Source organism: Homo sapiens, chromosome 5, assembly GCF_000001405.40.
Source record: "Homo sapiens chromosome 5, GRCh38.p14 Primary Assembly".
In the NCBI taxonomy this organism is placed as follows: Eukaryota; Metazoa; Chordata; class Mammalia; order Primates; family Hominidae; genus Homo; species Homo sapiens.
In genome coordinates this window covers 29,775,325-29,847,413 of record NC_000005.10, presented here as the reverse complement: position 1 = coordinate 29,847,413, position 72,089 = coordinate 29,775,325, and the positions used below count along the sequence as shown (strand labels likewise).

The 72,089-nt window shown below is 34.1% G+C and overlaps 1 long non-coding RNA gene across 2 annotated transcripts, besides 2 other annotated features; it reads right to left on the bottom strand.

Annotated features, from left to right (window-relative positions):
- Nucleotides 1–33,025: 33,025 nt before the first annotated feature.
- On the bottom strand, nt 33,026–53,684 carry LOC105374703 (uncharacterized). 2 transcript variants are annotated; one of them, XR_925886.2, is made up of 4 exons: nt 53,631–53,684; nt 36,635–36,737; nt 35,228–35,398; nt 33,026–33,679 (listed from the first exon to the last, which is right to left on the bottom strand). It is a non-coding gene; the product is annotated as an uncharacterized LOC105374703 (long non-coding RNA). The 2 variants fall into 2 exon arrangements; XR_925887.3 differs by lacking the exon at nt 53,631–53,684 and adding an exon at nt 38,861–38,996.
- Nucleotides 51,042–52,241: an enhancer, noted in NCBI's record as "MED14-independent group 3 enhancer chr5:29795280-29796479 (GRCh37/hg19 assembly coordinates)". NCBI's record gives its function as "activates an origin of replication core promoter dependent on BRD2, BRD4, P300/CBP and CDK7 cofactors, and independent of MED14, by STARR-seq in HCT116 cells {active_cell/tissue: HCT116}" and the evidence as "EXISTENCE:reporter gene assay evidence [ECO:0000049][PMID:35650434]".
- Nucleotides 61,485–61,685: a silencer, noted in NCBI's record as "peak5214 fragment used in MPRA reporter construct". NCBI's record gives its function as "represses an SCP1 promoter by STARR-seq MPRAs in K562 erythroleukemia cells {active_cell/tissue: K562}" and the evidence as "EXISTENCE:reporter gene assay evidence [ECO:0000049][PMID:32103011]".

Genomic DNA, 72,089 nt, shown 5'->3' with positions numbered 1-72,089 from the left:
TTCTATATTTTTATGAAAAAAGCAGTAGAAAATTACTTTTGAAGAAAATGAGCTATTTAAATATTAAAATATATGTGTGTTGTGAGTTTAAGGAGCCTGTAATTACTTGCCAGATTTACAAAACCATCTGTGTTCAATGGCTGTAAATACATTCTCAAAACATCATTTCAAAGGCTGCCTACGGAATATTATCACTTGACATATAGAGTTAATAAATTAACAATCAGGCACATTTTATAATGTTTGGCTCTGTAAAGGTAATGTTAGCAGTTGAAGAACATGGATGAGAAAAGAATGTGTTACATAGGTTGCATCATTTGCAGTTAAATAAAACTCACAATTTGTGCTCACAAGCTTAAAATATAATAATAATAATTTAAAATTTTATAAACTGCTACTCCTCAAAATTAAGACATAAACAAAAACCGGAAGTTTTGTTCTGAAAATACCCTATAAAGAGGATGGAAAGACATGTTTGTACACTGACTGGAAGAAAATATTTGTAAACTATATATCTTACGTAGCACCTGTATTTAGACGTTATGAATAACTCTCAAAATTAAGCAGAAAAATATAAACAGTCCAATTAAAAATTGAGCAAAAGACATGAGTCAACATTTGAATGAATAGGATACATAGATCTTAAATAAGTACATAAAACGATGCTCATGACATATGAAAAAGCATGATCAGGTACTATTACACAAATATCAGAATAGCTGAAGTAGAATGTAACAATGTCACCAAATGCTGGAGAGGACATGGAGAACCTGAACATGTAAAATGGCTCAGCCACATAGCAAAATATAACAGCAAGTTTTCTGAAAGCTAAGCAAGCACTTATAATACAGTCTAATTCTTATTATGCTCAAGCCACAAGCTACAAAAAGTTTCCATATTTTGTCACTTCCTTATGATTTCCTTTACATAAAATATATTGTTTGTAAATGTTAAATAGCACAAAAGTCACACATTATGAACTATTGAAATGCTTTAAAATTATGTAATCTATCTATCTAGAAATTAGAACAATTATCATAAAACTTTACACATTCTGATTGTCGCCAATACAATCTTCAAATATAGAAGAGACAATGGAGTTATTTTTATTTATCTGAATTCCATAGTTAAGGATCAAACTGGTACTTTCGCTGATTAAAGTGATCTTTATATCTTACACAGGTCAAAAAATTGTCCTTTTTTTCCCCATTGGTTTTGTGAAATTTTTTATGAAGATCATTTTAAGCGTGTATATGTTTCACTTAATACATGCCTACAAATGCTGTGGAAAAAAAATCAATTTCCTCAATCTTTCAAAGTTCATGATATATTTGAATCAATAATATAATTGCCAATAATATATAAGTAATATTGTGGCATACTTAATGTTGCTTGAGTGACGTTAAATGTATTAACAGTTTTTATTGTATTATAGACAAAAAATAGCTCCCCTAATATTACGATATTGTCTTTTAAAATACTTTATTGCCTAAACTTTGGTGTGTTGGGGCTAGCATAAAATAAGTGTTTGGGCAAGTTGTAAGTTGAAGAATGCACTAGCTTTTTTTTTTTTAACTATTTGGAAAATAAGCAACTTCTTTGACATTAGGAAAAAAGGATAAATTCAGGACTTCATGATTAATTCGGCAAATATATAGAAAGCATTGGGTATAGTGGATTTGAAAATTCTATAGAAACACACAAAATGTGTTGTATTATATAATATGAGGATTTATAACCTAAAACCTATGTTGGAATACAACGCATTAACATTAGAACTTTATTTCAGAGATTAAAAAAATAAAAAAGAAAAACACGTATTTTCTTATTTTTAAGAGAATTATGTATTCACCTCACCCAAATGTTTCATCAGATTTAAGGTAAGAGATCCAGTATATACAACTGTTTCACTCAATTGGAATTTATTTTCTGAATAACGTAAACCTTATTATAACTAATATGGTACCTGGAATAGGATATGTAGTCATTAAGTGTTATCAGATATTGCACAATATTTTACAATTGTCAATTTTGAGTTATTCATAAAATTATAAAAGCAAAATTCAGTGATCTAGCTAGTAAATTAAAGAAACCAAAATTTCTAAATACAAACAGAATAGTTCTGAAGGAATTGAGTTTCACTTAAATTGAATCGCATTGCTGTTAGAATGAAGCCAGTAATAATTGCTTATTAACCTTGAAAACTGGATAAATAGAGGATTGACTAAACAGAGTGTACTGCTATTGAGCTGCAAAATGTTACCCATAACCCTTTGCTTCTTAGTGAAATTTAAGGTACATATTTCTATTTCTTTTTTTTTTTTTTTTTTTTTGAGACGGAGTCTCGCTCTGTCGCCCAGGCCAGACTGCGGACTGCAGTGGCGCAATCTCGGCTCACTGCAAGCTCCGCTTCCCGGGTTCACGCCATTCTCCTGCCTCAGCCTCCCGAGTAGCTGGGACTACAGGCGCCCGCTACCGCGCCCGGCTAATTTTTTGTATTTTTAGTAGAGACGGGGTTTCACCTTGTTAGCCAGGATGGTCTCGATCTCCTGACCTCATGATCCACCCGCCTCGGCCTCCCAAAGTGCTGGGATTACAGGTGTGAGCCACCGCGCCCGGCCCATATTTCTATTTCTAAACTCTGATATTGTTTGGGATTTAGTCACCTTAGAGATTGCTTCTCTAGCCTAGCCAGAAAAGGGATCACTTGAGGATATTTGTTTCCATCTCAGAAAACTTAAGAAAATGAATAACATTGGCCGAGCGTGGTGGCTCATGCCTGTAATCCCAGCACTTTGGGAGGCCGAGGCGGGCGGATCACGAGGTCAGGAGATCGAGACCATCCTGGCTAACACGGTGAAACTCCATCTCTACTAAAAAATAGAAAAAATTAGTCGGGCGTGGTGGCGGGCACCTGTAGTCCCAGCTACCCGGGAGGCTGAGGCAGGAGAATGGCGTGAACCCGGGAGGCGGAGCTTGCAGTGAGCCGAGATTGTGCCACTGCACTCCAGCCTGGGCGACAGAGCGAGACTCAGTCTCAAAAAAAAAAAAAAAAAAAAAGAAAGAAAATGAATAACAGAATTTCTTTTGAAATATACTCATAGTTCAAAATCTGTACTATAAAAGGCATCAATAATATAAAGGCCACATCATCAACATCTGTGTATCACTGTTAATATAATAGCCTACATTTCTTGAATGCATATTATGTGACCTGTAGTCTCTGGAGGCCTTAAGAAGATTAGCTCACTTAATTTTCATGAATGAGTGAATGAATTAATTAATTAACGAACCAATAAGGCAAGACTACGGGCCTCTCTTTTAGATAAGAGAAAATTGAACTTGTTGAACATATATTCAGGGGTGGAACTTCTGTTCTATTCCAAAGCATGTGTTCTCAGCAAACATCTTTTCTTGCCTCATGTCTGTATGCCTTGTATGCCTTATGTCTTATATCTCTGATGTCTGTACCAGAGAGAGGTTACTTTGGTTGTCACAAAATACACAGTGATTGAATGCATGTGTAACAAGAACACTGTTCTTACAATCACCTGAACTCATCGGGAAATTTACAAATGACTCTTGTCAGTCTCAACTTAGTAAGAAGTGGTGTTTTGCATTCCATTATCCTCAATTCACAAACCTACAAGGTTTCCAAGTATTTTTACTCACAATTCAGAGTCTCAGGACTTTCCAGGACTTTATATAAGTACTGAAATATACAATTGTGAAGTCGGAGGTTTAAATGATTGGGATATATTGGATATTTCACACATCTATTTTTGATGTTCCCAGCCGCTGGATGTTAAGAGTATTCGTAGAAACAAAATTTCTACACCCTTAATATGTCCATTGTAGTAAAATGTAAGTTTTATACGACATTTAGCTTCCATATTTTTCAGCATATTTTGGAATTCACCGTGATACAACATATAAGGAGTAGATATTCCTTTTAATAAAAATGAGATGAAGTATTATAGACTGTAGATATCCATAATTAACTACTCATCAAGAGGTGATTAATAATGTATTTCATTTTTTCATACTTCCTCCCTTCTTTCCTTCTTCCTGCCCTCCCTTTCTTCATTTCTTTCTCCTTTCCTTTCTCTCTCTCTTCCTCTCTCTCTTCCTCTCTCTCTGTTCTTCCTTCTCTCTTTCCTTTTTTTCTATTATCTATCTATCTATCTATCTATCTATCTATCTATCTATCTATCTATCATCTACTTACCTACCTACTGATCTATTATCTACTTATCATCACCACCTAACTACACAACTTCAAGCCAGAAATTTGATTAGAAATATAATCTTTAGAAGTGAGATTAACCATAGCAAAAAAATTTCCTAAATTCTTGTCTAACTGTAATATTTTACCTTATATGTAGACCTTCAACAATTATGAAAAAGAGGTAACTCCAAATTTATATCAATTATTTAAGAATAATCAGAATATTTTCCTGGTTCAATAAAAAATGCATCAGAATTCTGAGAAAATACCTAGATATTATTTTACATAATTTCAGGATAAATAATATACCTGCTTTCTCTCACATATTATGAAATCCTTCCACTGTATAAGTATACAAAATTTTCAATAAGTTTCATGATACACATTTTTATTTTAATAAAAACATAGCAAGCTATCTTGAAATAAGAGCTCTTTCTTTAATAGCAAGATTTCTTTTACATATGGCTTAATTATAGATTGGCAACTTTTTAATATTTTAATATACTAAGGTTTACTATAAAATATGTAATACAGAAATTAATATGGATATGTATGTAAATTCGTAGCCTAATTCAATAAATATGCAAGAGTTTCACTCAGTTTTAAATATGTAATTAGATGGATGTGTCACGGCCAATGCACACTAAAAAATTTCAAGTTATTTTTGTATTATGAGGCAAGTTACACTCTCAGAAATATTGTATGGAATCTCTAAGTGCTTGTTAATATTTGCTATTTTCATATTTTTAATTTGACAATAATTTGGTTATAAAATTTGTCTCATTTTGGTCCTAATTTGAATCTTTCTCATTGTAAATGAAGCATATATTTTTAAAGTTTATGTTGCTCACAGAACTATTTTAGTTATGAGTTTATGTTAATTTTTACTATATTGTTTTTCTGTATCTATTAAAATTATCTACTTCTTTAATCATTTAATTTCTTAATGAATTCAGTGACATTTTAAAAATCTGTGTGCTTACCCAATCTATCATTTTGGCATAAACCAAATTTGAGAACAACATATTGCTTTATTCAAGTGCCTTATTTTCTAACACTTTTCTTGTTTTAATTTGCTAATATTTTGTTTGCAATTTTGCATTTTTGCTCATAAGTGAGCTATGGACATAAATGTCCTTCCTACTTCTGCCTTTTTGTTATTTTAATATTAAAGATGAGGTTTGTGGAATAAGTGGAATAATATATATTTTTTGTAAAACCATTTGTTAACAATATTTTATTTGTAGGAGATTTTACAGCTTCTTCAATTTCTTCAGTAGTTGAATATAATTCAGTATTTCTAATTATCTTTGAGTCAGTTATGTTCTTTGTTATTTCCCAGTAAATTGCCCGTGTTATCAAAGTTTCTCCATTTTTTGGTATAAACTTCATAGCTTTATGTGTAATAAGGCCACTGTTAAATTAATTTTTTAAATAATTTTAAATATCGTCGTGGGGTGGGGAGAGGGGGGAGGGATAGCATTAGGAGATATACCTAATGTAAATGACCAGTTAATGGGTGCAGCACACCAACAGGGCACATGTATACGTATGTAACAAACCTGCACGTTGTGCACATGTACCCTAGAACTTAAAGTATAATAAAAAAAAATATGGTCATAACTTCAGAATGTTGTGGTGGTTAATTTTATATGTCAACTAGGCTGGGCCACAGTGCTCAGATATGTGCCCAGACATTATTCTGGATGCTTCTGTGAGGGTGTTTTTCAGTGAGATCGATATTTTAATTGGTAGAATGGGTAAAGCAGATTGCCTTCCATAATGTAGGTGGGCCCCATCAGTTGAAAGCCTGAATAGAACAAAAGAATGTCCTTCCCTGAGCAAGAGGGAATTGTATGGCAGATGTTCTTCATTGCCTCTCCCCACAACTCCAGCCTACCTACCCACCATAGAGATTTTGGACTTGCCAAACTCCACAATTGCATGAGCCAATTTCTTAAAAAAAATGTATATATTTATATATATAATACATATATTATGTATGTATGTGTATATATGTGTGTGTATAAGTATATGTGTGTGTATGTATGTGTATGTGTGTATATATATATATATATACCCATATACTGTGGGTTTTCTTTCTGTGGAAAACTCTGACTAAAAAGGTGTCTTCCTTTTTGTGTTATCAGTTTTCATATGTGCTGTAAAATTCTTGATTGATTACATGAGATGTATTTCTATTTTATTAGACTTCTTGAAAGAAAAGAATATGGTTTGCTTTTCAAGCCTAAGACAAAGATTACAAAGCTGACCCTGAATTTCAAGGGGACACATAGAGGGTGGTAAAGATGTGTGGAAAAAATAATAAATGAGGCAAGGAAATGTTTATAGCAATAATCCATTTTAAAAATCTAGCAAATTACTTAGTAGACGTCTGCTCGGTTGGGCATGAGAGACTAGTTCATCTCAGAATTGTCCACAGAATAGAGAACTGAGGATAAAACTATATGCTCAACTTCCTCCTTTTTCTTATTTCTGATTAATCACCATTGAGTGTTCAAGGATGCAGCAACACCAGACTTAATGGTTGCACTGTCTCTCTGATCAAGAAGTCCTATTGGTTGCCCAATAGGGTAGTATGTCATTCAAGGCCAAGACTGGAGAGAAGACTGTATCAGAGTGGGGCCCCAACAAAAAATTAAAGAGGAAGGCATTCAGAAGAATGGAAGCTACACAGACACACACAACTTTGCCCAATTCAATCTACTTCTTGTGCCATTTGGATGCCTTTATGACCTCTCATTTTATCTTAGTTGTATACTACCTATATTTTCCTTGTGTTAATAAAGTCACTCCCACTTCATCACTGAGAAGGGAAATACAAGTATAATAAATCAGAGTCTTCCCCAAGTTGCTGGTCCAGTGTCATTGCCTAGGAAACTTAGTAATTAAGAGTCTCATCATTAGCTATCGCTTTGGCTAGTCTGTTTTGTTTGTTTGGTAGAGCAATCAAGATCATTTTTCCCAAGGAGCCTGATCCTTTAGTTCCATCTTGGGTAGTCACTACCATATGTGTGTTTCAATAATCTCCAAATTACAGTCATACTCTTTGTATTGTTTGCCCTAGCCAATATAACTCCTTTTTGGCCTGTAGGACAATTGACATGAGGTAATCAAAGTCCCTAATTTGTAGACACAACTTCCAATTTAATAGAACATCCTATCATGTTCCCTAGCAGAAATGTTTCTCATTTTTGGTTCAAGGGAACCAGAAATCTTAACCCAGACTAATGTAACATTGGGGAAAATGAACAAGATGTCAAAAATGGATATCTGAGGGTGATTCTGATAGAAAACATTCTATACTTCCTCAACTCCTTTGACTCCCAAAGGCATGTATTGTAGCTACAATAAATGGTTCTATATGTTAGGCTTTTTGTTGTTGTTGTTGTTGTTGTTCAAGGTATGTACCAGGTCCAAGAAGAGTGTTCCATAAACTGACAGTACTTTCCAAGAACTTGTAACTTAGGTGAGGGTTAACTCTCTATTCTAAGGTTCCATGAGGGTAACTGTTTTAGAGATAGGGGGTTCATATTAAGACTTGTGCAGATGAGTTCAGTGCTACACATTTGTCTCAGTCAATAGTTGTACAAAGCCACATTGTAACAACAGTCATTTGGAGGCAATAAACTTTGGTGCTGATGAAGACACTGTAAACAGAGAGGGTAAACCCGTATTTGGAGTAGATAACAACTCTGTTAAGGACAAATTACTGCTTTTTCTGTGTTGGGACTAGTCTAATATAATTGCTCTTTTTCAGGTGACTAGTTGGTCCCATAAGAATGGTGCCATTTTGAAATTCAGTATCTGTCTCGGCTATCATGTTAGAAATTAAAAAATAGGAGTAACCAAATTAGCCTTACTGGGGGAAATTTTATATTTTTGACTCTAAATATTCTCCATAACTGCCACCTTCTGTTCATGGGGTTGTAAGAGGCTTGATATAGAGGTTGTTTGACATTCAAGTATAGGTGATCCTCACAGATGATTCTGCAGAAAATGCTTTCTCAGAGGCATTATTGTAAATAAAAATCTTCATAGTTCATACCTCTCTCATGGGTACATAATAAATTTATTCTCTGACATTTTTCAATTGTTCCATCTTGTTTAGTCCAGACCTTGATGAAATGGCCTTGAAATCATTCATAATACAGAAATTAATGTAAATGAAAACCCTAAACTACCTGTAATCCATACAATGTAGATAGAAAGTCTATTCATCATAACCCTTCTCATTGTGAAGTTTTTTTTTTAAGTATTATATTTTTGGATCATTCATAAAAGGGACTACTACGCATCTCCATTAATCATCTAATTAATACACACACATTGTGAAGACTCATTTGTGAACCAGCCCGAAGTTTCTTCTTTTTATGTAAATTGACTTTAGGAGAGCATTCTTAAAGCTCTAGGTATAGACTACAGTTAGGTAACAGTGTGGCAGAGGTAGTTGTCGTGGGAATCTGTTCCTGGGCTTTCTGGAACTACTTAAGTTTGAGTTAAATGATGAATTACCTTTGTACAAATATGACTTAATAACATGGCTGATGAGACAAAACTCAGTTCATGATAAGCAGCTTTAGGTCTCAGCAATAATTTATGATCCTGGTTAGGAAGTCATTAACATCTAGGGCCTGGTAGCATCTCAGATACTATAAGGAAATAGTAGTTTTCTGACACGGAATGCATATACTTTTCCCCAAACTCTAAAAATCTCTGTAATTCCCATTAGGCCTCGACAATTATATACATATCATGGTATCTTACTAAATATGCTATGTTATACAACACAAGAACAAAATAGTTTTACCATATCCTGGAACTGTGGCAGAGGTCTCTTTTCCCCTGGACATTACTTGAACTTGGCCACATTCCAGGTAAATCAGTAAATAAGTTGGAGCAGTATTTTAAGTATAGTCAATGTTGTTTCAAAATCTAGAGTTGTCTGCTAAGACCTAGGTTTCATTCACAGTGATTGGAGGTGCAAGGAGCAGGAAATTGCTCTTTATCTTAAAGGATTTGTACCAGCATGTCCTTGATGGCTAGATAAAAAGTGTCCATGTAGAAGGACATATAAAATGACACAAAAACTTTATTGAGATTATACATGTGTCTTACATGGTGTCTAGAGAACCTGACACTTCCAATTTCACAGATTTATTTAATTTGAAGCCATCGCTGTTACAAATTTCTGGTATCTGCTGTTGATTGTCAAGGTCATAAATGTTCCTCTCTAAACTATTATGCAGGGCATGAGAAAATTGACGTAAACCCGAAATAAAACCATTAAGGTGGATTGTTGTTCTTGCCATATAACCATATGAAAACAAATATGGTGTGTTCACATGCATGTATGTGTGTGTATGTGTGTTTCTTTTTAATGAATAATGAGACCAAAAAATGCATTCCCAAAATCCCAGTGACAATGGCTACAATACACTTTTTAAGTTAAGGTCTCACATGTAGAAATAGCAGTTTCAAAACCAAGCTACCACCTGGTTAAGCACACAAGGGTTTATATTTATCTGTCATTTTCCATCATGGTTCTGCTAAAGCCATCTAAGATAATTGAATGGAGGCCAGGCATGGTGGCTGATGCCTGTAATCCCAGCAATTTGGGAAGCCAAGGTGGGTGGATCACCTGAAGTTAGGAGTTGAAGACCAGCCTGACTAACATAGTGAAACGTCGTCTCTATTAAAAATAGAAAAATTAGCCTGGTGTAGTGGTGCATGCTTGTAATCCCAGCTACTTGGAAGGATGAGTCAGGAGAATCACTTGAACCCAGGAGGTGGAGGTTGCAGTGAGCCAAGATAGCACCGTTGCACTCCAGTCTGGGCAATAAAGTGAGACTGCATGAAAAAAGAAAGAAGGAAAGAAGGAAAGAAGGAAGGAAAGAAGGAAAGAAGGAAGGAAAGAAGGAAAGAAGGAAGGAAAGAAAGAAAGAAGGAAGGAAAGAAAGAAAGAAAGAAAGAAAGAAAGAAAGAAAGAAAGAAAGAAAGAAAGAAGAAAGAAAGAGAGAGAGAGAAAGAAAGAAAGAAAGAAAGAAAGAAAGAAAGAAAGAAAGAAGAAAGAAAGAGAGAGAGAAAGAAAGAAAGAAAGAGAAGGAAAGAAAGAAAAAGAAAGAAAGAAAGAAAGAAGGAAAGAAAGAAAGAAAAGAAGAAGGAAAGAAAAGACAGGAAAGAAGGAAGGGAGGGAGGAAGGAAGGAAGGGAGGGAGGAAGCAAGGAAGGAAGGAAGGAAGGAAGGGAGGGAGGAAAGAAGGAAGGAAGGAAGGAAGAAAAGAGAAAATTGAATGGAGATATGTAGGGATACACCAATACCAAATCTTTCATATCTTTCATGGTGAAACTCATGTCTTCAATAATTCCAGAAATGCAATACTGCTTTTGATTTCAAGCTTATTACAGTGGGGAACGGTTTCAGTTCTGTTTCATTTGGTCCTCCTATAGCAACAGCATCTACCCCATAATTCTGGAAACCAGACAGGGGACCTTCTGTCACTAAACAAGTTTATTCCACTTATATGTTCAGTAAATTTAGAAAAATAAGAAATATCTTCAGGGTTCATTATGGTCCCAAAGAACATACTGTGAGTTTGGCTTGATCCAGAACTCAACTTAACTATTTGACCTCTGTATTTCCCATGTGAACCACCTGACAAGGTATCATTCTTGCTTAGTAGATATTTTTGATACTTTTGTCTAAAAATTCTTGAAGAGTCTGAGTAATAGTTATTTTGCCTCTGTGAAGTTGCCCTGACAATTGGCTGCAGACTCTTTTGAGGAAGAATCAACAAACTATTTTACTAGGCATATTTTTGATGAGGTTTCAAGTTCCCTCCTCAAGGGAAGCCTGCTTCCCATTAAATTAATAAGCATTCAGTGAATTGGTTCAGATCTACACACTAGCTATGTTTTTCCATTAAAATATCTGATGTCTCCTTTCACTTGCTAACTCTCATTGTTTTTACTGTTAATTGAAACTTGGTACACACAAGATGTTTTTCTGTCTCTCTCAACTCCATACATTCCCTGGTTTACCACCAAATATCTCTATTAACAAAGGCACTCTAATTGTAGAATTATATTTATTCTGCTTCTAGGTTTTAAGTGCACTGTCTGACCTCTGTTATTCTATGGTTCTATCATATCCACTGATAATTGAAAGCACAAATCCAAGAGAGTACACTTCATTTTTGACTTTGGCTTAAAAGATGTCAAGCACTGCTAAGTCATCTCACAGTAGATCTTTATTGTCATTTCCACTGCATTTCATTATTGCCTAAATTAGGTGTTTGAGCCTGAACTGTTGATTGTCACATTACAGCAGCCCTAAATTTTCTTGTATATTCTCCAATACAATGTCATGGATATTCTTATACCTCCACTCATTTATTGTAGGTCAGTTTTAGACTCAAAATTCCAGTTTCCAATTTAAAGAGCTAGTAACATACAAATACACGCATATACACAAGCCCACACACACACCTGCATCTCTCTTTGTGAAAGAAGTGTAAGAAAATGTTCCAATTTGTGATTTTTTTATGTTTTCCTAGTGATGATTGTTTGGCTACATTTATGGAAAATTTTTATATTAGAGTGATTAAGTTGTCTTAATAGTTAAAAATTTTATCAATTAGCGACATTTTCAAACCCTGATCATACTTAGTTTGCTAATAGTAATATAACTAAATCAGTTTTCTAAATCAATATGCTTCCCTTGGATATTTTCTGTTGCTTATTCTTCCATGCACTCATAAACTGTGTCAGTTAAGAATAAATAACAAATAATTCATTAATTGTCTCTTTAGCTAAGTTAAATTTTATGTTTAATGTACTTATTGTAATTGTAATTTTAACATTTATATTTCCACTATCCAAAAACTGTATTGGATCTTTGCAAACAGGTAAAGACTTTCATAGATTTTTGCCATTCAATTTAAAATTATTTAAAATAATTTCTCTGTATTTTGGAACAGATAATTCAAAAAATCATTGGATTTATTGATGGACAGGATATGTATATTAGTTCCTACTTTTTTTCTGCTGACTTTTCCTTACATTGACTTCTTTTTATATACAGTAGTTCATTTTTGATACTGAGATCATTTTTCTTTTTTTTTTTCAATTTAATCTGCTGAAATCCTGAGGGCTTGAACACAGAACAATTTCCTTTAAAATGGGTTTCAATTGCACCTGCTAAGTTACAAGCAACATTGCTAACTTGGGAAACTATCTTAAACTTTACTTTTGTTCATCATTATATGATTTCTATCGTTAAATATCTACTACTAATTTGAACTTCAGATCCCAGTGGAATCTATAATTTTAAATACTCAGGATTTGTTATTATTAACCAATGGCCATAGCAGAAAACAATGATTTCTTGTAACCTCCTTTTGCTGATAGGTATATTTTTTTGACTCTTGTTTTATTAAGCGTTTGGCTCCCAGTGAGAGTCTACACTTAATATGTGTCTCGGATTCAGTTCCACAACTTAATAGAAGTGCATAATTTATCTGATTTTTCCTAAACTGATAATGAATTTGCCTAGAAAACAAAATCAACTTTCTTCCTTGAGTAATATCACTTCTTTGATTATGAGTCACCTTTAGCTGTTTTTGTTGTCTTATGTTCTATCTCTCTGGCAGGAGCACTTGGTCCCTTACCTTATTTTCTTGCAATCTTAGAAATATATCAACCGTTACATTGATTGCATTTTATCTTGTCTCTAGTTGTATTATAGACTGCATCCCTTCAGAAACTGACTTAATTATACTTTATAATAAAAACAATATTTTTCAAAAGGTATGTTTTTACCACTTATAACTATTTTAAGTTTAATACAAATATAATGAAATGATGGAGAAAATACAACATAATTTTTCAAAGAAAAATATATCTATATATGCTTGAAATTTCTTACAGTCTTATAATCATGAAGACTATATATGGAGTCTCTGACTCCTGGCCCCACTCACTAGGTAGTACTGGTATGTTATATTTTCAGGAATTCAATCGACCTTCATGCCGTGAGTCTTCCTCAATTATTCTATCAAGAAATCCAATAACTTCCTAGCATTCCTACAGTAAATACAGTTGTTTGGTTAAACTATAGTATGCCTTCCTTTTATTTCAAATAACTCCAATTTTGATTAGGTTGAACTTTACCATAGGAAATATGGGTATCCCACAGGCTTATGTGTGGCAGACTGGAAACTATACATTCTTCTTTGGAAATCCTGGTTGAGCTAAGTTGTTCTACTTGCCAGTGATTTTTTTTTTTTTTTTGCAGGGGTGGGAGAATAAGAATATAATAAAATTCAGAGTATACAGATACAAAAAGAAATTTGCTTTTGGAAAATTTCTTCCTCTGTATTCAGCAATGCTTTGCAGGTACATTTCTTGTTCTACCATTAATGTGAAGAAGAAAGCAAGTAATCCAAATTATTTTTAGCAGTAACTCTACAGCTCCGTATAGAGCTAATTTTAGGATAATGACAGTGCTGTGGCCAGCAGAGCTTGGAGTTAGAGACACCTGACCCTTTGTAATGTTAATGAACTACTGAATTGACAATCGAGAAGACAGCCTTTCTCCTAGACTTTCCCTACACTTTTACAAAGCCACCACCACCATGTTTAAGCTATTTGAGCCAGGGTTTCTTGAGGCACCATCCTAATAAGTCAGATGTTTGTATCAGAAATGGAAAGCTGAAAATAACATTCTAGGATATAAAATTACTTGAGTAAAATTGATGTCAGACAATAAGGTTCCCCTTTTTCTGTCATAGGAATTTAGGAATACTAGTATTCTATAATTTTTTTTGTTGTTTTACATTGAGATATATCAACTTCTGACAATGGCTGAATCATCAGGAATCGTAGCAGAGAAAATAAAACATTAGACCAATTTGAATTCTTTCTATGGCATTATATAACATTTTTAAATGTGAAGAAAACTTTGATCTGCGTATGTCTCATTTGAAATCTGAGAGAGAAAAAATATGTTTCTCTTAAGATAAGCTGTCTTTACCTATGGATTATAGTAAAGCAAATTTAAAGTGTAGTCACCAGGAGCTAGGAGGATTCAGAAAAGCTTTCAAGAGCCATACAAAAGTTTAGGAATTGGAGTAAAATAAGATTGAAACAACAAAAAAAGTACTAATCCACAAACCTCTCTCAAGTACCTCCTGTAAAGTGTTATGTAACTGAAAAAAAAGGGACAACCAGAATACAGCTCTCTAAAAACCAAGTGTGTTTCTGCCAGAGGCAAATGGTAAAATCACCTGGTAGGTGAGACCAAGAGAAAAGCAAGGTATTAAATTAAGGTCTCATGACCCAAACAGAGCATAGCAATTGTCATGATAAACCAGAACCTTCCATATTCATAGCCCTAAACAATCTCTGATTGTGTATTTTTAGTTATAGACTTGATTGAAAACAAGTAGACTAGACAACTAGTTTTAAAAGAATTATATTGCCAAACTGTATGCATGTGAATATATGCGTATATATATAATTATATAAGAATTATGTTTCCAAACTGTGTGTATATATGTATATATTAAAATATATACATGCTATATATTTTGTGATCATGCTATATTGCTAAGATCATTGATGAAGGTGGCTACAAAAAACAAAACAAAAACCCACTGTTCAGACCTACTTTTAAGAAAAAAAGGATTCCTTTCAAAATAATACTAACACTGCACATTAGGAATGAACCTAGCCATCTACATAGCTCAGGTAGCAATTGTGTGTGTATGTGTGTGTGTGTGTATATATATATATACACACACATACACACATATATGTATATATACACACATATATATACATATACACACACACACACACACACACACACACACACATATATATATATATATATAGAGAGAGAGAGAGAGAGAGAGAGAGAGAGAGAGAGAGATACTGAAGTGCTTATTCCACATCCACATATAGGTAGATAGATAAATATGAAATAAGTTCTTGGATAATCAAAAAGCTTATAACATTGGATTTTGATAGTTGCTCGGCCAGCCACCTTTCATATTCCTTCTTCCATTTTCTTAGTAGAAATGAACCAATTTTTTCTAAATATATACCCCTTTCTGTGCAGTTTATATAACTTAGTAGAAACTAAGTTAGCTGTTTAGTCTAAATCGATCATAGTATTTATCTTTTCACTTGTCAGTGATTGATTGGAAAATAGACATGGGATTTATTCACAATCATATGATTTGAGAAGTCTGCTGAGAGCTTATGGGAGAGTTCTTTCTTGCTCTTTAGTAAGGGCCCTTAGGAATATGAATAAACCTATAATACTGATCGCTAGTGGCAGTCCCCTGGTAACCCTGAGGGCAACTAGTCTTAGAATAAGACAATCTTGAGGATAGAAGAGTCAAGAGACAGATAAAACCAATGACTGTGATGACCTCATCACCATCTCTTCAATGAGTTTAGAAACTTGTTCTATTTCTAGTTCTTTGAGAGAATAAATTTTCTCATTGTTTTAGCAAGTTTAAATTAGGCTTCCTATTATTAAGCCAAACAAATTAAATAATATATATTTCCCTCCGTTTATTGCTTCTAGGAAACCCAGAGGGTTGTTGTAAAGAAATTCTACACAAGTTAATTTTCCAGGTGAATCCACAGTTGTTCCACATATCTAGCATCTTAGTGGTCCACTGTTGCAGGATAACTAGTACTTTTTATTTTATCCTGTCCACTTATCTGATGATCTCTCACAAAACAAGCTGGTATGGACATGCCTGGACCCCATTTTGGACTTTCATATACTTAGCCATGTGAATTCAGATTTCCATGAAGAGCAAAAACTAGACTGTGTATTTATTTCAATGTCTGGAGAGACCACGACAGAATTTTTTATTTCATTTTATGTTTGTTAATAGAGTTGTCTATTGAGAGGACATTAATAACCAAAACAATATAACATTTTCTCATATATGAAAATAATAATGCTGTTATCTTTGTTTCTTCATATGGCTTCAAGTCACAGTCTAGTGCTCTTTTATTTCAACATGAAGGACTTCCATGAGCATTTCTTACAGGGCAAGTTTAGTGGTCACAGACTCCTTAAGGTGTTGTTTATCTAGGAATGTCTTTTTTTCTCCCTCCATTTTGTAGAACAGCTTTGCTGGATAGAATTCTGGGTTGACAGTTTTGTTGCTGTTGTTGTTTTTGTATTGTTTTTGTTATTGTTTATTCTAGTAATTTGAATATATCAGCCCACTGCTGCCTGGGTGTTAAAGTTTCTAAGGAGAAATCTTTGATAATATTGTTGAATTCTCCTGTACATAATGTGTTGTTTTTCTCTTGCTACCTTCAAAATTCTCTTTTGTCTTTGTCATTTGAAAGTTTGATTATAATGTGTCTCCATGTGTTTCTCTTTCAGTTCATCTTGTATGTACATCATTGAGCTTTTTGGATGCTTACGTTCATGTTTTTAATAAAATTTGGAAAGTTTTCAGCATTATTTTATTGAACACAGGCATTCCTAATTGAATTGTCCTTTTCTTTATTATGCTTTCTAGATAGTGCATGTTTTACAAATTGAGGGTTTGCAACAATCCTCTGTTGAGATATTTTTATTGGAATCATTTTTCATTTTTCCAGCAGCATGTGCTTGCATCATATCTCTGTGTATTACTTTATTAATTCTCATAATATTTCAAATATTTTCATTATTATTGTATCTGTAATCATGATCCATGATCTTGATACTTGTTACTATTGTAATTGTTTTGGAGTGCCACAAACTGTTTCAACATAACATGGCAAATTTAATTAACAAATATTTTATGTGTTCTAACTGCTCCACCATCTGGCTGTTTCTCCATCTTGTTTCCTCTTCTTTGATGTCCCTATTCCCTGAAACACATAACAAAATTGAAATTAGGTTACTTAATAACCATAAAGTGGCCTCTGAGTGTTCAAGTGAAAGAAAGAGTTGTATGTTTCTCACTTGAAATCAAAAGTTAGAAATGATTAAGATTAGTGAGAATGGTATGTTGAAAGCTGAGAAAAGTTGAAAGCCAGGCCTCTTGTGCCAAACAGTTAGCCAGGTTGTGAATGCAAAGAAAAAGTTCTTGAAAGAAATTAAGGATGCTACTCCAGTGACAGACAAATGATAAGAAGTTGAAACAGCCTTATTTCTAATATAGAGAATGTTTGAATGGTCTGTACAGAAAAATTAAACCAGGCAAAACGGTCCCTTAAGCTAAAGCCTAATCCAGAGGAAGACCCTAACTCTCTTCAATTCTATGAAGATTGAATGAGGTAAAGAAGCTGCAGAAAAAAAAGTTTGAAGTTAGCAGAGGTTAGTTCATGAGATTTAAGGACAGAAACCATCTCCATAGCATAAAAATGAAAGGTGAAGCAGCAAATGCTGTTGGAGAAGCTGCAGCAAGTTATCCAGACTATCTAGCTAAGATCATTGATGAAGGTGGCTACAATAAACAAAACAAAAACTCACTGTTCAGACCTACTTTTAAGAGAAAAAGGATTCCTTTCAAAATAATACTAACACTGCACATTAAGAATGAACCTAGCCATCTACATAGCTCAGGTAGCAAGATACAAAGAGATTAGTGTTGTCTTCATGTCTACTCACACAACATCCATTCTGTAGTTCATGAATCAAGTAATAATTTTGACTTTCAAGGATTTGTATTTCGGAAGTACATCTTATAACAGCATATCTGACATAGGACTAATTATTTTGATGGATTTAGTTAAAATTAAGACTTTTTGGAAGCAATTCATTGTTATAGATGTCATTAAGAACAATCATGATTCATGGGCATAGGTCAAAATATAAATATTGATATGAATTTTGAGTAAGTGGATTTGAACCTCCCTGAATGACCTTGAGGGCTTCAAGACTTCAGTGGAGGACGTAATGGCCAATGTGGTAGAAATAACAAAATAAGTAGAATTAGAACTGCAGCCTGAAGATATGACTTAATTGATGCAATCTCATGATAAAACTTGAACAGATGAGGTGTGGCTTCTTATGGATGACCATATAAATTGTTTTCTTGAGGGAAAATCTACTCCTGGTGAAGATGCCATGAACATTGATAAAATGACGACAAAAATTTTAGAATATTACACAAACTTAGTTGATAAAGCAGTGAGTGGCAGAGTTTGAGTGGTTCTAGATTTGAAAGAAGTTCTACTGAGAGTAAAATGCTATGAAAAAACACAGCATACCACAAAGAAATATTTCATGAAAAGAAAAATTAATCAATGCAGAAAATGTTATGATTGTCCTACTTTATGAAATTGCCACAGCCACCCCAACTTTCAGTGATCACCACTCTGATGAGTCAACAAACATCAACATTGAGGCAAATTCCTCCACCATTAACTGACTGAAGGCTCAGATGACCATTAGTATTTTTTTACCAATAAATTATTTTTTAGCTCAGGTATGTACTTTGTATTGTAGATGTAATGCCATTTCACACTTAGTAGACCATAGTATTATCTAACTATAACTCCTATAAGTACTATGAAACCAAATGATTTCTGTTACTTGCTTTATTACAATAGTTCTTTTAATGCAGTAATCTAAAAATGAACCCAAAAGATCCCCAAGGGCTACTGGCATTCTGTGTATCTGCTTTCCTTTTTCTTCTTTTGGGATTCCCAAAATACATGTATCTTAGTTTGCCTAATAGTGTTCCACAAGTCTTTTAGACTCTGTTCATTTTTCTTTAATCTTTTTTTTTAAATATTTTTCAGTCTCTGTAACCTGTATTGTCCTATTTCGAGTCCACTTATTCTTGATTATGCCCAATTAAATCTACTTTCGAATTTTTCTAGTAAAATTTTCATTTATTTATTGTACTTTTCAGCCTGAGAATTTCTTTCTGATTTATTTTCAGATTTTCTATCTATTTATTGATACATCTCTGCAGGTATTTCATCAGTTCTTTGTGCATCTTTAAGAGAGTTGCTTTAACGTTATCGTCTACTAGTAGATCTGCCATCATGTATTTTTAGGGATAATTTCTATTGATATTTTTTCCTTTGACTAGGCAATACTTTTCTGTTTTTTGTATGCCTTATACTTTTTTAAAATCTGCATATTTCAATCTACTAATATGATAACTCTGAAAATGAGGCTTTCCTTTTTCCCCCAGGGTTTGTTATTTTTTTTATTGTTTTTGTTTGTTTTATTTATTTATTTTTTCCCGTGAAAACCTACATCAATAAATATAAATAAGTAAGGATCAGTCTGAAGGGAAAATTTAAGGCCTTTTCAGGTCTCCTTTGACCATGTACTTACACCTTTTCCTATGCAAGTTTGAGTACTTTCTAATTTTTTCCATATATGTGATTCCTTTTGAATGTTTTATGCTTTAATACGTGGACTTCACAAGGGGAAAAAGAAAAAAAATAAAAGTTTGTTTTTTTTCTTTTTTAAAGGATACCAGCCCTTTAAATCACCTGAAATTTACTTCAGTTAGAGGGAGAGAGGTTTGCAACAGTGGGGTCAGGCGTAACATAAAATGCCACTTGCTTTTTTTCTGCCCCTCGTGATCAGGTACACCTGATTAATGATCAGAGCACAGAGTCCCAATATTTGTAGTACAGGGTGATATGGGTCTACCCTGGCCCCAGCAAGCTTTTGTGCAAGCTGCTGCAGGAGAATATGCACAGCTGCCTGCCATCAGCAGGGGGTGAGGGATAGGTAGCTGCTACTGTGCTAAGATCTAAATTTGAACAAAATTTACCACAATTTATCTGTCTAAGCCTTCCCCTAGAAGTTGCCAGTCTTCAATAGACATCAGAGTTCCAAAACAAAAAAAAAGATATATTAGCCAGATTCTGCCAATCCAATTGTCTAGGTAAAGAGATAGATTCCTAGTGCTTCCTACTCTGCCATATTCCCAGAACCATTTCTTTAAAGTTCTTTGCTTCTATCTGTCATGCTTTTATGGATATTTTATTCATAAATCAGTAGCATTCAATCAAATATCATTTTAGTTTTTACCTTGTGCATGGTGCCTGGTGTTTTAGGCTAAACTTCCAGTATTCATTAAGTAATTCAGTCTCCATCATCACAGTAGTGAAGAGAGACATGATAGAAAATCCCACAATTGCATTTTTGTGTGATAAATATTACCCAAAAATGTGTAGTATTCCATTAAAAAATAAAAATGGGAAACAATTATGTGTTTTGCAGTAAGAAAAAGTCCTTTATGGGAAACTAATGTTTTTAATAAAGTTTGAAGAACAATTTGTAGAGAAGAGTGGGCTTTTCAGGGAGAAGAAACATTCTTCACAGATGCCTAAATTTAGGAAAGAGCTTTTTGCACTAGAGAAACTGGAAGAAAGATGCTGTGCATGGAAGAAGGAAGAAACACAAGATAAAGCTGAAGAAACAGGGATTCTGAATGTGTAAAAACTTGGATTACATTGGCAGTGTGTCAGTTATAGATTAGTTATGAGTGTAGTAACCACTTCACATATTGAAAAAGTCTGATATAGGAAATTATGTTTTTGCACAGTATTTTTCTCAACATCTAAACCATAGTTAAATTCAACAATACTTGTTTAATAAATTAATATACAAACAACATACTTGCTAGTGTGTGTAGGAGGAGAATGTATCTAAGTTGACACTCAGTTTTCTGATGTGTATAATTGGGTAAAAATGGTGGAGCAATGTTTATGAAAAAGAAAAAGAATGTTTAATTTAAAAAAAGAAAATGAAATTTGGTATAATTAGAATCAAAGAGAAACAGGATAGATTTATTGGCTGATACAATTATTTTCTACCTGAAAATTTCAAGGGAAGAAACTAAAATAAATATAATAAAATGATAATGATTATTTTTTCTATATATTTGTTTAGTTTATTAAAAAGATCAGAAAATGTTTTCCATAAAAGATTAGAGAGTAAATATCTTATGCCACACATAAATATCTTTTTAGAGCCATACACCTCTGTTTAAAAACCGTATATTGGAATCTGCCATTGTCGAACAACAGGAGCTATACTCTACAGGAAAAATAAGATGAAACTCCACAGAAAACAATTTAAAATTACAATAAAATAATACCTAGAACTCTTTTACAATAAGTTTGGAAATGTAATAATGTACTTTTTTTTTATAAAATACCAATCTTGATTTAAAATCAAGTGGGAAACTTGAATGGATCCATAAGCAGAGAGAAAAGATTAAAATACCTGCTATCAAAAATAACAACAAAAAATGAGTTATGTAAAGATGTGTATAGTAAACTTTTGTCTAAACTTTAAATAATATGTAATGATAATAGTCATTCTAGGCCATGAAACAAAATGTAGAATTTTAAAACTCATTTTGTAAAATAAAAATATTACAACATGAAAATGGTTATGGTTAAAGCTCAGTCCTACATCAGATTATAATGAATACGTTCACCTATACTATACTAAACTATAGCTATGTATCAAGATCACAGTGTGTTATGCCAAAGTAGGACTTATTACAAGAATGAAGAGTTAGCTCAATAACAGGAATACTACCAATACATCTCATATCAGTAAAATAAGACATTAATACGTTTCAGTGTATCAGGCAAAGTTCCTGTTGTCATTTGAAATTTGTAATAAAATATCTAAGCAAAATAGAAATGTATAATAAGGATAATTTATAAAATTATAATAGCAAGCACCACTTCAGAATTGGAACTCTAAAGCCATCATCATGGAAAACCAAGAGAAATAGATTAGACAGGCAAGAATGGAATCTACAATATCATGCAGTATAAGTTTTCCATTACAATTAATAAGATAACGTAGTCTTTATAGTCATATAAAAATACATGGATGAAATATATCATTTTGATTGTATTGTTTTTATACATAAAATAACTAAGGTCTCAAGTAAATTCCTTACAAGTATGTTAAGGCACCTAGGAAAAGTAAATAGATGCAAAAATAATATATAATTAGATCTTCCCTGTTAGAAGTGCTATAATTTTACAAAAGCATTCAAAGTAATAGAAAGTAGGTAAGATAATTTGGAATAAACTTGAAGAAAAAGTACTTGATTTTTATGAAAAGGCAATGCAGTTTTGTTGAAGAACATAAAACGAGATCAGAACAATGGGAAGGATATATTCTATTATTTGATGAAAACATAAATGTTTGTAAAAATGTCAATTCTGCCAAAATTATATTAAAATTCAATGTGATTCAAATTTGAAAAATTAATTAATTTTTGGCATTTTGCTGTAAACTTACTGCCACTAGGAAAGTTTTTCTTTGCTTGCTTGTTTTTTTACAAACCAGAAACTTTTTATTGGTTATGATGAGAAGCTTATGTACCAGGAAGTCACAGGGACAGGGAGGGAACTGTTCTAGTGCTGGAAAAGGTGGTAGAGTGTAACGTGGGCCTGACAATAGGCCAAAAGTCATAACATGTTTCCTAGAACTAGCTCAACTTCTACAACATGCATCATGGTAGCCCGGCACTGGGATACAGCCCATTGGGTAGAGAGTAGACAAGGTTGGCCCTAAAAGCCAAGAATTTTACATCTGGGTCCATTATCTTTGGTCCCTTTAGTGGGGTATGGTCTGATTATGGAGAAAGATAACTCCTTCCTTATCTACATCCAAGCTTCACTCCATCTGTGATCGTGTAAGAGACTTCCATTTCCTTATCTGGGGTTAGGTTATTGTTGGTGGGTTCCCTTAACTAGCCAAGACAAAAGAATGGTTCCTGAAGGCATGTAGGTTTTAACACATAATACAGCACAAACCAACTATCAAACAAAGGCTTGTCAATTCAGAACGCTACAGCCAGATAAAATATACAACAATAATAAATGCAAATTAGAGGTGAATTCAGAAAAATGGAAGCAGAGAGATTTTCTTGTCAACAGTGATAGTGTTAACAGAAATACAAAGGGTGTTCTTCAAGCTGAAGGAAAATGTCATACAGTGGAACTCATATGTACAGGGAGGAACAAAACAAAAAGAGTGATTTTAATTATTTTTTGAAAAGCCAAGTAAAATTTCCCTTGCTTTTAATTTGAACTGTCTACATTAAGCCAAAATAATTGTAATACATAACTGTTCTCAAGCAATAAAAATGAATTGAAAGCTATAAAAGAGAAAATATTCAATGTACATAAAATTAACAGAGACAAATGTCATTTTGGGAAAAAAATAAAATTGATAGACTTCTAATAAGACTTTAAGAAAAGAGATAGAAAAAAAAAAAGAGAGGAAAAAATCACCAGTACCAGTTAAGTAAAAGTATTTATTACAACTAACCCACAGATTGGAGGAAGAAGGAAGCCCTAGTTCCTGCAGTGACCCAGAAACCAAAGGAAGAGAATGATTTGATAAAGATCAAGTACTAAGACTGAGATTATATGCAGTAAAATATTGACACAGAAATGGTCCTAGATTTCACAACACGGGGTTTTTTGGAGTCCTCCAACGAGCAGTTTTAGCAGTGTAAAGAGGAGAATGTCAAATTGTATTTGATTGAATTGTTTTTGGGCAATGATTTGAAAAAAAGTATATGTAGATAACTTATTCAAGAAGTTTGGTCATTAACTAGAAGGGAAAAGTACAATCTACCTGGAAAAAGATATATAGTCAATAATAATTGTTTCCTTTTTTAAAAGTAAAATATGCTTTCACATCTGCAAAGAAATTGACTGGCCAACAGAATAATAGAGCATTGTCCTTGCCCTGTAAAAATATATGGAGATAAATAAAATGGTTTCAGTTATTTTTATATTATCTGAAAACTTTGCTGCAAAGTACCACATTCTTTGTTGAATATGAAATTTTATGTTACTTTGTTTGTTTACACCTTACTTTGAATAATAAGACCCTGAAGGATTTATAATTATAGTTTATTGAATATAGCATTTACAATGGAATTGACAGCCAGTTAGTCAAGATTCTTTTGAATTAAGTAAAACTGCAATTTATATGCTGCAAACAAAATGAAAAGAATGCAATAGCATTGGTTAAGAGACAAAAAGATTTAAAAATCTTGTAGGCAACTGACTTTTGTTTTAAATGAATACATTTAAGAGTAGTGGATATATCTTTAATTCACTGGATAAAACTACCAAAAGTTTATAATTATGTTGTTCATTGTGTTAGGCAATTATTGTCAGTTTTAATGCTTTGCCACTGTATCATGCCTTAAGCAAATACTCTCCATGTTCATGAATATTGGAGAAAGCAAGTCATAAATCTGTAAACTGAACATAAGCATCTTTCAAGCTGTCTGGACGCTTGCAGTGTTTGCAAAGCTTAACATATATTTTAATCTGTGCACTGCTGTTTTTATTTGGTGCTTTCCATCTTTCTGTCCATCTCCCTGCCTCCTGTCTTTCCATCGATCCATCATTTTTTCCAATTAAGGCAAGCTAGATGACAGACATGACAGGCACTCACTGTCCAATGCCACAGATTCTAAGTAGAAGTAATTGCTGTGTATGAAACTGAAAGAGTTCACCAGGGCTGCCATCACAAGCCTCCACGTCAGTCAGCTTTCTTGCTTGAATAATAGGCAGGGGATGAAGTGAAGGGTCTGGAATACCGAATGCAACTCCAGAGATGATTATCTAAGATAATCCTTTTAATTTTCATCAACTGAAAGTAACATTTTTCTTTCTCTGAATTTACAGCTGAGAAAATCATTTCATACAGAATGCTGGCATACTCTGAACAATGTAACGCTGGAGGGGAAGATTTTTGGAAAAACGCTACAGGCTTTACGTGGCAGAAATACCCTTCATTTTTTTCTTGTTACAGGATTTGTCATTAGAAATAAGAGTACAATAACTTGCAGCCAAACCATGATGATATCTATTTATTCAGCCATGAATACAGAATGAATTGTGTATAAATATTAGAGACACACACACATAATTTGCATGTATCACTACATATGGTTACATATATTTAGTAAGTTCAGAAGGTATTTTTCTCTGTGTTGCTGAATAATAGAAGATGTGTCAGATTTTTAAACCAATGTATTAATCCATCTCTCTTTAAAATGAAAAGATTGGCTTATGTATCTGGTTAGAACTGAAAGTTCTGTGAGAGTCAAAAGAAAAAAATACATCCAAATTACATAAAATAATATAATGATATCAGAGAAGACTGTATTCAGTCATTTTACTAAGTTTGTCAGATTTTGAAATGCAATTTTTGTGAAGAAGCAGGGAATAGCACTTTTTACAATGGCGTAACAGGTGTCCCAATGCCAAGATTGTTGTCTCTAATACAATTCACCCAATTAAAAGGGCCTGAGATTTGGCTTAGGAAAATGGCTGGTTCTGTATTTGATGCAGGAAATGTACAAGATGAATTTCATGCATGCTGTAGTGCCTGGAAAGGATAAGCTACCAGGAAATAACAGAGACTTGTAAGAGAACTCAAGAGTCAGCTTTAATAAAATCCTGTAGACCACTGACAAGGCATTTTGATTTTTTTTGAATAGCTACAGCTGATTCAAGTTCTTTAAATATAGAAAGTGAGTTTACAAATATATTCAGAAAAAGAAGAAAAAAGTAACCAATAAAAATAATAAAATCATTTGAGTTTGCTAAAGCATCAACTCATTAGTCTGAAAATCAAGATAAATAAGTAATTATTTTATTGTCTTTCTTGTAGTAACTATTTATGAGACAGTCAAATAGCTTTAAGGATTATCTGTTCTTAGACATTATATAAACACCTGAGGTCAAGAGTTCGATACCAGCTTGACCAACATTTGAAACCCCATCTTCACTAAAAATACAAAAATTAACCGGGTGTGGTGGCACATGCCTGTAATCCCAGGTACTTGGGAGGCTGAGGCAGGAGAATCGCTTGAACCCAGGAGATAGAGGTTGCAGTGACCAGAGATAATGCCACTGCACTTCAGCCTGGGCGACAGAGGAGATACTCTGTAGTCCCTGCTACTCGGGAGGCAGAGACAGAAGAATTGCTTGAACCTGGGAGGCGGAGGTTGCACAGACAAATTGCCTGAACCCCCGAGGCGGAGGTTGCAGTGAGCCGAGATTGCGCCTAGGTGACAGAGTGAGACTCTGTAAAAAAAAAAAAATAAAAAGTTTGCATTAACTTAAAAATTCTCTGTTCTAAAGAATAGATTTCAGAATGTATATTTAAAACTTCTGGCAAAACGTAAGTGTTTGTTAAAACTGGGTTATTAATTCATAAGTGTTATTGAACTTCTTTGGTAAATGTTGGAAGTTTTTCATAATTTAAAAACTTTTATATTTAATTTCCTTAAAAATTCTATCTACTTATACCATGACCAAGTAGGACTTATTTCTGGAATGTAAGGATGGTTGAGTATATGAAAATAAATCAGAGTAATATCCTATATAATGAGAATGAATTTAAAAAACACATAAAAATCTCAATTGATGCAGAAAAAATATTTCACAACATTCAATACCCTTTCAAAATAAAAGCATTCAACAAACTAGAAGCAAAAGAAAATTACTTCGATATAAATAAGGTCATATATGAAAAACGTACAGCTATCTTGATGTTCAATAGTGAAAAATGAAAGCTTTTTCTCTAATATTAAAAAAGGACAAGGGTGACTTCTTTCACCACTTCTACTCAGCATGATAATAGAAGTCCCAACTAGAGCAGTTAGGCAAGAAAATGAAATAAAAGGAATGTAGATTAGAAATAAATAATATGATCTATTTTCACGAATGATATTTTATATGTAAGAAACCCAAAAGACTCCTCCAAAATAGTATTAGAACTAATAAATGAATTAAGTAAATTTGCAGGATATAAAATAAACACACAGAATCTGTTGCAATTCTATACATAACAATACATAATTGAAAAAGAAATTAAGAAAACAATTTATTTGCTTAAGGAAACATACCATTTTCAGTAGTATCAAAAATAATAAAAGAATTATAAATAAACTTATCAAAGGAGGCAGAAGACTTGCACACTGAAAACTAAAGAAAAGTTGCTGTAAGAAATTAAAGAATACACAAATAAGTGGAAAACATATCATGTTCATTGATGGGAAGACTTAGTATCATTAAGATGTCAATATAACCAAAAGCAAACCACAGATTCCATGTGATCCCAATAAAAGTTTCAGCAATAGTTTTTTGGCGGAAAGAGAAAAATTCATCCTAAAATTAATACAGATTTTAAGGGATCCCAAAGAGTCAAAAGTCTTAAAAAAGAAGAACTAATATGGGAGCTTCTTTAAAAAGAAGAACAAATATGGAGGTCTCACACTTTCTGATTTCAAAACTTACCATAAAACTACCATCATCATATAATTTGCTACTGGCATTAAGACAGGCAAATCAATGGAATAGAATAGTGAGCCACAAAAGAAACCTTCACATATATGGTGAACTGATTTTTGACAAGGGTGCTAAGACAGTTCAATGAGGGAAAAACAATCTGTTCAAAAAATACTGTTGAAAAATCTGGATATTAACATTAAGAAATGAATTTGAACCCATACCTTATACCATATACAAAAATTGACATAAAATGGATATAAGGCCTAAATGTAATAGCTAAAGCTGTCAAACTTTTAGAAGAAAAAGGAGAGATAAGCTACATGACACTGGATTTCATAATGATCTGTTGACTAAGACATCAATAGTACAGGCAACAAAATATAAAATGGATAAGTTGAACTTCATCAAAATTAGACTTTTGTACATCAAAGAATACCATTAACAGGGTGAAAAGGTAATCCATGGAATAGGAGAAAGTATTTGCAAATCATATATCTCATAAAGGATTGATATCCAGAATATATAAAGATCTCCTACAACTGAAAAAAAGTAATTAGTTTACTGTACAGAAGACTTGAGTAGAATTTTCTCAAGGGAGAATGTACAGGTGGCCAATGAACATATAAAGGGATGGTTGGCATCACTAACCAGAAATTCAGTTCAAGACTAGTATGTCATGCCACTTCACAACTACCAGAATGGCAACCTAGATGTCCATTAATAGTGGACAGGATAAAGAAAAATGTGGTACATATACATCACGGAATACTACACAGCCATAGAAATAATGAAATCATGTTCTTTGCAGCAACATGGATGCAGCTGGAGGCTATTATTACAAGAGAAATAATAAAGGAACAGAAAATCAAATACTTAATGTTCTCACTTTTAAGTGGGAGCAAAACATTGAGTATACGTGGACACAAAGAGGAAAACAATAGACACCAGGACCTACTTGAAGGTGGAGGGTGGGAAGAGGGATCATGAAACCATCTAAAGGGTATTGTGCTCACTACCTGGGGGATAAAATAATTTGTACAGCAAACCCCACGTGACACTCAATTTCCCCACGTACCAAACCTGCACATGTATTCCCTGAACTTAAAATAAGAGTTGGAAAAGAAAAAAAAAGAAAAAACCATAAAACAAAAAAAACACTGTTGTTAAAAACAACAACAAAAAGCCTGTAAATGACAGATCATGAGGATGTGGATATGTTGGAGATCTTGCTTTGCTCATTGCTGGTGGAAATATGAAAATTTCAATGGCTGTAAAGGACAATGTGGCAATTTCTTGAATATTTGTATGTGGAATTGCCATTTCATCCAGCAATTCCACATCTGCATATATACCCAAAGATGTGGAAACAGGACTCATATGGATACTTGTACACCCAAGTTTATGGCTCAATTTTTTTCCGTAGCCAGAGAGATGGAGGCAACCCAGGTTTCCATCACAGGATGAAATGATAAACAGAATGTGTTATGCCAATGTGGCAGAACTTTGGTCAACTTTGAAAGGGCAGGAATCCCTGGCACAAGCTGTAACATAGATGAACCTTGATACCATTGTGCTAGCAGTCACAGAAGGAGAATTGAATAATTCACTTCCATCAGTGCCTAAAATGATGAATTTCTAAGGGATAGAGAGTGTGGAATAGTAATTTCCCAGAACTAGGTGAGGGAGTTGAAATGGGGTGTTCATGTTTAACGTGTACAGAGTTTATTTGGGGAGATGGAGAGGTTCTAGTGATGGATGATAGTGGTGGTTGCACCATATTGTGGGTGTGTTTGATGCCATAGAGCTGTGTTCTTGGGGATGGTGATTTTTGGGTGGTGTGTATTTTTTCCAATAGAACAAATATTAATGAAATATAGTTTAAAAAAAAACTCCACTAACCATATATACAAGTAATATGTTTAGGGAAAAAAAAAACAGTAAGCATGGTTTCATACTTATATTTTTATGGTAACAAATTCAACTCTTCTCAAAAATATCTGGTGCTAAGCATGGATTTACATGCTCATTAATTAATAACATAGACTCCTCTGGGGACCTTTAAAGATATTCACATGCCCAATATGACATTAAAAAACAAATACTACTGAAAGAAAAAATAAGAACAAAACAAACAATACAATCATAATTGGTCATATTCTTATAGCAGTAGTCAGCAAACATTTTCCTTAAAAGGTCTAATAGCAAACATTACAGACGTTATAAGCCATACAAAATTTGTTGAAATTATGTAACTCATTGTAGTGCAAAAGCAGCCATAAACAATACATAAATGAATGAGGATGGCTGGTTCCAATAAAACTTTATTTACAGGGACAACCACGGCCAGCCCTCTGTTGTTTGCTGAACCTTAATCTTTACCATGCAGTAACTTTAATTTTTAAGATCTCCAGATTTTCTTTTGGCACACACCTGAGGCTAATGGCTGAATTTATCATAGGTACATTCCTACGAATTATACTGAGAAGGATTCCTTAAAAATTGTAGTAGTTATGATTGGTGTTGGAAGTCATTCTAGGTCTATTTCTCCCTAGTACAAGGTAAGGTTGTGTTTTTACATTATTTTTAAATTAAGCATGGTCAGGTGACATCTGTGATCAATGAAATGTGAGCACAAATATTACGTGTATTTTCATCAGGAAATTTTGAAATCCAGTTGCAACTTGCCATCTTGCTTTCTCTCAATTGTGATGGCTGCAGAAATATGTGTCCAGATTGAATCTCTGTCAGCCTAGCTTCCCTAGTGAAACTAAAGTAGAAAGCCCCTACAGTACCAAAATGGGCATATTTAATTGGTAAGAAACAAATTTGGGTTGGTTAAGCCAATGAGATTTTGTGATTATAAGTTATCACGGTATAAGTTATTCCATCTTGCTTGATATTACACTATTAAAGAAATAATTGTGCAATTTATAAATATTTTCATTAATTACAAATAATGGTTTGTTAATCTGAACCAGTGCTTAAAGGAAATACCTTTTAAAGAACACTAATCAGCTTTCATCTACATAGGTTTAGAGAGTCTTTATGAGGCAGACAACAGCAATGTCACATGGGATTTTGTAGTACGTACATATAGCCCAAACCTGATGTTTATTTGGAGAACTAATGTTGACTACTGGTATAAGAATATGACCTGATGTTTATTTATGGAGAACCATAAATCCACATTGATGTGACTTCTGTAACTTCTATTTATGTCTTGAAAATCTAGTAAGAAAAAATATGGAATATAAAATGCACATTTTTTTCATTACATCAGCTTGATTTCACTAGATCATCAATCTCTGTATACTCATTTTTTTCTGCTGCTCAGGTAATATGGCTGCTTGCTAACAACTTTAAAAACAGGAAACTTTGCTCATGACTTTTTTTAAAAAAATCACTTTTTCTACCTTATTGCGATATGATGGGCAAATAAATTTTATATATTTAAGGTGCACAGGTGATGTTCTGATATATGTATAAATTGTGAAATAATTTTCTCAGTTGAGCAAACATAATGATTACATGACATAGTTAATATTTTTTCTTTTTTTTTGCAGCGAGAGCCCTTAAAATTTATCCTCTCAACAAATTTCACATATAAAATGAAATATTGTTAACTATAGTTACCATGCTTACATAGATCTCCACACCTTATGCATCTTGCATAACAAAATTGTATACCTCATGTATCAGCTCATTTCTTCAGCCTCCTAGGCTGTGGAAATCACCATTCTACTCTCTGATTCTTTGAGTTTGACTATTTTAGATTCTAAAGTGAAATCATGCAGTATTTGTCTTTGCCTGCTTGGCTTATTTCACTTAGCATAATATCTTTCAGGTTTACAACTGTTGCCGCAAATGGCATGGTTTCTTTTTTTTTAAAGTCTGAATAATATTATATTATACACATGCACGTATGTGTGTGCATGTGTGTGTGTGTGTGTGTGTGTCAGGGTTTTTGCTTGCATACACTGACAGATGTTTAGGTTGTTTCCATGTCTTGGTTATTGTGAATAGTGCTGCAATGAACATTGGAGTGCAGATATCTCTTCAATGTACTGATTTCATTTCCTTTGGATATATACCGAAAGGCAGGACTGCTGAATCATATGGTAGTTTTCTATTTTTAATTTTTTGAAGAACCTCTGTTTTGTTTTTCATAATGGCTGCTCCAATTTACATTCCCTACAACAGGATGTAAGTCTTCGTTTTTCTCATCAACACTTCTTATCTTTCATCTTTTTGATAACAGTTATTCTAATAGGTGTGAAGTGATATCTCTTTGTGATTTTGATTTGCATTTCTTTGTTGATTAGTGATGCTGAGCACTTTTTCATATATCTGGTGGCAGTGGCACCAGGACTGTAAAGGTGGTGGTGGCAGCTCTGGTGCTGAAACAGTGGTGGCTCCGATGAGGGGATGCGGTGGAGTGAACTCTGAGCCGTTCCATCAGCTGGGCTCAGAGTCCACAGAGACCGTGAACGTTCTCAGGGGTAAAGACTGCAGGGCCCCTCTTGCTTTCTTTTTTCTCTCACTGGGGGCATGTTATGGCCATGAGGCTTCCTCTCAGAACCTCCTGTGCTGATCTGAGGGAGGAGGAGATGCATGTAATGCTTCCTACACAGTTCTTTTTCTTTTTTCCTCTCTTCTTTCCTTCCTTCCCTTCCTCCCTCCCTCTCTCCTTTCCTCCCTCCTTTCCTTCCTCCCTCCCTCCCTCTCTTCCTTCCTGTCTCTCTTCTCTCTTTCCCTTCCTTCCTTCCTTCCTTCCTTCCTTCCTTCCTCCCTTCCTCCCTCCCTCCCTCCTTCTCTCTCTCTCTCTTTCTTTCTTTCTTTCTTTCTTTCCTTTCTTTCTTTCTCTTTCTTTCTTTCTGACAGTCTCACTTTGTCACCCAGGCTGGAGTGCAGTAGAGCAATCTTGGTTCACTGCAACCTCCACCTCCTGGGGGCAATTCTCCTCCCTCAGCCACCAGAGTAGGTGGGATTACAGGTGTGCATCACCATGCCCAGCTACTTTTCCTACACTTTTCTGTGGAGCCATCCTTGTGATTTTCTGCCCCATTGGCTTGCTGCAGCACCTTCATTGTGCTCTGGTATTCTCCAAACACTATTAGTGTTTGCGAGTAGTCAGTAAATAGTGAAATAATTGTTTCTTTAGGGGGTAAGGAGAATTAGAGTCTCGCAGTCCACTATTTTGCTGATGTTACCAATTTCACCCATGACATATTCTACAATGCACATTTCACAATGCGAATTGTAATACCAAGGTGTGCCAAAATAGAGCCATTTTTATATGCATATGAGTAAAAGTTGAGTAAAAGTCATTTCCCTTCCCTCTGTCTATTGAGAATACTCTTTGTAATTTTAAGACATAATACATTTGTTATAGCTGTATTTAATTTAACTTTATACAGATAGAAAAATCCTAAGCTAATTATTAAATCCATAAACATAGACAAATTCTAAAACAAAGAAATCAGAATCAAATTATAAATTTTATTGCATATATTGTCCATTCACATCCACCATTTTATTACAATATATGCAGGGTTTCATAATACTTAACATATATCCTTTTATTATTAACTTTTAAAAATAAAATTTAAACCTAATGTTGAATGTTCACAGCATGCTTGTTGAGTCTCCAAATTTAATGTGGCTGATTATTCCGTAAAATACAGCATTCAGCATCTTAGTTTAAGTGTGCAAAATGCTGAGAGTATCTTATTAGATATTCTTTGCCACAGGTATAGACAAATGATGATGACAAGCTGTGAACCCAAAAACTGTATTTAATGGTCTATCAGCATAGGTTGAACATTGAGAGAGAAAGCATTTATTGATAAAATTTCTGATGCATGCTGTGTTGGGGAATGAATGGCACAGGGAACTGATGCCTGACAATCAGCACACCCCAGGGAAAACATAAACAATACGTATCTTTGTAACCTTCGTCACCTCCTATTTGCTTTATATTTTGCCATTGGTTTTAATGAATAGAAGCTGGGTTCCATCAAATCTCTGCAGGGTTCTTCTACTTTTCTTTTCTTGCACTACTGCGATGAACACATCTGCTTGAAACTGTCAGCCACAGTAAGTGTAGATTTTTGAGTATTAAGAGGATCTGCAACTTAAGCATAGACAACACCCCAGTAAAGCTCCTCCACAGTTGTGATATATTGTTTCTAATCCCATTTTAGGAAAATTTGTCCCTGAGATGAATGTATGTGACATCTTTCAAAAAGCCTTAACATCTGTTTGAGACACTGATGTTTCACAAATTTCAAAGATAGCAAATGTGACTCAGTGTATGTCTGTTTAGGGAGAGTCAAAAAATGTCCAGAATGTCATAGTTTAATTGAAGTAGATAGACTGCATTTTTTTTTCTCAGCAAAGTATCTGTTTATTAATTTCAATACGTAGCCGGGAGCGGTGGCTCATGCCTATAATCCTAGCACTTTGGGAGGCCGAGGAGGGTGGATCACCTGAGGTCAAGAGTTCGAGACCAGCCTGGCCAACCTTGTCTCTACTAAAAATTAAAAAAATAGCAGGGCCTGGTGGTGCATTCCTGTAATCCCAGCTACTCAGGAGGCTGAGGCAGGAGAATCGCTTGAACCCAGGAGACAGAGGTTGCAGTGAGCCAAGATCATGCCACCGTACTCTAGCCTGGGCGACAGAGGAGATACTCTGTCTCCAAACAAAACAAAACAAAACAAAACAAAGAAAAATTAATTAATATGTGTATGTTATTTAAGATAAAATTTAACACATTCCTGAACACAAGGTGATGATACAATTTATAATCCAGTTTCTTTCATATTACCTCTGATTTTCAAAGGGGCTTAACATATGGACACACTTATACATCCTGGTTTTGATATTTTTCGTATACACATGTTAGATAAATTGACATAACAGGCAAACTTTGATTAAAAGTGTTAAAGTTTTCAGCCAATTTATTCATGATGCTAGGAACCTCAAATTAAAAGGAAATGATGAACATGACCAGAAAAAGAAATACAACAGAAGAAAAACAAAGGCGGCACTCATTACTGGCCCTAGAATCATCATCTCTTGTCTTATAACTTTAATAAATTTAATATAATTTTATCTATTTATCTATCTATAATTACCTATGTGTCTATATACATATGTCATCTTTTTTTTTCAGTGATTATAGAACAGTCTCATAAATGATTTAAAATTTGAATTTACTGCTTTGGACAGGAAATTATCTTTCTATAACAGGGAAGTTCCATGTGAAACACTCTATTTAAATTATAAGGAGTGAATGTGGAAAAGCCCTACTATGTCATAAACTGGCACAAAGAAGATACTCAAAATATGTTTGGTGAATACATTATGAAATGATTATAAAAAGCTGACAAAGCAAAAAAATGATGAATGAACTAGATTAAAACTTTTCAATCTAGATCACATAGAATATCAATAATTGCTTAATAATATTAAGGACTTACTATGATCCAAGCATTTTTGTTAAGTGTTTTACATATATTAACTTATTTATTCATCCCAGCATGGAGACATCTGTACTTACAATCAATACTTGGTTATTAAATAAAATTTCCACTTCCAATTAATATTTGGTTTCTATAAAATTTGTATGTCTGAATATTTCTAAGATTGATTACAAGCCTATATTTAAGTAAGTACTTACAGTGATTAAAGTGAGTTTGAGAATTTCTGGACTGATCAAGGAAAAGATGTAACCACAAGATGTCAGGAGTACACAGTGCGCTTTATCTAGGAGGCACTTGAGCAGGTTGTAAGTTAGAGGGACTTCCTCACAGCCGGAGATCTTCCAGAGACAACAGCATAAGGCCACCATCTGGAAGGGGAAAGAAAGAGGTTTTCTGTGGAAGAAGAAAATCAGAGAGGAGACCCCAGTATCTAGGTGCTGTCACTCAGCAACAAGATGGAGAGTTTCTGGGTCATGAGCTCTAAGGGCAAATCTTGGGATCAAGAGTGTCCCCAGAGTTTATTTTATTTATGGCCAGCAGATGTTGGGTACAATTTCTCAGGTTGTGCCAAGCAGGCAGGCTCTACATGGCTAATCACATGCTCATATGGGCTATATTTAAAGTGATTGATTGTGTAAAAAGTTTAGTTTGGTACTGGCAGGATTTTTAGCTAACAGTCCTTTTCTGCTGTGAAGAGATAAACAACATAGTGGCTGATACACAGGGACTATCTTTGGCTCACTTATATAACCTCTATAAAGTAACTTCTACTCATTGTTAGGTAAAAAAAGGTAAAAAAAAAAAAACCAACATACTACTGGTTTTAAGTTATGTGGTATGATGAGAGAGAGAGAGAGAGAGAGAGAGATAGATAGCGATACCTATCTAAATATTTACATCTATATGTGTATCTGTATCTTCCTAAGCTATACTTTCAAGAACACACACACACGAAACTCTAAAACTAACAAAAACTATTAAGCATTTAAAACATCTTTCTACATACGTTAACACCCAACCAGTTTTGCTTAGGGAACTTTATTGCTTGTACGTTTGACGTTTAGGCACTTGTATCACTAAGCGAGGGCTGCCAAGGCTAGGTTTCTTATATAAAAGACATTTATTTTCTCATTGTTCTGGAGGCTTAAAGTTGTAACCAACGTGTAAGAAGGTTTGGTTTCTCCTGAGGCCTCTCTTTTTGGTTTGCAGAAGGCTTCCTTTTCAGTATGTCTTTATGTGACCTTTTTTCTGTGTGTGCACACTCATGGTTTCTCTCCCTCTTCTTATGAAGACACCATTCCTATTATATTAAAGCCCCACTGTTATGATATTATGTCATCTTAATTATCTCGTTAAAGGCCCTGTCTCCAAATACAGACACATTGGGGGTTAGGGCTTTAACATATGAAATTTTGAAGAGACACAACTCAGCATATAACAGCACTTCCTGTAGAAATTGCTATTACATTTGTCATGTTTCCATTAAGATACAGAGCCTGTAATAGATGCCCTGCACTCTTTCACTATTTTAATTGTGTGTGTGTGTTTCTGTGTGTGTGTGTGTGTGTGTGTGTGTGTGTGTTGTATCCCACATTTCTACTTACCTTAAACAAGAATTGCATGCTCATTTGGCTCACAAAATTCAGTTCCTTGGAAATTTCAGTTTCATACAGCACTTCAGTAAGAACTGAAAATTAACTTTCCTAGCTGAGTAAAACCAAATGGAAACAAATTTCAGGGCTTAAAAGAACTTTGTAAATGATGTCGTATCACACATTTCGTTTAATTTCTTCTATCAGACATTGAAGTATCTGTTAAATACTCATTCCTATAAAGATGTGCGCAACTACCAAATGGAGTAGCCAGCACATTAAGAGCTCCACATAATTATTAAAACTGTACTTTATTGAGATCAACCAATTCCATTAAAATATCATTAAAAATGAATACATTGAAAAGATCCTCAGAGAAATGAGAGGAAACGATCATGGGTTTCTGAAATTTGAGCTTCATGAAAGCAGTATTTTGATGCCATGATTTTTATTCATTTACACAAATAGGAACAAAGCTGGTGGCATTATATTTTAAAATTACTTTATACTAAGTTTCCTCCTCCCTACCAATATTTAGCAATTCTCAACATTATATGTATGTGTCAGACACTTTTCCAGGATTTGGGAAGAGAATACTGAATAAAACAAACTCTCTGCCCTCATACAAATTTATTCTAACATGGAGCCACATAAATTAATACTTCCTTTAATTTGAGTTCCCCGTTTGGGACTAACTAATGTCGTTAAGAGAAGTGTATCGGTATTCAATGTATTAAAATATATCTATAAACCATAAAATGTACATATAATAATTGTACGTATAATTATTGTATTTTATTAGGTAGGCATGTCCTACTTAATATGTATGGCTAAAATAATCAGGAACAACAATTCAATTGTAGTTTCCAAATGTATTGGTGGTAAACAGTGGACTAAAATGCGGGAGGAGGGCTTACAAAACTAGTTTCTTGCTCTCCTTCACTCAGTTCTCAGTTACTTACTAACTGTGAAATGAGCAATGCATTTACCTGCACAAAACTCAAGAACTTCCTGAGTGAAATGAGTCAAATAATAATAACTATTTAAATAATGGCTCTATGTATTATAGGATAGAACCTGTGTTATCGTCCTTAGCAAGACGCCCTGAATGTTAAATTCATTCAAATTTATGGTAGTTATAAATATTATGGAAATGTAGAAGTGTTGAAGAGGGCAAGCAGAGATGGTATGCTTATTTTTTCTCCCTATTGGTAGCAAATTGTTTAGCTTTCATGTCGTGGTTTATATTTTTAAAAGAAAAGAATGCGATCATATAGGAAAAATTTCCCGTAGACTATTATAGTGATAGTGTCACCCCAGGACACTGAAAATTTAAATGTTTAAATATGAAGAGAGTGGTTTGGCATATTGTTTATTGAAAGATTTCCAGTAATTTTATTTTTGATATATTTGTGTTCCACAAACTTTATATGTATTGCTTTTGAGGAGTAAAAATACAGACAGATTTTTTTTACTGTTGGAGTGACAGTTTACAGATAAGCAAAGGAAGGAAGCATAGATTGACCAATGCGCTAATGAATTAGAATTAAAGATACCAGGAACCAGGGTTCCTTGGAGAAGTCGCTGATTCTGGGACCAGGGGAGAAAATATAACATATGAGCTTGGATCAGCTTGAGTTCCAGAAAATAAGGAAATGAAGAAAATGAAAACCAAATATGATCAAATAAAACACACATACATAAAAAATGAGGGGGGTATGTCAAGGGGACAGAAGAAACAACTCAAAGAGCTCCCAATGGCCAAAGCTGGAACAATTTGAGCATCAAAATAATTAAAATAGTGTGAGATTATAACAGAAAGGAGAAAATGAATATCAGTGAGTCCATATTGGTATACATAACTGCAGAACAGCAAATAATTTAAGCACATACTTCATCCTCAAGGAGGTGGAGCACGAGTCTCATTAACCCCCTTAAATGTGGGTTGTGCAGTTATTTAGTGCATTATTTAATCCAATGAAAGTAGTATGGAAAACGGGTGGCAGGTGGAAATAAAATAAAAAACATTTCAGTGGAAAACCTGACAAACACTACCTCAGCCAGATGGTCAAGGTCAACATTAACAATGATAAGTTATGTTGATAGTGTGTGCCCATGATATTATGTAACAAAAATATCACTGTACCCCTTAATATTTCTTCCAAAAACCTGTAACTCCAATCTAATAATTAGAAAAATATCAGGCAACTCTCAATCAAGTGACATTCCACAAAATACCTGAACTGTTCTCAAAACTTTCAAGGTTATCAAAAATCAATGAAAGTATGAGAATCTGTCTCAGTCAAGAGGAGCCTAAGGTGACAGAACTCTCAATGCAATGTGATATTCTCAATGAGTTCCTAGAAGAAAAAAATATTTATTAGGTAAAAATTAAGCAAATCTGAACAAATTATGCACTTTATAATTACTTAATAATTATGTATCAATATAGGTTCATTCACTGTGACAAATGCTAATTTATGATGTTAATGATAGGGCTTACTGGGTATGAAGTAGATGGGAATGTTCTGTACTATCTTTATAATTTCATATAAATCTAAAGAGTTTAATTTTTAAAACTAAAAAATGAAGTTTACTGATAAATATATATTCAGAAATTTTTAAAATTCACCTGATTTGTTATGGTTCAGTGACAGAAGGTTGGTGTTCAAACAAGTCATGAAAGGAAACAAACAAAAAGAAAAGTTTACGTACAAAATGAATGGGACGATACATGTATTTTTTTCTTTGAAAATTACCCAGATTTTTGAAATGTTTATTGAGTCCAAATAAAGGGAAAAAACTTAATAAGGGTAAAACTTTTTTTTAAAAAAGATAATATCAAGTGGATACTTTCTTTATATATAACCAAATTTTCACATAAAAATGTGTACCTTTGCTTGTGATTTTAAAAATATATAATAACTGTTAAATCACAGGCCTGAAAATCAGATCAGACGTTGGTAGTAAACAATGCTCATACCTACATAAAACCCCGGAATATGAGAATGGATTCCTAAAATATAGAATATCCCACATTTCTGTCTAGCACAGAGAGAATGTTCAGATGGAGCACTTGAAGCCTTGTATATTTCACAGTGGGAGGACAATTATATTACAAAAACAAGTATAATGGCAAATTTCCCAAACAGAACATCCCAAGGACTGTAAAACCCTGAATCTGCACCGGGCACAAACTGAAAGGAAGGAAGGAAGGAAAAAGTGGCCATTACTTCTGTTCCTGGCCTCATTGCCCTGCTCCCTATCACCTGGGAGGCCCTATGTTCTTTGACTGCAGAATTTGGTACACACATCTCCTCTTGCGGACAGATTCCCATGCATCCTTCAAGCTGCCTCAAAGTTTTTTCTTTCATGATGTCTTTGGTGAAATTATCAGAGAGCATTAGCTGCTCTTGTCCCCAGAGTATTGTGCTTATTCTATTTATTACTTCAACTAATACCTATTGATAGGCTATTATGTTCTAGGTCCACATTTGTATTTCCAAGCCATCATTTCCTGAAATGTGTGACAGCATTGTCTGATTCACCTTCTAGATTATGACACACACTTGGTGGTCTCCTCCAAAAATGAAGGAGAGCATTTCTATAACCTCAAAATAAAACCCATATCCATCAGCTGTCACTCACCAACCTCCCTCCCTCAAGCACCGTTTATGTGCTTTCTGTCTAGATGGATTTGCTTATTCTGGCAATTTTATATAAATAGATTTATAGAATGTGTGTGCTTTTGTGTCTGACTTCTTTCACTTAGTATATTGTTTTCAAAGGTCAACCATTTTACGTTCCATATGAGAACACCATTCCTTTTCATGACTAATATTACATGGTATTGATAAGCTACATTGTGTTTATCCTTTATCAGTTGATAGACACTGGGACTGTTTCACTTTTTGGGTGTTATGAATAATGCTGCCATAAACATTTTTGTACAAATTCCTGGAAATGTGTCTTAAGTTATTTTGGATACATATCTAGATGAGGAATTGCTGGGTCTTACGGTAATGCTACACTTAGCTACTGAGGAGCTTCTAAACTTTTCAAAATGTCTGCGCCATTTTACATTCCTACTGTCGATAAATGAAAATTCCACTTCTTTCACATCCTTGTAAACACTTTTTTTACTTTTTGAATGTAGCCATTCTAGTATGTATGCAGTGATTTCATCAATTTTTTGCATTGCCCTAAAGATGAATAATATTAAATGTATTTTCATATGCTAATTGCTACTTACCTATCTTCTTTGGAGAATTGTCTATTCAAATCATTGGCTCAAATTTATTTCAATGTTCTGCCTTTTTATTGTTGTGTTGTAAGAGTTCTTTATGTATCGTGGGCATGAGTTTCTTATCAGATTTATGACACATAAATAATTTCTGCCACTATGTGGCTTGTATTTTTATTTTCTAGATGGTATTCTTTAAAGCACAAAATGTTTAGTTTTGATGAAGTCCAATATAAAGGGATTATTACATGGAATTGATTTATATGATTATGGAAGCTGAAACATCCTGAGATTTACAATTGGCAAGCTAGAGGCTCAGAATAACCAATGGTGTATTTCTTGTTGAAGTCTGAAGGCCTGAGAAACAAGAGAGCCCAGGTGAAGTTCCAGTCCAAATGATGGCAGGATCAAGACCCAGAAGGAGCTGAAATTTTGAGTCCAAAAGCAAGAAAAAACATCTTAGGTCAAAGGCAGTAAGTTCCCCTTTACTAGCAGGAGGTTCGCCCTTTTCGTTCTAGTCAGGCCTTCAACTGATTGGATAAGGCCCACCCACATTAGGGAAGCAATCTGCTTTATTTAGTCTACCACTTCAAATATTAATCTCATCCAAAAACACCCTCACAGACATATTCGGAATGTTTGGTCAAATGTGCACATCATGTTTCAGTCAAGTTGACACATAAAGTTAATCATCACTGGCTCTCAATTTTACTCATTGTGTCTTTATGTCTGCTTATACCAGTATCTCGTAGTCTTGATTACTCTACTTTTGTAGTAAGTTTTAAATTGGGAAGTGTAATTTATCCAATTTTTTTCTTTTTAAAAATCATTTTTATATTATAATGGATATATTATTTTTCAATATTTATTTTTGGATTTTTGCAAAAAACAATCCACTTGGATTTTTGGTAAGGCTTACACTGAACATATACAGCAATTTTGTATATCAATTTAGTGTATCTATATCAGGTCTTCTAAACCTTCCTTCGGGAAAATGAGATATCATTTCATTTTAAATTTTTAGTCAGATTATATTACAAAGTTTTAAAGTTTTCAGTCCACAAGTCTTGTTAAATTTATCCCAACTATTCTTTTGTATTCTGTTGTAAGTGGGATTGTTTCACACATTTCCTGTAAGGACTTTTCATTGCTTGGGTATAGAAATATATCTACTACATTGTAATTTTTGTTGTAATAATTCATTAGATTACATAGTTTTTCTGTGGATTCCTTATAAGTCTCTCTACATAAAATGAAACCTCTAGAAACGGAGATATTTTATTTCTTTTCTTTAAATTAGAATACCTTTTCCTTTTTTTCCCCCTATTTTCCTTGCTAGAACCTTCAATGTTAAAGAAAATAAATGGGAGTAGACATCCTGTCTTATTCCTGGTGTTAGGGGGAAAGCATTATATTTTTCACTGTAAATATAACATTACCTTTGGGTTTTTCATATGTAGCCTTTATTAGAATGAAGTAGTTCACTTCCATTCCTACTTTGTTACGTTTTTATTTTTTTGAATGAGTGCTCGATTCTGTCAAATGCATTTTTCTTCATCTACTAGGATGATGACTTTTTTGTCTTTTATTAATATGATTATTATAATCATAGTCACATGTTAAATCAATCTTGTATTCCTAGGTTAAATTCCAGTTTGTCGTATTGTATTATCCTTATGTATATTGTTGGACAATATTTACTGGTATTTTGTTAATAATTTTTGTATATATTTGCAAATTTAACTGTGATGCCTTTAAAAAAATTGGTTTTATCCTCAGGTTAATACTGGCCTCATAGAATAGATTGTGAAATGTCTATTATACTTCTCTAATATGGAAGAGCTAGTGAAAAGTTGATATTAATTTCTCTGTAAACATTTGATAAAATTACATGTGAAGCATTCTCAGCCTAGATGTTTCTTTGTTAATTTTTTTAAATCACTAACTCAATTTCCTTACATGTTATATGTGTATTCACGTTTTCTATTTCGTCTTTAGGCAGTTTCAGTAGTTCGTTTATCTGGAAATTTGCCAATTTCATATGTTATCTAATTTGTTTAAATACAACGCTCACAGTGTTCCCTTATAAACTTTTTAGAACAGATTTATATTTAGAGAAGATTGAGTATATAGTACAGAGAGTTCTCACATACCCTTTCTCCTCGCCACAACTTCCCTATTACAAGCATCTAGCATTTGTGGGGTATATTTGTTACAGCTGAGGATCCAATATTGATGCATTATAATTAACTGAAATAAATAATTCACCGTAGGTACTTCACTGTATAGTACCTTTTATGGATTTTAAGAAATATATAATATTGTACATCCATCATTAGAGTATTACAAATAATAGTTTTACTGCCCTAAATGTTCCTTGGGCTTTACTTGTTTATCCCTCCTATTTCACCCACTCAATCTGTGGCAACTACTGATCTTTTTATTGTCTCCATAATTTTGCATTTTGCATCACGGCATTCAGTATTAATCGTGTAATATGTAGGCTTTTCATACTGTCTTATTTTGTCTAGTAATATGCATTTTGTGTTATTTGTGCCTTTTCATGGCCTGATAACTCATTTCTTTCTGTCATTAAATAATATTCTATTGCACCAATGTACTAAAATTGTTTATCCTTCTACCATTTGAAGAAAATGTTGGTTGCTTCCACTTGTTGGCAATTATCAGTAACACTGACATGAATATTTTATGTGCAGACTTTTGTGTTTACATGAGATTACAACTTATTTGGGTAAATATTTAGGAGTACAATTGCTGAATCATATGGTAAGACTATGTGTAGCTTTGTAAGAAAGGCCAAATTGACTTCTGATGTGCCTGCACTATTTTGAATTCCCACAAGCAATAAATAAATGAGTGTTCCTGTTGTTCCACATCTTTGCCAGTATTGGTAATATTGGTTTCTTTGGGTTTTAGCCATTCTAATAGGTCTGTAGTGGCATCTCACTCTTGTTTTAATTTGCATTTCATTAACAACATACAAATTTGAGCATCTCTTTATAGGCTATTTGTCCTCTACACATCTTCTTTGAAGGGTGTGTTTTCCCAGATCATCCCAATGTTTTATTTTTTTTCCGTATTGTTGAGTTTTTTGACATTTTCAGTCAAAATAACTTCATTGAATATATATTTAACAAATATTTTCTCCCAGTCTGTGGCTTGTCTTTTCATGTTCATAGTGCATTTCACGAGCAAATATTCTTAATTCTAATTCATTTTCATGCATTGCACCTTTCAGATAGGTTCTAAGGAGTCATCACCAATTCCAAGGTCATTCACTTTCACCTATGTCATCTTTTACTCATTTTATCATTTCATGTTTCACTTTTAGGTCTATAATCCATCTGGAGCAAACTTTTGTGAAAGGTATAAAGTCAATGTCTAGATTAAATTTTTGGCATTTGAATGTACAGTTGTTCCAGCACCATTTGTTGAAAGGACTTCCCTTTGCTCTTTTGTCAAAGATTAGTTGACTACATTGGTGTGGGTCAATTTCTGGGCTACTTTTTCTGTTCCTTTGGTATGTTTATATTTTTCATTCATATTACAGTACTTGGATTTTTACTTTTATATTAAGTCTTGAAGTTGGGTAGTATCAGTTCTGACTTTATTCTTATTTTTCGGTATTGTATTACCTGTTCTGGGTCTTTTCCTTTCCACATAAACACCAGAAAATGTTTGTTAATATCTGAAAAATAACTTGCTAGACTTTGAATGAGATTGCCTTGAGTCTATAGATAAATTAGGGAGAAATTGACATCTTGAAAATTGAGTTTTCCTACCATAAACATGGAACATCTCTCTATTTATTTAGATATTTTACATTTCATTCATCAGAGTTCTGTAATTTTCTCTCATGTAGACCTTAAACCTATTTTCTTAGGTTTATTTCTACATACTTCATTTTTATTTGGTGCTCATGTAAACGGTACTATATTTTAAATTTCAAATCCAGTTTTTCAATGCAATTGACTTTTGTGTATTAACCTTTTATCCTGCTAGGTGGCTATAATCTATTTTAGTTTTATGAGATTTTTGTTTTGTTTCATTTTTTGTCAGTTATGTGAAATTATCTCCATAAAAAAATCATATATATTTATGAACAAAGATAGATTTTATTTTTCTTCTTTCCCAATCCTTATGACTTTTGTTTGTTTCTTGTGTTTTTTGCATTAGCCAGAACTTGAGTATAATATTGAATGGGAGTGGTAAGAAGAGACATATTTGTTTTGTTTCTCATCTTAGGAGAAAACATCTAATTTCCCAATACTAAACATAACATTAGCTCTGAAGTTGTTTCATCTATGTTTCTTATGAAGTTATGGAAAATCCTCTCTATTGTTAATTTGATGACAGTTGTTCTTAATCATGAATGGATGTGTCTGCATTTTGTTTCAAATGCCTTTTCTGCATTAATTGATATGAACATGTAATTTTTCTTCTTAGGCCTTTTGATGTGATGGATTACATTGATTTAAAAATACTGAGCCAGCCATGAACACCTAAGATAAATCCCACTTGATCATGGTATATGAGGCATTTTATATATTGTTGGATTTGATGCACTATAATTTCATGTAGAATTTTTGTATTTACTTATGAGAAATCCTGGTCTGTAGTTTTATTTTCTCATAATATCTTTATCCAGTTTTGGTATTAGGGTAATACTGGCCTCATACACTGATTTAGGAATTGCTTTTCTACTTCTATTTTCTGGAAGATATGAAATAGAATTGCAATCATTTCTTTATTAAACGTTTGGTAAAGTTCACCAGTAAAAAAAAAAAAAAAAATATGAGCTTGGCATTTTCTCTTGTGGAAAGTTAATTATTGCTTCAATTTCTTTCATATATATGGGCCTATTTAGGTGATCTATTTCTCTTGTGTGAGTTTTGGTAGGTTGTGTCTTTCAAGATACTGGTATGTTTCATCAAAGTTATCATGTTTTTGTCATAAAGTTATATGTAATCTGCTATTGTCCTTTTAAATTCAATGGGCTTACTACTGATAATTGTATTTCATTTCTGATACAGGAAATGTGTCTTCTCTATTTTTATTCTTTTATCAGCTTTTCAATTATCTTACTAATTTCAAAGAACCACTTTTTTTACTCACTGATTTTTTTCTATTGATTTCTTAGTTTTAAAAAATCATATTTTCCCTTCCTCTAATTTTGTTGTTGTTGTCACTCTTTGCTGTTGTTTGGTGTTGTTGTTTTATGAATAAACTTTTCTGGACTAATTCTGTAAAGTCTTTATTCTTTGTTGTGTGTATCCACATGAGTCTCTACTTGGGTAGTCTTACTGGAGAGAGATATCCTTAAACATCTTGAACCAACAAGTTTCTGAGATTTGGCCAATAGGCTCTTTGTATGTATCAGTGTACACTATCAGTGATCTTTGCGGTAGTTTACAAGTGTGTCGTGGGCTTCATTTCCTGCTTGTGTAGGGACTCAAGGTCAGGCAGAGGTTAGAAATCAGTGCTCTCTAAGGTCTCAGGTCTCTTTGCGGCATCTGTGCAGCCCTATGCATGAACACGGAGCCTAGATTCCCTGGAATTTGGTGAAATATTGTAAAGCCTCCAATGGATACGTAATCCTCAGGGTCTATTTTTTGGTTATCTTTTTGTTTACTTTAACTGGTAGTGCCACCTCAAATAACAGCAGTGTTGTGCAATTGCTGCTGGTTACTTTTGACAAATTTCCTGGAGCTAAGCTGCTCTCACACAGAGAGCCCAAAGTCAGGTGAAATGAAGTAAAATGCTAAGAATTAAATATTTCAGCCAGCCCCTAGTCTGGTCAAACTTGAAATGGGGGGTTAGGGAACTCCAAACCTCTGCTCTGCCTTCCATAGCTGTTAGGTTGCTGAATTTTGCAGCTATGCTATTGTGAGCCTATTGGTTTTCAAGGCTGCCAAAGTGTTAGATAGAGGGGAAGGGGATCAGGGCAGGCCAAGATACCACAAGGTTCACTGTTCATACTGAGATTCAGTCATTTTTCTTGAATAAACACTCTTCGGATTGTTTGTAAATCTTTAACTGACTTTCAGAGTTAAAAAATGTTCATTTGGACTTTTTCTGCCAGTGTTCTCATTGCTTCTGAAGGAATAGAAGATTTTCAAAAGTCTTTACTCTGACATTCCAGAAGTTGGTCCGCAAACACATATAGTTTTGATTATATGACTGCGTAGCTTTTTGTGAGGCAAGCAATAGCTCACTGAACCTGCAATTGTATGTACTATATCACAGTATATTATATCATGTTATATTATATTTAGTATACATAACATATTTATAGATGTGTTATATAAATATTATATATAGTATGTATCATAGCCATATATGTATGTGTTTTGTGCAATAAATTTTTTTTCACACTATATAAAAGGAAACAGATTATCTAATTACAATTAAAGTCAGCACTTTGCTGAAAGAAAAGTGAAAACATGAGTTTGAGATTAGTTGCATGTTTGATTCTATACCTTCCTCTGAAATGGACCTAGAGGAGGTAAAAAAACGTGGTTGCTCTTCCATGATGATTAAGTTATTCCAGAGGAGGATGGAATGGTTAAACAAACACAAATACACAACACATACACACACACACAACACACACACACACACAGCTGGCTTGCGCTTGTAAGACTACAGTGGTGGTCAAAACCTAAGTTCACTTGAAGTCCAGAAACCTTGAAATATTGATAAAGGCCTTGGAAGCAACTCAGCACAATTAAATCATTGTCCAATTTTAATACTTTGGACAATTTAATATTTTAATACTTTGGCCTGGGATAAAGAAAGCTGTTTTCTGTCCTGGAAGGAGTGGTGGTTCTAAAATGGGATATTCTTATTATTTTGAGATACGCCCCATCAATATACCCACAGCCAATATCATAATGAATGGGCAAAAACTGGAAGCATTCCCTTTGAAAACTGGCACAAGATAGGGATGCCTTCTCTCACCACTCCTATTCAACATAGCATTGGAAGTTCTGGCCAAGGCAATCAGGCAGGAGAAGGAAATAAAGGGTATTCAGTTAAGAAAAGAGGAAGCCAAATTGTCCCTGTTTGCAGATGACATGATTGTATATCTAGAAAACCTCATCGTCTCAGCCCAAAATCTCCTTAAGCTGATAGGCAACTTCAGCAAAGTCTCAGGATACAAAATCAATGTGCAAAAATCACAAGCATTCTTATACACCAATAGCAGACAAACAGAGAGCCAAATCATGAGTGAACTCCCATTCACAATTGCTTCAAAGAGAATAAAATACCTAGGAATCCAACTTACAAGGGATGTGAAGGACCTCTTCAAGGAGAACTACAAACCACTTCTCAATGAAATAAAAGAGGATACAAACAAATGGAAGAGCATTCCATGCTCATGGGCACGAAGAATCAATATCATGAAAATGGCCATATTGCCCAAGGTAATTTATAGATTCAATGCCATCCCCATCAAGCTACTAATGACTTTCTTCACAGAATTGGAAAAAAATACTTTAAAGTTCATATGGAACCAAAAAAGAGCCCGCATTGCCAAGTCAATCCTAAGCCAAAAGAACAAAGCTGGAGGCATCACGCTACTTGACTTCAAACTATACTACAAGGCTACAATAACCAAAACAGCATGGTACTGGTACTAAAACAGAGATATAGACCAATGGAACAGAACAGAGCCCTCAGAAATAATGCTGCATATCTACAACTATCTGATCTTTGACAAATCTGACAAAAAGAAGAAATGGGGAAAGGATTCCCTATTTAATAAATGGTGTTGGGAAAACTGGCTAGCCATATGTAGAAAGCTGAAACTGGATCCCTTCCTTACACCTTATACAAAAATTAATTCAAGATGGATTAAAGACTTAAATGTTAGACCAAAAAACCATAAAAACCCTATAAAAAAACCTAGGCAATACCATTCAGGACATAGGCATGGGCAAGGACTTCATGTCTAAAACACTAAAAGCAATGGCAACAAAAGCCAAAATTGACAAATGGGATCTAATTAAACTAAAGAGCTTCTGCACAACAAAAGAAAGTACCATCAGAGTGAACAGGCAACCTACAGAATGGGAGAAAATTTTTGCAACCTACTCGTCTGACAAAGGGCTAATATCCAGAATCTACAATGAACTCAAACAAATTTACAAGAAAAAAAACAAACAACCCTGTCAACAAGTGGGCAAAGGATATGAACAGACACTTCTCAAAAGGAGACATTTATGCAGCCAAAAGACACATGAAAAAATGCTCATCATCACTGGCCATCAGAGAAATGCAAATCAAAATCACAATGATATACCATCTCACACCAGTTAGAATAATGATCATTAAAAAGTCAGGAAACAACAGGTGCTGGAGAGGATGTGGAGAAATAGGAACAATTTTACATTGTTGGTGAGACTGTAAACTAGTTCAACCATTGTGGAAGTCAGTGTGGTGATTCCTCAGGGATCTAGAACTAGAAATACCATTTGACCCAGCCATCCCATTACTGGGTATATACCCAAAGGATTATAAATCATGCTGCTATAAAGACACATGCACACTTATGTTTATTGTGGCACTATTCACAATAGCAAAGACTTGGAACCAAACCAAATGTCCACGATGATAGACTGGATTAAGAAAATGTGGCACATATATACCATGGAATACTATGCAGCCATAAAAAAGGATGAGTTCATGTCCTTTGTAGGGCCATGGATGAAGCTGGAAACCATCATTCTCGGCAAACTATCGCAAAAACAAAAAACCAAACACCGTGTGTTCTCACTCATAGGTGGGAATTGAACAATGAGAACACATGGACACAGGAAGGGGAACATCACACACTGGGGCCTGTTGTGGGGTGGGGGGAGGGGGGACGGATAGCATTAGGAGATATACCTAATGTTAAATGACGAGTTAATGGGTGCAGCACACCACCATGTCATATGTATACATATATAACAAAGCTGCACGTTGTGCACATGTACCCTACAACTTAAAGTGTAATAAAAAAATAAATAAAATAAAATAAAATAAAATAAAATAAAATGGGATATTCATTCTACCCTTTAGGACCATTGCATGCTTTCTTTGTTTGCTATAGTCAATTAATTGACTGATTTTATAATAAATTGTAAATATATTTTATAATTATTGACTTAGTTTCTTTGAATTGGATTGGGAAATATTAAATGGATGTTTTCAGTTCTTCTATTAATTAGCAATATTCTATAACAGTAAAAATGTATTTTATTATGTACTACGAGTCAAGATGAAAATTAGTAGGTTGGTGAAACTAAAATGACAAATTTTTAAAAATTGTATAAATACACTGAAAATTCCTGTCATAAATAAACAACATTTGAAAAAATCCAACATTTCTAATGTGTTTGAGTGTCTGCCATTAATTTTCTGAAATGATACTTATGTCACATAACCCATGTTCTACATTCTTTTTTATATTACTTATATATGTGAGCTTAAAAACAGATCAGATAAAAGCAAAAAATGGAAATTTATGTTTTCCAGTTTTTATAAGATATCCATGAAGTCACTTTAGCTTTATGTATATGAGCTTTTTTTTTTTAAGGAATTCTGCATTACTTAACAAAAGAGGCTTGATAGCCTAAAACAATATGAAAAGGTAAAAAAAAAAAAAGAATCGTGTTTGCTGCTCATATATTGAATATTGAACATTTTTATTTAGTAATCCAGACTGGCTGAAAAATTTCCAAAAGATAGAGGGAAAGAATGGTTGAAAGGAAAAAAAAGTAACTTAAAATAAAACTATTTTCCCACAAAATGAAAGCCATCTTATACCCCATGTAATTATATTCTCCCTTCAGCAAAGCTTTATTTTAATCTAATAAAATATACTAATTTAATCAGTAGTCAAATATGTCTGTCACTTTTTACTAATAGAAATAATCTTAGCCTGATTTGTATAGAAAACAGAGATCACAAAAACATATGTTGTTGTGGCTGATTCCTTACTAGTAAGTGTGAAACCCAAGACTAAGTTTTCCTCTTAACCATTAATTCTTCCCCACCCCAAACCCTCATCCCCAGCCTTGCCCCTCTCTGGTTCTAATGAAGTTACTTATTTAAGCCATCTCTTTTCCCAGGCAAGGGGAAGTGAGATCAGTATGCTTGCCCTTATTTTATACAAGCAAAAAGAAGAGCTTAAGGTCCTGCGCATATTGCTGGTTACTGGTAGATATGCAGAGTCACCATCTGCAGTGTCTGGTGGTCCAGGTTATCTTTATTCAACTTCATAGCAGGTCAGAAGTGGAAGCACATGAAAGAATGAGATAAAGTATGGTTACCAGCTCCCCGGGGAAAAGGCTTGAGCAGGATATGGAGATAGGGCCAGGCAATAAACTTGGGTCTCTCCTGTTCTGCCTGGTGCAACTTCAGGAAGGCATTCAGCAATTTGATATCCACTCCATGGAGCATGATGAAGTGGGTACAGGCTTTTCAACTGCCAGATGAGCCCTCCTTCCCTTAGGCAAGTGCCTCTGGACACAGGCTGCCTCAGCTGTGGCCTGGCCAGTACAGAAACCGAGGACCCAGCTGCTGTCGGAACAGGTTATCATTACTCTTAATTCACCTGCTTATTCTAGAGATTAGAAAGAAAATATATATCCCTGACTAAAAATATAATTATCAAATTTATAATTATTATAATCGTAAAAATCCACAAGTTATATTCCTCAGAAAATCAAGACAATGAAAGGTATACTCTGTAAATGTGCTTAGAATTCAGAAGAAAAGTATAAAAACTAGTTATGAGTAGAGAAAAATAAAGAGACAGAAAAATGTAAAATAAAATTCAATTTATATAAAATTGCAACTTCATTAAAAAGTCAGAACTGATAAAATATTGAATAAAAATATTTTTTTCATCTGTAAGGAGAATTAAAACTTTCTGAGTCATCAAACAAAATTAATAAATCATCCCCCATATATATCCTGGTCATTTTTGCAAATTATAAGGATTTTTTTAATTGATAAAGCAACATATGAGTGATTCTTCTGGTTGTAGATGTAGCTTCCTTCAACTGCTATTAAAAATGCAAGTCATAGTGAAGCTGCCAAATACCAAACATTCCCTCTGAAGAAAACAATGCAAAAAACCGGGAAAAAATTCTTCTTCCAAATGAGTAAATGAAAATGAATTGAAGAAGAATAAAGCAATTCAAGGTTCCAACTAATGATACTGAAGATTCATGAAAAGACGATGATAAGAAAGATATGATTAACCACAGATATTCAGACTGTTTTTAAGTAGATATTTACACTTTTCCAAAGCAGCAGCTAATCTTCATGGAACCAGCAAGTGGGTAGTAAAATTATTGACTACATCCCATTACCTAATACAATAAGTGAATTGTCTTAAGTATTTGGCATTATTAAGAATACTGGTTAAAGACCAGAAAGTAGACATGAGTTTCCTTTTACCCAGCAAGTTAACATCTTCTGTTCAGTTTCTGTGTCCTCACTAAGGACCTACTCTTTGATGGCAGAATATTCCCTTTAAGACACATGTTTTCTCTGTCAAACCACAGTATTATGCTTTTTTCTATGATTTCAAGAGGATATAAATATCATAATATGATGATTAAAAAGTGTACATTTAATTAGAAGATGGCTGATCTTCTTATATAGATCCTGAAATACAAATCCAAATTAATTTCATATGGTGTCTTAGTCAGTTTTGGATGCTCTGAGAAATTCCACTCTGGGGACTGTTGTGGGGTGGGGGGAGGGGGGAGGGATAGCATTGGGAGATATACCTAATGCTAGATGACGTCTTAGTGGGTGCAGCGCACCAGTATGTCACATGTATACATATGTAACTAACCTGCACATTGTGCACATGTACCCTAAAACTTAAAGTATAATAAAAAATAAAATAAATAAATAAATAAATAAATAAATAAATAAAAAGAAATTCCCACAGACTGGGCAGCTTAGACATAACACAAATTTATTTCTCACGGTTCTGGAAGCTAGAAGTCTGAGATCAGGGTGTCAGTATGGTCAGGTATTAGGAAGGGCTTTCTTACATGTGAAGACGACAGACTGCATTTCATGTGCAAACTGCATTGTATTCTCACATAGCAGAAAGCAAAAGAAGCAAGCTCTCTCCCAACCCTTACAAGAGCACTAATTTCATGCTCATTAGACTTCATCTAATCTTAATTACCTCCAACGATGCCACTTCCTATTATCATCACATAGGAGATAAGATTTCAGCATGAATTTTATGGAGACATTCACTCCATAACAAATGGACAAGTGTAAAGAGCATTACATTACTAAAATAATCTAGAAGACAATTGAAACTCTGAGCTGCACAATAAAAGCAGATATAATGAGAGATTTGATTAAATATCAAAAACTTCAACAGTAAAGACAAATATCTAAATGGAGAAGTAACATTTGCAATGTAAAATAATAAATATAGGGTGGAGGAATTTCTTAAAACTAATAGAATAAATCTTACAGTGGACAAAGGCCGGAATTAGCAGTTCAAACAGGTAACTAAAAGTCAATAAATATACTAAAATGTTCTAGGCATGTAACATTCAACAAAACAAGATAAAAACGAAAAACGTATGTTTTGCTGTTGTTTAAATATTTAATTTATGTTCATTTACATATATATAAAATTTGTGAAATGTAAAGTATTCAAATAGGTATAAATGTAACAATTAAATGAAACAGAAAAATTTTCCTTTATCTTACCTAATGTCATTATGCTTTTTATCTCTCCCTAAAGGCAGCGTCTGTTAACATTCTGCTATGCACATTTTAATAAGTACACTTTAAACGAACAGTAGGCTCTTACTCATTTTATGGTTTTGGATCTTGCTTTTCATTTGATAAGAAGATTGAGAGACATTTTCCCACCCCATATATGTGTTTCTGAATTTATAACTTTTTCCGAATACCATCATGTGTTATATATTCTAGATTCTCCATTATGTATTCACCATTCCTATAGAGATATTGATTTGCCCTCACTTGATTGCCATGCAAAAAATTTTTGGGGAGACAACCTTATTGATACAATTTGGTTCAGTAGACATGTGTAGTTTTAGCACTCACCCTGTCTCTTGGGACAACCTTCCTCCTTTTTCCAAACTTCAATTCAGAAATCACAGAGTTAGTCATCTATTTTTAGAACTTTGTATTATTTTATCGAGTATTGTTCATGATATGAATGCAAATGCAAGTAACCAGTAAAAATTAAGTATTGTTGCTTTTTGATTCCATAATTCTGCCTTAATTTGGTCATATTTCCTTATTCTAATAAAATATCATTCTATTAAGCAATAAAATATTTTCTTTTTTATTAAAGATAGACGTTTTTCACTTTGTTTTACTTTCGTTATTGGCACTGAGTTGCTAAGAACAGGACAGAAGTAACAACTTTGTTTCACCATATTTAACTGAAAATCAGTCTATTTGTAGTGATATTTGTTCTTATCTACATTGTGTAACATAAAATTTAGAATATCATATATAAAATTATTAGGATATTGATATTACATCTCTGCTCTTTATTGAAATTACATCCAGTAAACTATTATTCTGATATAACATTGTATCAAGAATATTTTCCATTTTACTGAATATTTTTAAAGCAAGTTATTTAATAACTACAAACACAATTCATCTTATGCAAGTATGTTACTTAAACCATACAGTTATTGCTTGATATTAAATGTTTTTTTAATTGTCAGATAAAAGTGTATGTACTTACTGTGTACATAATGAGCTCTGAAATATACATACATTGCAGAATGATTAGATCTAGATAACTAACACATGCATTACCTCACATAGCTATTATTTTCCTGGTAAGAACACTTAATATTCACTGTTTTAGCATTACCAAGAATACAGTATATTAATAACTATAGTCATTTATTTTATGAGATCAACATTTTAAAATTTCACATATGAGATCTCACTTATGAAGTAGTTCTCTTTCTTTGCCTGGCTTATTTCACTTACCATAGTGTTCTCCAGGTTTGCCCATACTGTAAATGACATAATTTCCTTCTTTTCCTTGGTTGAATAGTATGTAATAGGATTGAATTGTGTATATGACCCACATTTTCTTTGTCCGTTCATCTATGGATACATACTTAGGTTTAGTCCATATCTTGGCTGTTGTAAATAAGGCTGCAATAAACATGAGAGTGCAAATATTTCTTTTATATAATGCTTTTATTTCCTTTGATGTATATCCAGCAGTGGGATTGCAGGATTTTATGGTTGTTCTTTTTATGATTTTCTGAGGAATCCTCATATTGTTTTCTATAACAGAAGTATTAATCTCCATATCCTTCTACAGTGTGCACTGTTTTCCTTTTCTCCACCTTCTTACCAAAATTTATCTTTTGTGTTTTTCATAACAGCCACTCAAACAGATTCATGGTGATATCTCATTGTGAATTTAATTTGCTTTTATCTGATGATTAGTGATGTTGACAATTTTTAAAATAGACTTGTTGACCTTTGTATATTTTCCTTTAAGAAATGTCTATTCAATCCCTATGCCCACTTTTTTAATGGCTTATTTCTTTTCTTGATACTGAGTTGTTTGTGTTCTTTATATGTTTTGGATATTAGCCCCTTATCAGATGTATGGTTTTCAAGTGTGTTATCTCATTCTGTAGGATGTCCCTTTACACTGTTGATCATATTTTTTGCTGTTCAGAAGCTTTTTAGTTTATAAAAAGAGACAAAGCTGTGCAGACACATTTAATTTGGAAAGGAGACAAAGAAGTTCCTTATATAATGATAAAGGGGTTTCAGCAAGACAATATAACAATTGTAAATATTTGTGCACCCAACATTGGAATACCTAAATATATACATCAAGTATTAATAGATCTGAAGGTAGAGATAAAGTGCAATACAATAATAGTAGGAGACTGCAACATCCCGCTATCTGTAATGGACAGGTCATTCAGACAGAAAACCAATAAGAAAACATTAGATTTAAACTACAGACTAAATCAAAGTAACCTAAGAGACAACTACAGAATATTCCATCCAAGAGCAGAAAAATACACATTCCTTTCATCTGCACATGAAACATTCTCCAGGACAGATTATATTTTAGGCCACAAATGAAATCGTACAAAATTTAAAAAGGTTGAACTTACATCAAGTTTCTTTTCTGATTATAATGTTCTGACCATAATGGTATGAAACGAGAAATCAATAACAGGAGAAACATGGAAATTAAACAACATGCTCCTAAATACCCAATGGATAAATAAAGAAATTAAATAGTCTATTCAGCCTCTCAATTAAGGGAATTGAGGTCCACCCCCATTAGCGAGGGCAGTGTGATTTACTCAGTCTACAGAATTCAGTGTTAATGTCATCTAGAAGCAACCTCACAGATACATGCAGAATCATGGTTGGTCAAATGCCAGGGTACTCTATGACCCAGCCAAGTTGACACATAAATTTAACCATCGCATCCACTATGAAATACATTCCTATGACATCGTAATACTGTAGAGTATAGCAACTGTGGTGATGCCTCATTTGTGCCTACAACAGGCCATACTGATGCTCTGTCAGTCTGTCACCTCTGGAAGATAAGTGCGAATCCATGCTGTTGGTCTCCATCTGTGCTACCGGGTCATTCTGTTCCCTAAATCACATGTGTCTTATACTTTCAGGGTGCTAGCCATTTGAAGAGATCAACATGTTATCCTCAATGAAATGGATTCATGTTCTACTCTGCAATATATAGATAGGTCACATCCCTTTGGCTTACATTATGACAGAGGATTTGACATAGTCTGAGGTCAAATTTTATAAAGGTTTATTGTATATTTTAATGAAATAAAATTCTTTGTAATATATTTCTCTCATTGACATAGAAAAGAATGCACATGCCATATCAATGTCCACATCAGGAACCTGGAGCTGTTATCTGCTCTAACAAAGTTACCATCTCTGTCATGGCAGTTGTAATAAGGGAAACTAACTACTGAATTCAGCTTGTAATGATATATAATCATCTTTCAAGATCCATCTGGTTTCTGCAAAGAAAACACTAGATAACCTAAATGAAGGTGAGATGAGGACCACCATCCATACATCTTTTACAGACATAAGGCTGGCATAAATCTGCTAATCTCTGCCATACACACAGGACCAATTTTTTCAGTAATTTGGTCATGGAAGGGGAAATTTCAGGGGCTTACACTTAGCTTTCCCCATACATATATACGATGGAACACTCTTTAGCCATAAAACAATGAAATTCTGTCATTTGTGGCAACAATGGATGAACCTGGATGCTGATGTCTGCTATATTATATATGTTCATCATGGATGAACCTGATGTTAATCTCTGCTATTTTTATATATATTTTTGAGAATTCCCATAACAAAATGTTATCTAACCACAAAACAGAGAAGCAGCAATGAGTTTAACATTTATGTACTTAAAATATACAACATTTATTTATTTCGTTTACTTAAATTATATAATAAACTTGTATAAAATTTGACCTCAGATAATAGAGAGCTTTGTACTTACTACATACACACACACACACACACACACACACACACACACACAGCGTTTATCTTGAAGAGATGTGGGGAAGAGAGTGAAATAATCAGCTTTGAAAGTGAGAATACACTGTTATTAATTTGGACATAAATTTATGCAGAAATAAGGAGATCATTACAACTTTCTTTGGTTTCTGTAATCCCAGTCCCTGATACACCATTATGTGCTGGCTTTTTTTACAGAAAGATAATAGAATAATGAGAAAAATAAAGATCATTTTATAACGAGATATGAAAACTAAAGGGATGAGGTACTCCTTGGTATGGTGACAAAAAAAGCCCTCATGTCTTGCAGCAGGAGTGCATAGAAAGCCAAGCATGAAACGCAATATTTATTGGACTGTGTGATTAACTTCAGAGGAGGTTAAGCCCTCAAGGAAGACAGATTTGTTATGCCAAAGAGAGAGCTTCATTGGGAAAATGTGAGATTCTGCAACAGGATTTAGGTATGCAGGTGACTGTCCTTGGAGGATTGATTGCTCTGTCTCTTCTGAAACATCTAAGCTTGCAGATATATCTCATTTCTCCCTATTAAGAGTGATCAGCTCCATAATCCTGAAAGGCAATATACTCAAAATCTGCCTTCACATCTTCTTTGGACCACCTGGCTTTTACCTAGGTTTAAGTCAGAAAATTAACCAGCTGAAGATGCACTGGGCTTGATAAAGAAAGAACTGTAATTTAAAGACTACAAGCTTAGCTGACAAGTATTGCCAGCAGCCTGGGAAGTGTGAGTGGCACAAGATTAGAAGATTCTTCACGAAAGGGCTGAAATATAAAGTTTGAAAAGAAAGAGTTTATTTAGCTGAGAATACTCTCTGGAGATAAAGGATTTCTCAAGCTGGAAAGAACCTCAGGAGAGCCTGCAAACTACCTAATAAGTTGGCTCTCAGTGGCATGGTATACACAATGGCCAAGCTGAGCAAAATTGAAATGCTTAGAATTGCCGTTTCTGATGATGGATAAAGAGAATAAAAAGTTCAGGGTAGTGGATTTGCTAGCATGGATAAAATATGTAGAGCCTGAAGATGAGCAAGATGATAATGTTATTTGGGAAGGCTGAGAAGACACACGATTTATCAGGGCCACAAGAATGCCCCAGTGAGAAACGTAGCAGCATCACTAAAAAGTTCAGCAGTGGCTCTACCTTGCAGTTCAAGGATGGAGGTAGGAAAGACTGTCAGAAAATTTGTCTTGCTGAAAACAATGAGTTATGAATGGACTTTGAAATAAGAGAGTCTAGGCGGTGGCACTTAACAGATAGTACCCAGGTTGTGTTTAACCACAGATATGTAATGGCAAGCAAAGTTGAATTAGCAGCCCCAGGAACCAAATACTTGGGGACTTATAATGACTTAACAGAATGTGACCTCCCTGGGGACAAAATAGATTGGTGGAAGACAAATACACTATTCAGCTTAAACCAGTGGAAGAAGCCAAGGTTTGTCTATTAGTCCTTTTCATGCAGCTGATAAAGACATACCTGAGACTGGCATGTCTCAGGGTAACTTACAAAAGAACAACAACTTACGAAAGAAAGAGCAACTTACGAAAGAAAGAGCAACTTACAAAAGAAAGAGGTTTATTGGACTTACAGCTCCACATGGCTTGAGAGGCCTCACAATCATGATGGAAGGTGAAAGGCGAGGAGGAACAAGTCATATCTTACATGGATGGTGGCAGGCAACGAGACAGAGAGAGCTTGTGGAGGGAAACTCCCATTTTTAAAACCATCAGATCTCATGAGACTTATTCACTATCACAAGAACAGCATGGGAAAGACCCACCCCCATGATTAAACCATCTCCCACCAGGTCCCTCCCACACCATGTGGGAATTATGGAAGCTACAAGATGAGATTTGGGTGGGGACACAGAACTAAACGATATCAGTTTGGTAACAGGGAATCTGAGGGAGGCCATCTTAAGAAAAATTTCCTTTTACCTTGGATAGTTTTCAGACCTGAGCCATTGAGCAGACCTCACCCATTAAACACAGTTGACTTCTTTCTGAAGTGCAATTATTCTCCAGGACCATAGCACGTATACATAGAAATTATTTCTTCACCATTTACCAAAGGGAAGTAAGACCATACAGTCAGTTAATTGGACATTGGGAAATGGGAGCTACTCACATTTTTCTAATACAGGGTGTAGGGTCTAATAGACATTAAAACATGGATACTTTGAGACATTACCGTAGCTTTCTTATTTGTTGGGAACATATGGGAGCCAGGTGAAAACCAGCTTATATGGACCATATTGATGAACCCTAGACCCTGAGTATTTAATTGTCATTGACATACTTGAAAGTTAGCACAACCTCAAAATTGGGCTCTTGGTAGAAAAGAACTAATATGATAGGGAAAGCTAAGTGAAAGCCCCTGAAATTTCTCCTTCCATGACCAAATTACTGAAAAAAATCAGTCCTGTGTGTATGGCAGGGATTAGCAGATTTATGCCAGCCTTATGTCTGTAAGAGATGTAGGGATGGTGGTCCTCATCTCACCTTCATTTAGATTATCTACTGTTTCCTTTGCAGAAACCAGATGGATCTTGAAAGATGATTATATGTCATTACAAGGTCAATCCAATAGTTAGTTGCCCTGATTAGAACTGCCATGACAGAGATGGCAACTTTGTTAGAGCAGATAACAACTCCAGTTTCCTCGTGTGGGCATTAATATGGCATGTGCATTATCTTCTGTTTCAATGAGAGAAATGTATCACAAAGAACTTTATGTCATTAAAATATACAATAAGCCTTTGTAAAATTTGACCTCAGGCTATGTTAACTCCTCTCTCCTCTGTCATAATGTAAGCCAAAAGGATGTGAACTATCAATATATTGCACAGAGCAGTACATGAATCCATTTCATTGAGGATAACATGTTGATCTCTTCAAATGGCTAGCATCCTGAAAGTATAAGACACATGTGATTTAGAGAACAAAATGACCCGGTAGCAGGGATGGAGATCAATAGCATGGAATCCCACTTACCTTCCAGAGGTGACCAGACTGACAGAGCATCAGTATGGCCTGTTGTAGGCACAAATGAGGCATCACCACAGTTGCTATACTCTACATTATTGCGGTGTCATAGGAATGGATTTCATAGTGGATGTGATGGTTAAATTTATGTGTCAACTTGACTGGGTCATAGAGTACCCTGGCATTTGACCAACCATGATTCTGCATGTATCTGTGAGGATGCTTCTAGATGACATTAACATTGAATTCTGTAGACTGAGTAAAGCACACTGCCCTCGCTAATGGGGGTGGACCTCAATTCCTTTAATTGAGAGCCTGAATAGAACAAAAAAAAAAAAAAGAGAGAGAGAGAACTCTCTTCCTGTCTGACTGCTTGAGCTGGAACATCATTCTTTTTTTTTTTTTTTTTTTTTTTTTTTTTTTTTGAGACGGAGTCTCGCTCTGTCGCCCAGGCCGGACTGCGAACTGCAGTGGCGCAATCTCGGCTCACTGCAAGCTCCGCTTCCCGGGTTCACGCCATTCTCCTGCCTCAGCCTCCCGAGTAGCTGGGACTACAGGCGCCCGCCACCGCGCCCGGCTAATTTTTTGTATTTTTAGTAGAGACGGGGTTTCACCTTGTTAACCAGGATGGTCTCGATCTCCTGACCTCGTGATCCACCTGCCTTGGCCTCCCAAAGTGCTGGGATTACAGGCGTGAGCCACCGCGCCCGGCCTGGAACATCATTCTTTTCCTGACTTCAGAAGAACTGAAACATCCACTCTTCTTGAATCTCTAAACTGCTGATTTTTGGACGGGAACTTTTTTTTTTTTTTTTTTTTTTTTTAGTTTTTATTTTTTTGAGACAGAATCTTGCTCTTTTGCCCGGGCTGTAGTGCATTGTTATAACCATGGTTCACTTGCAGCCTCGGTCTCCTGAGTTGCTGGGACTACACGCACGCACCACCATGCATGGGCCACTGTGCCTGGCCTACACTGGAAATTACACCATTGACTTTCCTGATTCCTAACCTTCAGACTTTGTTAGAGCAGATAACAACTCCAGGTTCCTGGTGTGGACATTGATATGGCATGTGCATTCTTTTCAGACTTGTACTGGGACTACACCATTAGCTTTCTTAGGTCTCCAGCTTGCTGACAGCAAATCTTGGGGCTTGTCAGCCTCAATAACTATGTGAGCCAATAGTGTGTGTGTGTGTGTGTGTGTGTGTGTGTGTGTGTGTGTGTGTGTGTGCGTGAATGACATAAGTCTGATGCAGGAAGACTCAACCTTTCTAACTCTGTATTGTCCTGCATGCTACAGGCCTTGCCTTCCAAAGTGATGACTCACTTTCAATGTTATATATATTTTTTTGATATTGTTTTCTGAGACCTGCTTATTCTGGATTTATTTACTCCTAGCACTTCGACAATCTTTCATAGGATTCCCAGTGTTACCATCTTCTCAGCTTGAATTGTATTGTCAAATGTTTTCCTCTATGGTAGGTCTTTGTCTTTATGACAAACTGTATTATGCTACTTTCACTGATGCCTTGGAATTTAGGCTCAGATGGTTTGATCTTCTCATTGTCCTACTGTGTTTCCTTTAGTCTTCTCTTACAAAGTTCTGGAGCCTGCACATTTTCTTATAGTATTGTACTTAGTTCACACACTGTTGTTCTACATCCTTTTGAGAGCAAGTTTTTATTTGTTACTCTTGAATTCCATAACCTCTCTGCTTCTTCACTGTTTCCCTTTTTCTTGTCACCTACCCTTGGACAATAGCTAGTCCAGCATGGATTTAAAGCCGTGAAGGGCACTGGCCATGCCACTCACCCTCAGGAGTTCCACAAGCATTCAAGAAACTCCTATGTGGTTTCAGGGAGTATGTTGTTTGTTCATAAATTATTTGTTGTTCTATTTTTTTTTTTGGTCAGTCTGGTATTCATGCTAGAATTTAGAGAAATTTCAAGACATTGCTGTAGCCATGACCCCATTGCTATTGGGTCAAAATTCATGTTTGGTCTTCATTTATAATATTAAACTTATATATTCCCTCTAGAAAATCCACTAAATTTGATGTGTTTACATAGATTATAGATAAATCAATGCACATATCATATTTAAGAAATTATGTATTAGTTTTTTGTTCTGTATTATGTATTATATAGTATGCATTATTAATTGTATACTGTATTTCACACATAACAGATTGAATAATATAAATCTGATTAGTAAATTTCTGTAGAATTTTTATACAATCTTATTTTGACCTTATAACAAAATATACTTAATTTATGCAACTTTCTCTGTTTAATCATAAGCTATTTGAGAAATAAAATTGTATTTTATTAATGTTTGTGACACCGGTCACTAAAAATAATATCTAATATGTATTAATAATTAAAAATTGTTACATATCAGACTTAAAATACTTCCCTTCTTAAACATCAGTATTTTCAACAAACAACCTAAACACTGGAATATATCATCAAAATTAAGCAATTATGAAGCTGGGAAAAATAGTAGTTAAAAATCACAGACAACATGACCCAAATCATATTGCAGAAAAATATATATTCAAGTTTCATATATAAATATTCACAGTTGAATTAATTTTTATATATATGTATGTGTATATATATTATACATATATATACACGTACATTTATACGTATATATGTATATATACACGTATATATGTATATATACACGTATATATATGTGTATCTATGTATATATACATATATATATAATATATATGTAAATATATGTATGTATGTATATATGTATATATAATATATATGTATATATAATATATGTACATATGTATATATATATAATATATGTATATATATGTGTATATATAATGTATATATATGTGTATATATAATCTCCATAATGTCTTAATCATTCCTGAACATAAAATGTTTCCTGGGGAATTTCTAAAATAGCATGTGAGATAAAAATGTCTAAAATTGTATAAATTTTTAAACAGCTATTTATTTGGTAAGATACAGTAGCATAACAATCTTGACACTTATAGTTCTCTAAATTTTACTTTTAAAATATACTTTTTAAGAAGTAATGGAAAATAAATATTTGATTTAGATATTGAAATTATTTCCTAATCTGGACATCATCCTACACACAATGAAACAAAACATTAACAAAAACTTCCTTAATGGACTGAATTTTGGGGGAAGATGATATTTGGGAAGGGGAAGAAAAAAAGCCTGCATTTTATACATGTTTTCTTTTCTTCTTACTTGTTACTAATATTCTGTTTTCATTCTCGAAGTATAAATAAATTAGTCCCTTAAATCTCACCATTGATACTTTCAGAAAACAAATTTATTGAGGAAAATTTTACCTTATATTACTGTTTGAATGTGTTCCTTCATATTTGTGAAAGGGTATATCAGATTTGACTTTCCAGGTCTATAGTTCCTCACTATCCTGTAAGTATGTTTCTCTGTACCACACCATATTATTCTAATGCAGAGTTTTTGAAAGAAACAGTTATAACTAGGACTATCTTGAAAGATTTTGCAATTTTAGTTCAAATAACTCTGAAGTTTATAGACAAATTAAATTCTGCAGACAAGTCTTTTCCATTCTTGGAGGACAAACCTTGCACATTTTCAAAAATGTCTTTGACTTTCACTGTCCATTTCATCCAAGCAATCAATTTATCTTTCTCTGTGGAGTGTGTGAACAGGACTCCATTGCCAATTGACTGGTGGCAGGGATTTCCCTGACTAGCTGCCCCTTTTGCTGCTTTTCTAGTGCTGTCACTAGAGAGAAATGACTCTATGCCATCGAAAGGAAACACTTCCTGACACATAGTGCTATCTATGTAAAAAGACAACAATGCACATGCAACTAATACTATATATATACCTTTAAAGATCTGCATCTATACCTAAATTTTCCAATGTATGTGAATTTTGTCCTTCCATATGGTGGCCATAATTAGTTTTATGCATCAATTTATCCTAAATTTGGCATAAGATGTTTAATACAGACATGATTTATTTAATTTGGAAAGATATTCTTTGCAAAACCTCTCTTCACCTTCCTTCTTCTTAATAGAGATTGTGCTTTGCATGGAGGCACAAACCATTCTAATATGCCTAAAAGAGTCTGCAAATGAATATATCTTATTGGGGATGAGATAATGGCCATTGGCTTCTGTATGTAAAGATTGATGGGTGAAGATCATCTTTGATAGTCTGCTGTATGTTTTTTTGAAATTGTTTTTACAGAACATTTTATTTTATTTTCCCATCTCTTTACCTCATGCCTAGATATCTAAGCAATATTAAAAATTACCCTAATTTAAATAGAATGTAGAAATGTTTCTTCCTTAGTGTAAACCCAAGGTACTGGGGTTCTCTCCTGGTGTATTTCTATTTCAAAAATCATTACAAATGGACAATTAAATATACTGCTACCTAGGACATTAAGAATAGTAATTTATAATGAGATATTTGCTAAGCAAAATGATCTTAATTATCCAAACAATTCCACCCAGAAAATCTATTAGTAAGGAGAGTCTTACTAATAGAAATAAGTCAGAAGTTCTTGATATTCAGGATTGTTGTTGAGTTAGTATTTTAGTAGAGTCTTGTGGTATGGAATTTAAATTAATGTCTTACTTTTCTTCTTTCCTAGTATACAAGAGAGAATATTTTATGTGTGTGTAAAGATTACAACCCTTGCATCAGATTAATTCTCATCAATTTTCATTACTAAAATTAAAATCCCTAGCTTTTTCTCGTTACTTAAGGGTATTACTTCAATGCTTCTTAAATGTATAAAGACCATTTATATTGTATTTGTTGGATATTCTGGTCCTTTTTTTGTACCTATCACAGTCAAAATACAAATAACAGATTATGATAGTATAATAATTCACATATCTTTCAGTTTTATGTTATTTTCTTTGCTTGGTTGTGTTTTAAGAGATCATAAGATTCTTTGAGATGAGTATTTTTTGTTATTAAAATATGGTTATTGTTGGTGAAAAAAACTTTATATTATAAATGCCTTTGAAAATAATGAACAACTTGACAAAGTTTATATGTGCAGTGTAATCAACCATTGTCTTAAAACAATGCCACTATTGACTAGCTAAGAAATATGCTAAAATGCCTTTGCAACATTCCTTATTTATTATTCCTCCTGGAAATCATTTAGGTAGTACTCATTTGGTGTATTCAAAAGTTTACGTATATGACTTTTAGGAGTATAACTTTTATTTTGCTAAAAAATGATGGAATAACAAAAGTTCTCTAGGCTCTATAATGGTAAATTTGAATGTTAAATAATTTAGCTTTACAAGAAAAAATATCTATGCAGAATACCTGTAGACCCAAGAATAATTTTTTTATGTGTGTGTGTATATAAAGTTTGTTAATTTCTCATCATTTTAGCCACAGAAAACACTATACATTGCACATGTGTTTATATTAAGTGGCGCTACTTTGGGGGGAAATTAAGAAAAAGCCCATTAATCCAGTTTAGATGTTAACAATGCCCTCATTGGACATTTTTATTGCACTAAACCTGAATGTCTATTGCCACTGTGTGAACCTATATGTCCTTGATCAATATTTCTTATTTAATCTTTTATACTTGCTTAAAAACATTAAAAGTGGCTACACATAACACAGGTAAAATACCATTACTCCAGGAATATCTTAGAGCAATAATTCACAGTGACCGCATGTTCTTGGGTTAGTCTGCTTGGTTTAGATTTTGCTTTAACTTATTATTACCTATGCCACCTTGATAAAGTTACATGACTTCTTAAAATAGCAGCTACCTTATATATAAAATGGGGTAAATCTAATATTTCTAGATTTTTGCAAAGATTAATATGATAAAGTACACAGATAATTATATCAATTCTAGATACTTAGAAAACAGGTAATATGTGGTAGTCAATTTGAGAGCTAGTCCAAGGCATTAGCTATGCTTTTTCTTCCAGGATCAAGATAATCAACAAATGGCACTCGAAGTTTTGAAAATGTTATTTTTTGAGCTGAAGAAAAAAAGTTGAGACTTCCTGATAAGATGGCATCAGAATCACCCATTTTACCATCTTGACATCATTTCTTTGGCACAGAAAAGTTGATTCCTTCCTATCATGAAGCTAACATACCTTGTTTGCCTTTTGAAAATTTATGCTGCTATTAAACGTCAAAAACTGTGTCACATGGAAATGTCTTCCTGGCAGGGTGTGCCGTTACTGTTGAATCATCTGTTTGTTCTATCATTAAGTACAAAAGCTTTGAAGTAAGACCTAAAGCCAAAATTCTCACAGATGTTGCATGGAAATAAACTTCAAAAAGGATGCACAGTGTTCATTCATAGACAGATAAACATCTGTGAGAGAGAGAGAAACAGAAAAGAAAACAAGAGAGACAGAGCAACTCACTTAAAGGCTTATCTTTGAACAAAAAAGGCCCTGGGCCTTCTCTTTCGAATTGATGTCTCTGTTTATATAGCTTCCTGCCTCTGTACTAGGTGACTATCGAAGTCCCACTTTTTGAACTAATTTACACTGACCTCTTCCTAGTTTCCAATAGTTTCTTTCATGGGGGGTTTGTTTTCTTTAATGAGGCTCAGCTAGGACCGGGGTAAACAAAAGGAAATAGACATCCTTCAACAGATTCTGCCTGCACTGAGGCTGACATTTGAAGAAGAGGAGGGGCCAAGAATGAATAGGAGATGTCCTTGTATCTGCAGATATGAAATTGGAGATCCCATAAATTCAATGTGTTTAGACTCACTAAATCTTTTTTTATTTAAAAAAATATTATATTTCATACACTAAGGCAACAAAATGGGAAAAAACAAAGCCATATAATGAATGTTTATTTTTGATAACTCTTAGGTCAGAAAACGAACTCATTCTCTATTTTGAATAAGTGTCCAAGATTTAGATCAAGTTTCACTTTAATGAAATTATTTGAAAAGTGTTTGTCTTTTCATTTTATTAACCAATGCCTTAGAAATACTGATGCCATCACAAAATGAAAAAAAAAAAAGCTGCAAATTAGAAATGGTCAGTCTATCAGGATTATAGCTTGCTGTTTCAAAGCCTAAAGCTTACTCAAAACCCCAACATAATTTCATCAAACAATGTTATAAATGGAGATAAACAGCCCAGTTCTCTTTGAATTTTCAAGCCTATTGTCTTCTATTATTAGTTTATCATATGATTTATTTTTCAAAAAACAAGAATCTATCAAATTCATGCCACTAAATCTCTTTACTACTTTGATCTTCATTTATGCTCTAAGGCAAAACAGCCTATGTGATGATACACTTTATGAAATGTAGATTCTTTGCCCTTCATGTGCCTGACAAACTTCCCCCACCTCCAAGCATTCTGGAACTGATTAATGGCAAGTTCTGCCTCAAAACGTCTTTTCTCTTCTTATCCTTGGTGAGAATGTATCAATAAATAGGAAGAGATGATGATGCTACTGAAGCCTGTAAGCACAACTTCTCATTTCATCAGCTTTGCTGATGTTACCTCCGGCTCAGAGGTTCCATCTTCTCTCTGCCTTTATGGGATGCATCGGGATTGCTTTGACAGCAAGCCCCAAAGGCATATGGCAGAGAGCTTCTTGCTTTTTAAGTCTGCTTTTACTGCCTTACCAGTTAAGTGCAGTAGCAGGTCTAATGATAACTGGAAGCTGACAAAATAATTCAAATAGTGCCCTCAAATTTTGAGCTAAAAAAACAAAAACCAAAAAGCCTATTAGTGTAAATGCATTTTACTCTTGATATAAAAGAAAGTACAATATACTTCTGGAAAAGACTGACTTTCATTTTATTATTATTACTATATTTTTTCCATTCTTTTCTATTAGGAGTTCATGAGCTGGGGGCCGGAAGAAGGTGACTGGAATTCTCTCTTACTTATGAGGACTATGACCAGAGAAATTACGTAATCCTCTATCCTCCTTAAAATTCAATCTTCTTCTTTACTAGTTTGTATTCAGCTATAAATCAATTGGAGCAATCATATATACAGATCAAGTCCTTACAATGTTTAAGTAGAATAATATGCATTTATGTTTAGGACTGTGAGAGGCACTAAAATAATCATTAACATGAGTTGCTTTTTTCTTTTTTAGAAATTAAAAAACTTAAAACTCATTCCCTTAAATAGATTAAATACACCTATCTCAAGAGCAGAGTCTTCTCTAAATTCTTTCTCTATTTCTGTAATTTTTAGTGTTTTATTGACCATAATCATTGCCCCCAAAAGATATCTCCATGCCATAATATTTGGAACTTGTGAATATTACCTTTTATAACAAAAATGTTATAGAGTTAAAGAATCTTGAGAGGAAGAACGCATCCTGGATAATCCGGTAGGCCCTAAATACCATCAAATGTATTCTTATGAGATCAAAGCCAAAAGAATCTTTGAAACAGACCAAAGAAGAGAAATACAAGCAGAAGAAGAGGAGACTATCTGACTTAGAGAGATTGGAGTGATGCAGCCACAAGCCGAGGAATACCTACAGTCTTTAGAAGCTGCAAGAAGCAAATAATACATTATTTGCTATAACCTCTGGAAGGAGTGTAGCATTGGAAAAACCTTAACTTACAACTTTTGGCCTATATAACTGTGAGAGAATAAATTTCTGTAGATTTAGGTCACTCAAATTGTCGTAATTTTTCACAGCAGCCACAGAAAAATAATACATTGCCATTTCCTCACTTTGTGCATTACATGTGTGTTTTGGCAATCTTATGTCATTAGATTTAGGACCTTGAATGTGGAATTTACATCTGGTACCTTTTTCTGTTAGACTCAGTACCTAAATCCTTATACATAGTAAGGGCCAGGAGAAAGTTTCCAAATAGATTAGTGAATGGCATCATCAGTGAGAGAATTATTTTTGACACAGTTCCTAATTGTAATGATTAGGAATATAAGGCCGGGCATGGTGGCTCATGCCTGTAATCCCAGCACTTCAGGAGGTTGAGGCAGGTGGATCACCTGAGGTCGAGAGTTCGAGACCAGTCTGACCAACATGGAGAAACCCCATCTCTACTAAAAATACAAAATTAGCCAGGTGTGGTGGTGCATGCCTGCAATCGTAGCTACTTGGGAGGCTGAAGCAGGAGAAGCACTTGAACCCAGGAGATGGACGTTGTGGTGAGCCAAGATAGTCCCATTGCACTCCAGCCTGGGCAACAAGAGTGAAAGTCAGTCTCCAAAAAAAAAAAAGAGAGAATAGATTGGTGAAAAGGTAACCAAACTAATTGATTATCTAGAGACGTATCTTTTGGAGTAGGAGTAAAATGAAACATGCAATTTTACATTGAGGAAATAAAAAATGACATCATAAATAACTGCAATTATGGAATCTGAGAGATAAGTTGACCATTGAAAACAGGAATTAATAATAGGATTTTTGTATATTATGTCAATTGCGCTTATGGTTTCCAGTCCAACTTATAAAGTGCTTGGAGGTGTCAACTGCATTCTCACAAGAAGAAAAGAAAAGTTGAACAAGCTGCAAATCAATAACTCTTCTTACAATCTACATAGAATTGAAGCCACAAGGCAAACTTCTGCCCCTACAGCTGGGGAGACAGACAAGTGAATACAGAGAATCACAGCTTATGAAGGGCAGATGTCCAGAAACAGAATTCCATCACTGTGCCAATCCCGTTAGGAAAACGTACGTTATAATTGACAAATTGCTGGAGTTTTGTTGTGGACTAGCTTCAGAGTTAAAATCTCCATGTGATCCTAGTCTTTCACTAATTTTATCTCCAGGAATCCCATGAAGTTCTCAACAGTGAGGGTTGGATGAAAATCCTCTCACACTTTTGGCAGAAGGAAGGAAAAAGTAACAATTTTGAAACATGCCCAGATATCTATGCTTTCTTTAACGATGCTGGCCCTTACAGGAACAATTTTGTCAGAGCCTAACTGGGATTTATTGAAGTCTGACCTAACAGTTGGAAGTGAAATATCCAACTCCAGCCCCTTCTAGCCTTTCTGTCTCACCTATGGAGAAAAGAGAAAAGATGAGAAGCAATTGCAAGGGTCACAGCCCGGGACCAGGTTCACTAAAATACTGAGACCTAGTCACAGAACCATAGGATACTTTCCCTCCCCAAACACCTTTTTACCACATCAGTGGGACTCCTGTATAAAAACAAGTGATGACAGCTGAAAGTATTGCAAGCCTGAGATATTTTTCAAAAAATGAATGTCTTAATTCTACAATCCCCCTCCCCAAAAAAGGTGAAACAAAAATGAGGACTCTAGATGGAATTTAGCTTCTAACACCATAGCTACACCTGACAGGAAAACATAATCTAACTCACAGTTAGAAAAACATAAAACTTATGATCCCAACACTTTGGGAGGCTGAGATGGGTGGATTGCTTGAACCTAGGAATTTGGGACCAGCCTGGGCAACATGGTAACACGCTGTCTCTTTAAAAAATAAAAGTAAGTTAATTAATTAATTAATTAATTGCAAACATAATAAAAGACAAAAAACACGGTCTGAATAGAAGAAGCAAGCATCAGAACCAGACTCAGATATGGCAGAGAAAATTTGAAAATTTAAAATAACTACAATTAACATTCATAAGCCTGAAATGGGAAAAAGTGGACGAAGCACAGGAATGTAATATAAGCAGAGATATAAACTCTAAGAAAAAATCAAAATGAAATGCTAGAAACAAAAGCCTTGCATGTTAAGATCTGAATGCATGTTTTTCCCTCAAACTCACATGTTGGAAACCTAAATCCCAAGGTGATAGTATTAGCAGGGGAAGCCTTTGGGAGATAATTAGGTTCTGAGGGTGGATATGTCATGAATATAATTATGATTCTTAGAAAGGAGGCTAAAAGGAACTTGTTTTCCCATTTTACATATGAAGACTCAGCAAGAAGATACCCTCTTATGTATGAGCAGTCCCCCACTACACACTGAATCTTCTAGTGCATTGATCTTGAACTTTACAGCCTCCAGAACTGTGAGAACTAAATTTTTGTTGTTTATAAGTTATTCAGCTTATCATATTTTGTTAAAACAGCCCAAACAGGCTAATACACTGTAACAGAAATGAGTAATGCCTTTGACGGGCTTACCACTAGACTGGATGTGGCCAATCAATGAGCTTAAAGATGTATCAATAGAAACTTCTCAAACTGAAATGTACAGAGAAAGGAAGAATAAAAAATAAAATGGAATGTAATAACCAAGTACTATTGGAAAATTATAAAATCTGTGACATAGATGTAAGGAGAGTAACAAAAAGAGATAAAGGAATCAAAAGAATATTTAACATAATAAGGGCTGAGAAATCTGCACAATTAATGGCAGACACCAAACCACAGCCCCCCAAAATTTAGTAAACAGTAAAAAGGATACATAGTAAAAATCTCAACCTAGTCATGTTATATTCAAATGGAGGAAAACTGGGGACAAAGAAAAATTCTTAAAAGAAGCCAGAAAGAAGTGACTGGTTGTACATCTTACCTATAGACACAAATAGAATTGCATTGGATTTTTTCACATAGAATTACACTGGACTTCTTTACAGAAACCATACAAGCAAAAAAA